At 44.4% G+C, this 51,862-nt stretch overlaps 2 protein-coding genes across 9 annotated transcripts in view; one reads left to right on the top strand and one right to left on the bottom strand.

Moving 5' to 3' along the window:
• Nucleotides 1-905: 905 nt before the first annotated feature.
• On the bottom strand, nt 906-30,461 carry CAPN8 (calpain 8). Its single transcript, XM_021552742.3, has 21 exons — nt 30,181-30,461; nt 27,918-27,987; nt 20,117-20,235; nt 18,814-18,947; nt 18,410-18,578; nt 17,355-17,438; nt 16,458-16,543; nt 15,045-15,119; nt 13,907-14,067; nt 13,012-13,187; nt 11,013-11,024; nt 9,122-9,333; nt 8,514-8,550; nt 7,811-7,876; nt 6,857-6,914; nt 6,289-6,353; nt 4,883-4,951; nt 3,504-3,582; nt 2,504-2,623; nt 1,854-1,912; nt 906-929 (listed from the first exon to the last, which is right to left on the bottom strand). Exons 1-21 carry the CDS (start codon nt 30,415-30,417, stop codon nt 906-908), a joined length of 2,112 nt encoding a protein of 703 aa, XP_021408417.2. The 5' UTR covers nt 30,418-30,461.
• A 9,127-nt stretch (nt 30,462-39,588) lies between these two features.
• Nucleotides 39,589-51,862, top strand: part of LOC110482962 (calpain-2 catalytic subunit-like) — an 18,204-nt gene continuing 5,930 nt past the window's right edge. For 3 of the 8 annotated variants that reach the window (XR_013339641.1, XR_013339638.1, XR_013339637.1), the window contains exons 1-7: nt 39,589-39,721; nt 40,081-40,384; nt 40,465-40,534; nt 45,524-45,642; nt 47,936-48,018; nt 49,442-49,522; nt 51,727-51,862. The exon at nt 51,727-51,862 is cut by the window's right edge. Coding sequence is in view for 1 of the 8 variants with exons in the window: in XM_077781861.1 (XP_077637987.1) it covers nt 50,933-51,094; nt 51,727-51,805 (241 nt within the window). In the remaining 7 variants the exon portion in view is untranslated. Of the gene's footprint in view, nt 39,722-40,080; nt 40,385-40,464; nt 40,535-45,523; nt 45,643-47,935; nt 48,019-48,352; nt 48,680-49,441; nt 49,523-50,470; nt 50,588-50,929; nt 51,095-51,726 lie in introns of all 8 variants that reach the window. The other 5 variants (XR_013339643.1, XR_013339642.1, XR_013339640.1 and 2 more) reach the window with 4 other exon arrangements.

The raw sequence follows: 51,862 nt of genomic DNA, 5'->3' as shown, positions 1-51,862 counted from the left end.
GTGAGCCAGTGCAAAGTTTATGATAGTTGAAGCCAGTTAGCTTCATTTTCTTCTTCAAGTCACAATCCACATTAGCACATCCCCCGCATTCTCAGGCTCCTGGACCCCCTACTTGTGCATTTTTTGTTGCTTGCCTTCATGAGCTTCTGAGCTCCATCACTCATTAAACTAAAGCTCCAAATCCCATCTTTTGGCATGCATATGGACAAGCATTTACAGGAGAAGATTGCAGCTGAAATAACTGCAGAAAATTGCATCTGACCTTCCATCCTCTCTCCTCCTCCAGGAGGACTGAGCTGAGATTTGTGGAGGAGTGCCATCACATTTTCCTGATTCCCAGTTAATCCTTGGGGCTGTGTCTGTGCCCAAATCCTCTGTGGTCCCAGCAGCTCAGCATCTGCCTCCAAGCTCCTCACCCCCAGCTTCTGCAGACACTTGGCACAGCCAAAGCAGACAATTGTCTGCAAAGGGAGGTTGCCAGGGCAGCAACATAAATTTTGCCCACACTCTTGAGCATGGAGCAAAACATATGCTGGGTTCTGCAGCAATGGAGATCCCTTCCAGGATTTTGAACACTGCTGAACTTTGCTGCACAGTCAGAAGTCAAACCACAGCCACCTGGGTCCATCCGTGCCAAGTCAGAACTGATGAGATTTCAGCATGGCACAGAGCAATACTCTTTGGGCAGGAAAAGTAAAGGAGGTCAGTCCTGGGTTTGTTTGTTTGTTTGTTTAAGAATGTATTTATTTTATAACTGATAGGTGATCATTTTTATTGGCTTAAAGTAACTTGACAGGAATAAAAATTAGTTCCTCTTTCTGTTTTTCACAACAAGGAGATGCCAAACAAGCGGTTTCATGCTCAGAAGAGCCTCAGAGGTCTCTGCTGAATTGATTGACTGTGGTTCAAACCAGTGTGCAGCACAGCCACTGAGGGAGAAACAGAACAAGGAGTCAGGGCATCAGGAAAGTCTACAGGATGCCACTGGGGCACTGTTCCATGCCTCTGGGAGAACAAGCTGGGAAAGGCTGGAGTTGCATTTTAATCTTTTATATGTGTAGGATCCATCTGCTCTTGAACTTCAGGGAAATCTACTGCCAGGATCAGCCTCAAACATTGCAAGTGGGGTCTCTTCCAAAGGAAGATGAGTTCTGCAGGAGAAAGCTTCAACTTTCAACCTTGAAAAACTCTAGGGTGGGAGTATGCAATGTACAATTTCAGCTAGATTTAACTAACTGTGACTGAGGGTCACAGGCCCTCCTAGCCATCCTCCTCCCTCCCAGCCAGTCTTCAGCTGAGAGGACTAATTGGATGGACCTCTTGGGGCTCCTTCCAGCTGTTTCCTGAGATATATTTGTATTCTGCAAAGGGAAGGCTCAGGCTGATTGCTTTTACAACAGCTTCAGCAGGAAAAATTTGCATTAAAAACAATGTGGGAACTAAAAAGACCTGGCATCTTAAAAGGTTTCTTCTAATTCTGGCAGGTTGATCAGTACATTCTCTGCCAGAAGAGAAGAGTTCCCTGCTGTGTGTTTTCTAATGAATTGACCACTGCCCTCTAAAAAGAGATAGTGAAATACACTGTGCAAGCACTTACTCCATCAGCCTTGGGAGGTTTGAAGGCATCTTTACTTTTTTGCTCGTATAAAGGTAAAAGTTCATTCTACTAATTCAGGCAGGCCTTGTGGGCTGAAGAATATTTTCACAGAAACAAACTTGCCCTTTGAATCACTACTATGTTTCTCTTATAACAGTGATTAAATCACTTATAATAGTGATTTTAAATAAGTGTATTTTAGTGTGGTCTACTGCTGCAGTTGGATCAGGTGGTATTTCAGTCTGACCAGCCTTACCTCAGGTAGAGAGATCTGGATGACTCCATTTTTGTCTTTGTCCAGGAGGTGGAACACTTCTGAAATGTAGAAGAGTGGGGGAAAAAAAACTGGATATAAACCACAGAGTTTGGCATGTAGAGAATCACTGTCCAACAAAATATAAAGGTCTGGCCTTTTGCCATGATCCACTGGAAATGTAGACTGGTTCTGTAAGATAATATTACAGTGGTTCTTGTTCTTACAAATGATTTCTAAGCTGCTTCATGGGGTGGAATAGATGTACAGCAGCAAAGTGGGAGCTGGCAGCAGGACAACTATAAAATCTGATCTGGCATGATCCGGGGACAAACCTGTAAATCAGGTCTGGGTAAGAACTGCAAGTGACAAATGGTCCCATTTGTCAGAGCTGGGACAATGTGGGGGCCAGAGCACTGACCATAAGTTGCTGATGACTGTAAAGCACGAGAGAATGGTGTGTTATGGCAATGTGTCCCCTACTCCCCACGGGCATTCAGACAAAAAGGCTTCTGCTATTTCTCCACTGCTTCCTCTGACACAGTTTTGCTGGCACCCTGACCTTTCCATGCAATTTGCTGCATTCACAGCTAAAAGACACCAAGTTCCTAAGGCAAGCCCAAAGCGTTCCGGCGTTGCCTTTGGGCACTCACTGAACAGGGTCTCCAGGCGGATCATGCAGGCCACAAAGCCGTCGAAGTCGATGGTCAGCCTGGTGCTGCAGGCGTAGCGGGTGACGATGCTGTGCTGCACCTCGTCGCTGAGCCTGAAACCTGAGGCCAGGAGAGCACAGGAGTCACTGACACAGCAGGCTCATTTGCTGTCTTGGATGTGATTTATCTGCAGACTGCTGCAGCTGCAGGTTGGAGGGCAGGACTATTCCTCCCAGAAGGTCTGTTGGACTCCCACGCCCACCTCTGTGGGTCCTTTCCAAAGCCAATTGCGCTGGGTGAAGAGAGGCATAGAGTTCTCCCACAGCATTTTGTCAGGCTGCATATTTCACATTGTTTCGCAGCATAAACCGGTCCTATGTTCCCCAGATAAACCCCTAATTAGCGAGTCTTGGCACTCTAGCTGAATAGCAGTGATTGCAGCAGAGCCAATTGCTCACATAACACATTGGGCTCTATTCAGGCCCATATTCATGCTATTTCTGTCTCTGGATCATTCACATAAAATCCACTGAGCACAAGACAAATCAAAAAAAACAGTGCTCCTCTAGATGTCCCTTATCTGGAAAGCTCTGTTCCAAACTTAACACATCAGAGGACACCATTGGAGCATGCCTTGATCAGGCTTGCACCTTCTCCAGAGGAGAGAAAGGTGGTGGGAGGAAATGAAGGAAAAAGAGGGTTTGGGCAGAGCTCTGAAAGAGGACTATTAGATTAGGAAATAATGAGGCCAAAAATAGAGCAAGTAATAATCAAATGGAAAAGCAATGGCCACAGCATGGACAAAAGTACCAGTGGTTCTTAACACAGACGATGGGGTTTGATGTGTGAAACAGCAGAAAGATTGCAGTGTGTGACTGTCAGGAAGGGAGAATGTCACTGCCAATGCTGTGATCTAGGTGACAGGAGAGAAGAAAAGCCATTAAAACACTTTGCTGCTCTCCCAGTGTTTGGTGATCCAATCCCTGAGCAGCACACTCACCTGCCTCTCTGAGGGCATTTCGCATCTCGTGGGAGTCGATGGTACCAGAGTAGTCACTGTCCACTTTCTTATAGATTGCCTGTGGCAAAGGGGAAGGAGGAAATGGGAGAGGGCACTGGAGTGTGTGCCCCTGCAGCAGTGCCATGGTGTGGGCACCAGAGGCAGGCTGGGCTCACAGTGCTGGCTCACAGCAGCTGTGAAGATGTGGTACCACAGGTCTCATCAGGGGCTACCAGCCACAATGAACTACTCAGAGGACTCCTCTAGGCATTAACCTTGGTTTGCTAGCCCACCATGCAGCCCATGGCCTGCCATCCTCCCTGCTCGTGTAGCTAACCAGTGCCAGGACAATCATTCCTACCTCTGCCGTGTTCTCATTGTCACTGCTGTGCCCACTGATGGCCAGGACAGGGACTGTCCCTACCACCACAAGCTCCTACTATTTGAAACATTAATGAGCAAGGGAAATATTTCAAGCAGCTAGTGGCAAGCCAGGCAGAGTAGGAAACACGTTCCCATGGGCTGGAAGCTTGCCTGCCTTCACATTACATGGTGGCAGACAGGCCATTGAGGAAAATATCCTATCATTTGGCAAACACTGCAACAGAACAAGTCCATCTTGCTTAATGATTCAGCAAGATGACAGATGCCTCCTACTGCCAGCAGGTTTATTATGCAGAATTAGAAACCACCCAGACCTAGAGTTAGCAGTGGATTTGGCTCTCAGGGCTTGTTTTTCTGACAAGCCTTAGGACAGAACTGTGTCTTCATGAACCCAACATTTCCTCATAGAACTCCAGGGGACATGCTCTGTGATGAACAACATCAAATATAGTGGCAGTAGGATTGCCTGAAAGGGAAATGGTCACACCAAGAAAGTCCAAATCTGACCTTCCTTTAGACTGCTTTGTTCTGGGTGAACTTCTTGGGATATTAAATCCTCTACCAGAAAAACAATTCGGCAGTTCCACAAGATTTAAAAAATACAACAGCAGTTTTTTGTAGGTTCTAAAAATATGTTTCTTGTGTTTGCTTATGCTCAGCCAGCAATGCCACATATTGCAACAGCCAAAATGCTCATATGAGCTTTAATAGAGCAGGCAGCAGAGAGAGCTGTCTTTGCCAATAATCAAAAAGAGTTAATCTATCTTTCTGTAAGGTTTTGCAAATTATGGAGAACGATGGGGCCAAGGTGAAAGAGGATTTGCTTGTGCCCTGTTGAGTGAGAGGTGTTTCAGAGCCGTGGAACAAACTTGAGCCCTGAGAAGGAAGGCTTCCAATTATATCTGCCTGTGAGGATTTAACTCTTATCTCAGTTCTGGATCTGTACTTCAAAGCTGAGAGGGGAGGGAAAGGGATAGAGTCAGAAATGTTGTTACCAGATACTTTTGAATCTTCATCCAAAGTATCTTGAATTCTACAAGTCCCAAGGTGCCGGTCCCATCGGTCTGGGTCATGTTAAGGCATGTTTCAAAAATCAGGATTGCTTTATCCTTAACAAAACTGGAGTGCAAAAATGAGAGTTGGATGGTGAAACACTGGAGAGCAATCTGCAGAGCAGTTCTGGTAAAAACAAATCACCCATCACAGTGATGATGATCACATCTTAATGCCAGTTTAGTTCTCACTTGTAATGCATCTCCATCTCCCACAGACATGTCCACAGCTCCACATTTGCTTGGCTAAAGGCATGCCAAGAATTTCTAGGCTATCTTCACTCTAAAGGAATGATATATGGGCTTGCTAAATATATAAGCATGATTAAAAGCACTCACATTTTGTACACTTAGCAGTAGATTAGATTTCCCCTGAGGGAGAAAAGGGCCTGGCCCTGCAGGGATAATTGTTAGAAACCAGAGGCAGGAGCTGCAAGTGAAGAGAGTCAGCAGCAGTCAACAGAGTCTTCTCCCATGTCCTTCAGGGCCTTGAACATCCCTTCCAATGGAAAATTTTATAGAAACAGGGATTTGGACACTATGACATTGTACTTACTTAGTTATCCTATTAAGCTTGGGAGCCTATGGAGTGTAGGGAATGCCATCACTTCTCTTAACAGCCAGTTATCCACAAAATCCATGGTGAATCCCTGCTGGCCTCAATATGGCCATGGCATGACACCAACACCAGCAAGATCCTGGTAGCACGAGTCTTCACCCTCCCAGTGCAAAGGAGCATTAGGCAGAGGTGTTGACATTCCTTTTTCATTTGGCTACAAAAACGTGGGCAAAGGTGTTGACATTCCTTTTCCCTTTGGCTACACAAACCTGGGCAGAAGTGTTGACCTCTCCTTTTCCCTTGGCTACACAAACCTTATAAGCTCCCAAGTGTCCTCCCAGTTATGCAGAAGGGAGGCAGGCACTGCCTGTACCTGCAGCCTTCCCCCTGGGAGCAGGCTCAGCCTGTCCCTGCTGCTGTGAGCTGGTGGCTCTGTAAGCAGGACCCGACTCAGAAACAGCAGCTGAGGATGTGCTCAAAACCTGCATCCTGCCAAGCACGCTGTGTATGCACCTGGAACTGCACAGGTGCAGCCAGGCAGAAAGGCCCTACTTCTCCTCACTATATTTAGGAAACAGTTTAAGCAATGAGAGACGGTGGTGAGAGAAGCAGCTGATGATTAAATGGTTCAGGTTTCTGCCACCATGAGCTGATAGAGATGCTTGGCTGAATTTTTTGCCCTCGGCTACGTGCCGGGACAACTGAAGTGTAAACTTAGCCCGGCTTGTCAGGAAGTTTTGCAAAAGAGATCCAGAAACTTTAAAGGTGATGAAATTTATTCAAAGGATACATCTAAAAGGCTGATCATCTCCCTGCAAGTGTTAATATTGAATCCATCACTTTTCACATCCTTTCCTGTACAAATAGGAAATATAAAAGTCTAAGTCAGAAATAATTTAAGACAAATATTTTCCTGCAGTCAGTGATAGTCACCTTAAAATCTTTGTAGCAAAGTAAATGCTCTGACATTTCTTCCACTATGTCCTTTCAGTTGATTGATTTTTTTTTTTCCACAGTGGGTGGGGATTTTATTGGTTTTGGTGGTGATAAGCCTCTATCTGTCCACAGAAGTCATGTAGCAGCATAATAACACTGCCCATGGTGGTCCTCCCAGAAAAGTTCCCAAAAAACAGGGAATTTGTGTCTCTGCAGAACATCTGCTGGCAGTATTTGGAAGGGAAGCACCAGGCACTATTTCCACCCTACCCCATATTTAGAGGCTCAACAAGCCAGGAGGAATTCAGCTGGGACCAGACAAAAACTCAGTTTTTCATCACCCCTAGCTGACAGAACTGGGTTTTGTTAGCACAGACCCCATTCTCAGCTCCATCCAATGGGAAGCACATAATGTCACTTACTCTTTGCCAAAACCTGGTTTAGGATCCTTTGAAGTTCAGCTGCAGTCACTTCACAGTCCTGGAAAGAAAACAAAACATACCATAGGTGTTAACACAAAAATTATTTGAAGCAAGATCTATTGACTTGCTATCAGACATCCAGAGACTATTTTCTTTCCAAATCTAAGGCATGTAAACCCTTAATTTTTTTCTAACCCTTCACATTTACCCTCAAATATCAGAGGGAGAAACCAATCATATTTCCTAGACATTCAACCAAGAACTAAGTGGTTTGTTAGGTGCTATGGTGACATGACCAAGTAAATGGCAACTTTTTAAAAGGTTTGACTGAATAACAAGGTTCAGAAAAACATTTGAGATTTTCATGGCTTACAGAAACTACAACCAAACAATTCTAAAATTGCCATCTCAAAACTCGTAATGGTTTTCCTAACTAAAAAGATGTTTTCCCTCTCCAGTAACAGTGGCCACCTGTTCATTAAGAGGAAACCTGACATGACAGCCACAGGCTAACACAGCAGGGCTTTGCAGATGCTGTTTTTCAAATACATTAAGTAGAGAAAAAGCCCAGCCAACAGTTTTTCAACTCCTGGGGCTAAACAAAAAGGAAGGAATTGGCCAGCCAAGCAATTGTTAGAATTATATGATAACTCCACAGGTAATTTATTTCACCCTGGGATAATATTTTCACAGTCCTCACTCCTATCGCCCCTATTTTCAAAGTTGTTCCCTGCCTTGCATTACCACAGGGGAAAAGAAAAAATCACATTTTGCACCAATGAGAGGAACAATGTAGAAAATATTCTCTATTGTAAAATAAACTGTAATGAAGCTGTGAGTTAATAAAAGGGGAGAAATACTTGGTTTTTTGAACAGACAGTAAAAGGAATTGGCAAGTCAAATATTTGTAAAATCATAACGGAGAGATCTCATTGTTCACTTTAATCCACTTACCTCTCCAGAGAGCTTTTGGAATAGAGTCTTGAACTCATCATCTATTTCTTTGTTATCGACATTAGGCTAGAGGAAAGGGATGGCCAAGAGAATGGTTAACAAGGTGGTTCTAGAAAGTGAGCTGTGGATATTGTAAAGATGCTGTAAAGGACTTATTTACAGCAACAGAAAATGAGTATGTGCCCTGCTGCAATGGCAAAACAGAGGCACTGCTTAAGTCATGATCACCCAGGGGCTGGCTTAGTTTGAGAGCAAATACTTCCTAAGGCTGATGAGAAAGTTTTCTTCCGTTACCAAGCCAGCTTTAGAAAATAGCCACAGTGAAAATGTTTCTCCACTGGGCCAGAGCAATCCAGCAACTCCTTGGAAGCCTTTTGCAGCTTCTCCCAGGCTTCAGGAAGACTATTTGTTTCTATGGAAATGAGCCCTCTCCACCTTCTCCTGCCCATGCAGGCAGTAAGGACAATCAAACATGTTCCAGTTCAGTCTACAAGGGTGAAGTCTCTGTGCCACATGGCCCAGGTACATAATAATGAACATGAAACTAAGACATGGACATATGTAAAAAATCCCCATGAGCAAAAAATATTTCTCCTCAGCACAAAAATATTCTGTAATCCCAGCTTGAATGAGAAGTAAAAAACATGCCCCTGTTTTACTTCCACATTAGGAAAGAAAACTCTGCCCAGTTAGGCCATCTAACCTCATATGGCTTTGCAGACACCTCATCCCCCATCATCCTAAGGAAAAAAAAAACCAAAACAAAACAGTTAAACAATGAGAAATTTTAAAACTTTAAAAACTTTAAAGTCTTGCCTTTAAAATAATTAGCAAAACAAACAAACAAACAAAAGTTTAACTATAAAGTTTTCTGCTTCCCATGCTTCGCATCCCACCTCTGCCTGCCCCAACTCTTTGAAGATATTTCCTGTGTGAAATGCAGCCTTGCTGCTCTTGTCTTCCATCCAGACTCCTGCTTTTTCATCCAATGCATGCTATTGATATAATCCTTTTTAAAACCATCTCATCATCATCATAGTCTCAAATCCTGCTTTGTGGGCACTCCTCCTTCACAGAGGTGAGGGAACTTGGTCTCTGCCGAGTCCTTAGGAGATCCTCTGCAGAACCATGACTCTGAAGAACCATCTGCCATGGATGTGTGGTCACTATGGTAGACCATTTTTCAGTGGAAGAATAGGTTGTGGAAATGGGCCTGTTTTGCTGGGTAAGCCCAGAGTGTGGATGCAACACGTGATCTCCTCTGCGTGCCACCCCAGCAGAAGGGGGGTGGTTTTCAGGGAAGGTACTCACTGTGATTTAGCCTGTTTCTCAGCAAAAACTCTCAGGCAGAACTCCCCATTCTTGTAGGGCTCAAAGGTGGAGGGCACAATGAGGTACCGTCCCCGCGGCAGCGTCATGCGGCCGGAGACCTCGCGCAGGTTCACGTAGGACTCGGTGCGGGCTGCTGGCTGCTGCCTCGCAAAGAAAGCACGGCCAGCGTGCACATCTGTGCTGCTTTCCAGCTGTGGAGAACGTGGCTTTGTCAGAAACCCTTTGGCAGGCCCCTGGTAAGCCAGCCACCCAATTTCAATTTTGGCGCTTCAAAGGCATCTCGAGCTTTTCATCGCACAAAATAATAAATCCATCAGGGATGGTACAAAAGAAAACCACCCGGGTTCTGTCATGGGAAACAGGCAGATTGATTAGAAGGGGCAAGAATCTTCCTCCATAAGGATTATCTTTTCACTTGCCTCTTTACCCTTGCTACCATAAAATAAATAAGAGTATCATAATGTGTGCTCACATCTAATCAAATTACTATACTCTAAATTTTCTGTGCATTGGGCATTTTTTTGCTAGCTTGTGGACAAATTCTATTTTCAGAATATTTTTGAGCAATTTATGGGATAGAATAAATCTCCTAATTGCATAGGAATTTAGTCTCTTATTTCTTTAAATAGACAGAAAAAATAGTAAACAGAACAAAGTAGTAGTCACAGGGGTGAGAATTTTGGGGCCACATTATGTGATTTAGCCCACCTCTATTAGTAAAAATAAGGATATTCATTTGGATTTTCTAGAAAGCAGTACTTAAATTTTCCTTAATACAAAAATATACTCTTTAGGAAGTTAAACATTGCGTAGTTCATAAAATAAAACACTGACATAAGAAGGAACAGTAGTGTAAGAACAGCATCCCTGCTATAAAACTCTTATTCATGACTTTTTCTCCACAAAGTTGTCTTTCAAAAAGTATGATTCAGTGACACACAAGAAATGCTGTGTGGCTGATACAGGATGGGAAGCATCATTTAGGGATAAATCTTCTGCCTGTCTAGGACCAGAGCACACAAAAAAATCTTACCAAACATTGTATAATCATTCAGGTTTTATGTTGCAAACTGTAGAAAAATGTGCATGTTTTTCCTCTTTTGTTCTGAGATAAGATTGAATTTGGCATTTATTGAACAGCCCCATCCTTTCCCCTCACTCAATATTAAGCTAAGTGGGACTGCAAAGGTTAGTAAGACAGATCCATATCTTCCCCAATATATAAAGTTCATTTTCCCTTTCTATTTGCAAGGCTGCTAAAAGAGCAAGTTAATTGCTACGTGGCCACATGTTCATTTACTGAGAGAGGGAAAGGGCTCAAAAGCCAAGGAAAAATTAGCAGCATAGGCTGCTGGACCTCAGTAATGAGTATAAGATATTCCTACTGCCAGACACCCCTGGGGTCTCTTTCTTCAGCAAGGAAAAGTCTCTTTGCCTCAGTATTGGCATCTGGGGGGATTAAGGAAGGTTGAGCTCAGAACTGTAAAAGGAACAGATCCACAGAGCTTGGCACTTATTCTAAACAATATTAGCTACATTTTCTCAGTTTTAGAGTGCAGACATCCTGTTCTGCCTTCACCTGAACTAAACAGACAAATTCTGACCTCGGTTGTACAAACTTCCTGGAAGCTAAATTTCAACAAGTATAAATGAGATCAAGACTGGGAGTCAGACATCTGTAATAAATCCTTGTTCCCCAGTCCCTTGAAAAGGATTATTCAGAACTTGAGATATTGGTCTAGTGATTCAAGGGCAAAGCTCTCCAGAAGAGATATCATTAATAAGGAAGAAGTCATCATGGCAGCTAAATTCTCCAGTGCAAGAGGAGATGCCCATGTGGAGGCTGGAAGTCTTCAGCAGAGATACATACCTCCTGAGGAATCTGGAAGGAATCGAAAGAGACAATGTTAAAGTGCTGCTATATACCTGCATCTACCAGTAGGGAAAAAATTCAGATAAAGCCTCCTTCAGACACTTTTTGAAAAAAAATTAATTTACAGCCACATATAATAGTATCAGATACACATGAAATTCTGTCTTGTCCTATAGCTGTTCCAAAGGAAAAAGTGAATCTTCATCCAGAGAAATCTATAGCATATTGAATTGCTTTTCCCCTGATGTGGTGTTGTGAATGATACTGTTGGTTGGAAATATTTGAGTAAGTCTCAGTAAATGCTCAGCCAGGAAAATCAACAAGTTAGTCCTACTTTGCTAACCAAAACCAGAGAGTTTATTACAGCAGACCCAAACTCCATTAGTCTACTGCTACTGAATATGATAAAAATATAAGGCTACTGTCACTAGCAGACAGCCTGGGGATGATGAGATTGTTGGGAAGCAACTATAACAAGTAGCAAGTTTCAATATTTGGCCCTTCCTAAATTAACAGAATTTCTATGCTAACTTGTACCTCCAAATATAAGGCAAATCTTGTGAAAGCAATGAGTTGTTTTGAGAGCACAGATTCCAGTGAGAGCCAAAGAGAATGTCCTCCCAGTTCCCAAAAGAGCTTTTAAAAACATCACCCATACAAGGGGATTGAGTGGCCCCCTGAGACTTCAGGGTCTGTTGTTGCCTATATCCAGCACACAGAAGGGCAGGAGCTGAGTGATGGACACACAGCTGCTGTCAGCAGGCAGCTACATGATTTATAAAAGCTCTGCAGAGCAGGTAGACAGACTTGAACACACATATTTTCACCTTCTCCTGCAGAGAGATCTGCTTTAGGTCATCATCTCTGCAGTCCTCACTGGAGCTCCCCAGCTGCAGCAATAGCCACGATGCAGTAAAACCTACTATAGTGTGTGATCCAAGGGAGCTGGGATCATAGCTGGTGCCTTCCTGAGATGACTTACCAGCTAGATTTTTCCAAAAAATTAATTAAAAGTCACTGAAGTGACTTGAGAGTCACCAGGCCTACCCCTCTGTGGGTAAGGCTGCAGAGGGCACGGATGGGATGGAATAGATGTAAAGCGCAAGGAGTTTCAAGTTCATCAATGGGAGCAGACAGACATCCATAATGCACAAATTTGGGATGCTGATAGGTGAGGCTGCCTGGTGCCACAGAGAAGGCAGCTCAGAAATGTGCTCAGTGAGAGCCATGTGTGCAAGCAGGCACTTGGGCACTGGGGAAAACCTTCTGTAATTTTGAGCCATCCCACACCACAAGATCCATTAGTAAAAGTCAGCCATTCCCACCTGCTCCACCTGTGCTGGCTAATGATCTTCATCCAGTGGAGTCTGTACAGCATTTAATTGCTTTTCTTCAAATGTGATATTGGTCATGATGATACCGGTTGGAAATTTTTACATTTGTTTCTCTCCCCTCACACCACAGAAATTAGAGATTACACTGCATGTTTTTTCTTTACATTCTGTTTTTAGATGCACAGGGAAAATCAGGGAAAACAAAGCCCCAGATTTACTGAATCAGAACAGTAGCATATGGCAGACAATAGATAAAAAAAGTTTGAAATACAAGGGAGAAATACTAACAAAAAAGAAAGTGACAACTGAAGGCTAATGATAGGCTGTAATCAGAAACACTTATCTGGAATTGCCAGGCACCCCAAGCCTGCCCCCATTCAGATTTTGTAAAAGAAGATTCTCAATGAGACTGTTACTGAATTACTGGCTCAATAATTTACACTGCCATCCTGTTGAAGTGGGAAAAAACTGAGCCTCAATTTATCTGAGTCTTCCCATATTATGGGGTTCAGGAAGAAATGAGAGAAGTAATTGAGTAATTTTGCAAAAATCCAGATCTTACTGAAGTGTAGTGCTGAATGTCAAGATGTAGCACACTGCTAATTTTTTTCCAGCTTAACAGGACAAGGAATAAAGCCTTTAAAACCAGGAACAAATTTTACCTGATAGAGTGAATAACCAATACTAAGCAGACCTTCTCCCATTCTTTTCTGTCTCCTGCGGTTCTTCTGCATCAAGCCCACCAGAATGGTACAGCATGGCTCGTTCAAACTCCCTTCATGGTCATCATCTGGTTCATCCAACTGGATTTGAAACTGGGGATTGGTCCAGTATGTTGCTAAGAATTCCCAACAGGAGACAAAAAGGAGGAGGCCTTGCTGTCATTGCAATTGTCATTGCAATCAAGATGCCTGTCACTAGATCTACAGAGAATATCTCCGTGGAAGGACTTTTGCCTGGAGTTTTTCCAATTCTTTCCATTGAGTTGTATGGGTTTGTATTTTCACAGCTATGCTGAGTATCAACTGGAGCCATGAGAAATCAAAGCACCAGGGTATTTCCCAGGACTAATGAGCAACAGGGAGGAGCTGGTACTGTTAATTCCAGCCAGTCATTTATCTCCAGGAAATGTCCTTGGCTGAGGCTGTTATTGTTGCAAGAGGACCAAATGCCAGACAGCCTCTCCAGAGGTCTAACCTGAAAACGAATTGGAAATAACAGTGCCAGTGAACTGTGACACTTTCCTGGCCTGCCCAACTCTTCAAAGGATTACTCCAGCCAGTAGGAAAAGCCATGTAAGCAGGAAAAGCAGACAGAGGAAAAAAAAATATCGCCATGAATTAACTGCTTGGTGGGCTGGTAATCCCCCACAAGGAAATAAGTGTGAATTAGATCTTCACTTTAACTCCCAGGCTTTTGCTTACTGTCTAAACCCCACAGATATTGTTGCACCTCCAAGCCCTTTTTTTCCCCATCAAAGCCTCCTCCAGTTCACAAGCGGTTTTTTGCATGTTTTGTTTGGGATTTCACCAAAGGCCCATTTGGTTGGGTTCTTACCTTGGTAGTTTTGGCAGCCCCCAGCAGATGAACCCCGTCTCCACTGTCCATTAAACAGGGTCAGGTCCCATTTGTGGACCTTGTTGCTTGTCAGTGTGTCAGGAGTCAAATTGCAGATCTCAAGGCGGCTAAACTGCCTTTGGAAATCTGAAAATGCCATCCTGGCACACAAAGAGACAGGTTAGTCCATCAGCCTGCATGAGGATGCTGAGGTGGCTGAGGCTGTACACCTCTCCCAACGGTGCTGCAGAGCTGTCCAAAGCTGCATTTAATTGAATTCTGAAATTTGGAACTGGCTTTTGGGAAACAAAATTACCCACTGCCTGAATGAGCTGAACCTTCTGGAGACAGCCTCTGTCAATTGCTGTTACACATTTTGGTCTCAGTCAAACCATTTTCTGTCATCCCCAGCTGTGGGCAATCCCTCATGGGATCATGCTTCATAAAAAAATTCACTGGAGCTGATGAAACAATATGTGCGAGGAGAGCCCATCTAAAGGGAGTAAGAGCTGGCCCTAGTGAAAGCATCACTGGAGGAAAACAGTCTCAGCTTGGTGTTCTGCTTCATTCCTATCACTGATGTTTGTTTTTACCATTCCTGGTAGGTTTGCATGAGTGACAGAGCTTGATTGCTCCATGCTGCTAGCAGAGGTCTGCTCTCATTTCCCAGTGCCTGATGGCCCATGCAGCTGATTGCACTGCCCGTTTATCTTTCCAGCCTAGGACAGAGTGACATCAGTTCAGCACTGATCCATATATAATCAGATCAGGGTTAGGACAGGCTTTCTATTAGGTCTGAGTAAACAGACTCTTCCCAAGCTGGTAATCTGAACTTTTTCATTAGTGTGTAGCATTTAGGCAAAAAAACAAACCTCAAAATGTAGAGCAGCTGAGGTTCATTCTTGCCACCTCATTAATTTTATTACCATCTGGTCTCTATATTTTGGATTAGTGCCGAGTTATGCAAGCTCTAATAAAAGGTAATATTTGAATAGCAAGGGAGATAAATAAGAGGCTAACAATGCATACATGTCATTATTAACCCCCTCGGTGCTGGCAGTTTCTCTCCATCCAATCGAAAGGAGTGCTTACAGCATATAAAATGTCCAAAAGAGTAATCTAAATCAACAATTCTCACCAAAACTCTCCATCATCTACTTGCTTATCCAGAGCCTGTTTTTGTTTAGGATCAACATAATTCCACTCAGGGGCACTGCAGACAAAGCACAAAAGCACATTGTTCAGCTGTTGCATTTTATTCTACAGTGAGATTTGAGTTAGATTCTATCTAGATAAAGGAGTATATATTTCTTCAACAAATAGATCTTGCACCCCTCTAAATGACAGCACACACCGCAACCTGACTGTGCTGGGCTGGAATTGGACTGCAGCAGTATTTGCAACAAATAAACCTTGAATTGAATCTCCCCTGCTAGGTGCCAGAAGGTGCAAACAGACTGCCTGGATTAGGAAATTCACATTCTGAAAGTCAGTCAGAGCTCCTGCATTTCAAGATTTATTGGGGTGCCTGATATCCTCCCTAGGGAAATGATACCACCTCCATTGTTGGGGATCATAAAGGAACAGGAAAGTAAAAAGGTGAAATCAGAAAATTTACTGTAGAAACAGAGTTGCTTCCTTGCCATTCTGGTATTAATGTGCTCAGGATGGATTCTGCCCTGATCTGCTCCCATGTGACAATGCAGTGCTGAACCTGCCTCAGCAAGGCTGCCCCATGGTAAAACAGGTGTGACAAAACCAGGATATGGCATATGTGTGTGCCTGAGGCACCTTACCTTGGGGCTGAGCGAAGCAGCTCTGATAAAAGTAAAATTAATTGTAATGTTATCTCTATCCTTAATTATGATACCTCAGCACCCAGGCTGCAATCAGTCAGGTCAGGAAACTGAAATCTCAAAGTGCTGCATGAAAACATATATTGTGGCCCAAATGACAGTAAAATTTATGCCATTCTAAATATAAAAGTAGAAGAGGTGTTGTCACTACCACGCTCCCAAGATAGTTGAAGCCCAGACAGTTTCTGAGAGATTTTGAAAATTTTGTGTCCTTATCTTAGTCACCATCCCAGATTTTTCAAGATTCTCAGATAGGTACCAAATTTTGGTGTGATTTAGAGCTGAGCAACCTCAGAGTCAAAGCAGAGGTATAATGGTTTACCCCTGCTTTAACTCCCAGGAACAGGACTGGTTTGTATATTTTACTTAGGTCCTGGAATCACTGGTAGGATCAATTTGAGAAAAAAATGTCTTGCAAAATGATGTGGATGTGGCTTGCATTGGGCTGCTCAGAGCCAAACCAAGGGCTGTTGTCTCTGATGAGAAAATTCCGCCTGAGGCAGGTATTAATGCCCGCTGGAAAGATTGGATCAATATCCAACCTTGGTAATAAATTAATAGTGTTTTATTCCAACTGATTTAGTAGCTCTCCCAAATACACTTTGTGATTGGATTAACTGCATTGTCCCAATTTAATTTTTAATAGAGTCCAAAATACACCAAAGAGAGAGAAGCAGGGGCATATAAAAACCTACTTATCACTCCAAGATCCAGTCCATTCTACTTCACCCCAGGGATTCCTAAGCCTCACTAGTTTCTCTGGCCGTCCTCGGTAATATACCTAAAAGATCCACAACAAACAGAGCCTGAGCACTTCCATTATTCCAGTCATCAAAGGGCAATTGCTTTTCAGATAGGATAAAACATGATTTGTACTTGTGTGATGCAGTCCATTACAATTTGCAATAGTTAAAAAACACCTAGATGTCTTCCACCCTTATTTTACATTATCCTGTGCCTCCAAGTGAGCCATTAACTGCAGCACTCACCATTTCATATAATGACAGCAACCTGCAAGGAAAAATATCAGCTACAAACCAGTAAAATATCTACATCCTCAAAAGCAGGGAACATAGCACAGCACTGCACAGCAAGGTTGGAAGGAGGTTATCTGGCATGGACATCTTTGTAATGACTTCAACTTCAGAGGAACAGGAATACCTGGGGCTCACTCTGAAGATGAGACTCAAAAAGTTCATCAAAGAGGCTTTTACTCTTTTCCCATCAGCTCTGACTGGGAAAATGCTCTCTCCCACCTCACACAACATAAACACATGGGGAATGGCTGCCTCCTCTCCTGCTCCTCCTTTCTGTACCCTGAATTTTGGCAACAGCTTGGCGCACTTTTACACTTTGTACCCCAGCCTGTTGGTACCATACAAATGGCAGACTGTACAATGTGCTCCATACCACTACTTGTACAGAGCTTCTGACCTGACTGAGTGCTACAGGTACTTCCTTTTTCTGTATGAATGTATAAAAGTTAGGAATATTTTTATGGTCGGTCACTGAAAGACATCAGAAAGTTGAAGGCACTGCAGTGTTGCAACCCCAAGCTGGTTTGCCTGATGGCCCCAGAGAGGCTGGCTTACCTCCTCTGCTCCAGTGATAGAGTAAGCATGTCCTTTTACCAGCTTCAGACTTGTGATTGCTTCTATTTCAGCTGTAGCAGTTATCTGGAGCAATAAAAGCATGCACATTTATGATTATATATTGCGTATGAACTGAGCTTTCATAAACAAATTAATATGGGGGAAGATATCCAAAGTGGTGTTCACAATGAATACCAATATTCTTGATGCAAAGTATATTAAATTAAGGTGAGAGCCACAGCAAAAGCTGTAGTTTCATGTCCCTTAATATGCAGTCCAAGCACAGAAGAAATTCAAGAATGTACAATGAAATCTATCTCTAAATCCAGTTCCCAGCTCAGGTGACAGATCCAGTCACATGCAAAGATGTGTTCACATGAACTTAGTTCTAACCTGTCTCAGATGAGATCCAGTATAGAAAAACTGAATTCTGATAATTCTGTAAGCCACAATGCAAACAAGAAAATTAAACAGGATGTGAAAGGTGTGACGTTTTCAAAACATGTTCAAACATCATCTGTAACTTGAGAGTTACAGTTTGTATTATAGGTGTCAGTAATCCTTAGGACTGAAAAACAAAGCCGGAATCAGACTACCGGCTACAACAAAGTGTCTCAGTGAGTTTGTCTCTGGCAGTCAAATGTCTGGAACTGAAATTACATAAAATTTGAATGAGAAATGATATTCAGAGAATGGAGTTCATGAAGACCAGCAGGCTGTTCACAGTTCTAAGTATTACCACATGCTGTCATGGAAATAGGGAGACATGATGAGCATTGGTTATTTAGAACCTTGTCCAAATTTTTTGATACTGAATTCAATAAAGATCTCACATTAATTCAGTTTGCTCTTGTAGCAGACTTTCCTACCTATATTTTACATTGGTCTGGGCTTTTGTCACAGTATGGGCCAGAGCCCTGGGAAGCAGAGCAAGGAGAGTAAAGACTTGTCAATCCCAAATCCCAAATCCCACATTCCAATCCCAAATCCCAAACCCCAAATCCCAAATCCCAAATCCCAAATTCCAAATCCCAAACCCCAAAAATCCCTCTTACATCGATGGAGCAGCCAAGCAGTGACCCAGCTCTCAGGGCCTTCTGGATGATTTGGTAGAGGTTTGAAGGAGCCCTCCGTAGCTCATAGGACTCAGAGATGCCTCCAGTAAAATCCTCAAAGCCCTCCACAGTGGAGCCTCCTGCTAGAGCTTCATAAGAGCCATTCAACCTGTGGGGGGAAAGGATAAGAGCTATACAAGGGTCCATCTCCACCTGCAAGCACAATGTGACCTGGGGCAAAAAAATTCAAGCCCCTTGAAATACAGTTGGCACCACCCTTTATGGACCCAGAGGGAACTGTAGATGCGGGGTGGGAGGGAGGCTGCCTTAGAATGAAGAGTGTTGTGACTGACATCCCTGGTCTGGGCCACCACCAGAGGCACAGCCCCCACCCAGCCCCGTACTTGGCGTAGGCCTTCTCCAGCAGCGCGCTCCAGAACTCGTTGCCTTCCTCCGAGTGCACGAAGAGCAGCTTCCCGTTCTTGGTGGGCAGCCTGTCGTCCACCACCACGTCCACCCACTCCCCATACTGCCAGAACTGAGGGAAGGAAGAAAGGAAAAGATGATGGAGGCTGGTGTGCCCGAAACAGCTCCACGCTGCCATCCTCCTACTCCTTCACCTGTCATCCCCCTGCAGAAGCCACTGTAGGGTTACTCCCGTGCTGGGTCCTTCTCCTTTGTAATAGACAAACTCCTCCCAGCTACATGGATCGTTCAGCAGCTTTCTTAATGCTATATAAAATTTTGTTGATAGGAAATATTAACAGCATCTTGTTGTACATAGCATCAAAAACATTGTCTGAACATGTAAACTGCATTTACACGGTGGACAGCCCAGAAAGCCAGCATAGAGATAGGATGCTCTGAACTATCTCAAGGCTCAAACCTTAAGGGAAAAAAAAAAACAATATGCCTGTAAAAATGCCTGTAAAAAGAGATCATTTAAAGTGGAAGTGCTCAATAGTGTTAATCACTTCTGCAAATACTAGGAAACATGAAAAAACATTGCTAGTGCTAAATTTTGGCCTCAAAGCTAGAAATGTTTATTCCAGGATTTGCTGCATTCCTGAAAGGAGAAATGATAATTCACACCATAACACTCAAAGGTGAGCTGGTGGAAGGGCTAGGTATGTGTTCTAAAACTTCTGTCCTCACCAGAACAGCTCCTTTAGCAGGGGAATCTACACTGCTCCCACCTGAGCTTAACCTCCAGTCAAAGCAGGTTGTCTAAATCCCAACACTCTGGCTTCACAGGCAAGGAAATAAAGGCAAAGCAGGGAGGGAAAGGGAGGAAGCAAAAGGCAACACACCAGCCTGCATTCACTCTCAACAGCTGGCAGCAAAAGAGCTTGGTTTGGGCTCATGCAGCCTGATGGTTCAGATCAGTTTACAAAATCTGCAGAACTCCCCAGAGCCCCATCTGTAAGACAGCAGAACCTCACCAGTTAGCAGGTGTCATTCAACATTATTTAACTCTGTTCTTATTTTCTTTCTCTCTCCCCCATCAATTTCATGTACACACTGTAACTGTTGATTATTTCACATGTTCCAAACAAAACAAAACAAACAAACAAAAAAAACCCAAAAAACAAACAAACAAAAAACCAACAAAACAAAAACCCACAGAAAAAAAATCTGAAAAAATCTGCTTCTAATTAAATACTAGTATTTTCCTTTTTTATTCTCAATCCCCTGATCGCAGGGTACCTGGAAATGAAAGATTCCAGCATAGTCCTCCTGGAAACTCTGAGCCTTGGGAACAACACGGAACAGAATATCTGGATTCAAAGTGAGAGATGCAATGGCAGCTAGGAGCCAGCAATCGCCTAAAAAAACACATTACAAGGCAGAAAAGTTCATTAATAACTCCATAAGTTACACTCTCACCTGGACTAAAATGCCAGCAGTAAAAGCTATGCCAGACTCAGTCTTGGTTCAGCGGTCCATTCTTGTTCTGTTATCTCTCTCTTTTGCTCATTTTCCACTCACCCAAACCACACAGGTATCCTGGGGCCTCTGAGGCTGACCATGGTAGTAATTTGAATGGTCCAGTTTGTACTTTGATTTTGTAATGAAGCTGTGAAAACAGGCTGCTTCACCTAAGCTTATTAGTGCCCTTGGGAGATCAAAAGCACAGCCAGAAGGAGAAGGTATTTGAGGTGTGTGGGTTGCAAAATGGCTGGGCAGGACAGAGTTAATGACCTGTGGTACTTTAAGTAGACTCAAGCCACTACATGTGGGGCAGACAAGGGCTCAGGAGATGTCCAGTGGAGGGCAAAAGCTCTGGGTTGATAGAAGGATGGTGGGACTTCCATTCCTATCTTTTGGAGAAGGTTCAGTGGATAGCTGGAACAGCTGTGGGCCTATTCCGCCTCAGCCCTTTCTTTGAAGGTCTGAACTTGAACTTGGAGCTACTGCCAGAGATTTGCCCAGCAGTCTAATGGAAGATGAAGCCTCCTGGGTCCTCTGAAAGGAGGTCAATCCTTTCTTTAGCCCATTCCTTACTCCCTGGAGGCAGTGTGCCTTGCAGCTGGAGCTGTTTGCAGGGTTGGTTTCCTGTTTATTGAGGATTGGAGGCTGAGTGAGCAGAAGCCTCTGTCACACCCCGGTGACTCGTCGTGTTTGTACACTGCCAGCAGCAGGAGGAACTTCTGTGGTTCTGCTTTATTTCTGAGGTGTGCAGAAAGCCTCGCAAAAAAAAAAACTGCTCTGAAGGTACTAGCATTTTCCTGGTTTCCTGAGGATCATCTGTGCCAAGACATAGCTCCTTTGGCAGGTGCATATTCTGCAGAAGGAGCCGGCATCACAGCTCTTGCTTCAGAGGTAATAAGTGAATTGAGAAAACAAGGAAAGGGTTTAATCTGCAGCAAGACTGAACATCCTAGAGCAGCAGTTAACTCTTTATATTGACTTGGGATTTATGATTTAATGCCATGGTGAATACAAGTGTAAAAGTAGGATGAAGGGACTTGCCAGGTGCTCTCTGCTGCCTGTACCCCACAGGGAGGTACCCAGATGGCTCCTATGAGCTGCTTTGAGAAACCTCTGGAAAGGAGTGTCCCCTGGTGTAACCACCTGAGCTGGCTGATCACACTGTGGGTCCTAAGTCATGATATGCAATATGATATATTTCTACCTGTACTGGCAGTTCAGGCCTTTCTAAAGAGGAGGGGAAATCCATACTTTATATGTGACGTGCTGCTTGAGCCTTCCCCCAGGATTTTCTGCCTTATCTTGGCTGCCACATTCAGAGAAGAGCATTCAAGCTGGAAGGGGGCAGACAAATGGTTGCATTGCCTGCTTCTCCTTCATGCAAGTGCATTTTTTAAGAGAAGAGGTTAAAAAAATTTGTGCTCATCCTATACAAGTGAGGTTTGAAGAGAAAGTGTGAGGCAGGTTAAATGCTGCTTTGCAGAAAAGCTGTTTGAGGCAAGGGCTCTTAGTTGAAAGATAATATTTCCTTTGCAGAGGAGGAGATAAAATAAAAGGATTGTGACATGTTTAAAGTGGAAATAGGGAAAAGTCGATGCTCTGCATATAGAAAAGAAAGTCCAGAAGCCTCAGAACATCTATGAGCAAAAACCTTCTCAAGAAGGGATCAACTTGGTGGCCTGTAAATTTCCTCCCAGCCTTACGTACTTAGGTATAAAATAAGCAAAATTATAAGAGCACAAGGTCTGAGGAAAAAAAGGCTTTAAGAACATTCTCTTCCAAGGAAATGTAGATGCAGGAAAAAATGAGACTGAGAACACTCAGATCTGCTTTGTAGCTATTTCTTCGAGGCTTTCCTTAGTACAGTGTATGCCTTAAGCTGTTAAAATCTCTGTTTTCCTTGAAGAAGTAGAAATAATGGTGATAAGTCTGGGGAATGGATTTTCAGAGGAGGAAGAAGAAAAGCCATATCAAGTCAGAACTGAAATCCTCATTTTTCCGATGCTGTGGCTGTCGCTGGCATGCTGTGAAGTGCAGAATATTATTTCTGAGAAGGAACCAAGGTGGGTGTCTCTAGTGATCCTGTTGTGTCCCTCCACCCTGTAAGACCAGAGAAGGCCAGCAGCAGTAACAAACTGGTGCTCTCCCAGTGTTGCAACATCTGGAACAGTTTCCTCTAAAATCTTGGCCAGGATTTTAAAGCCAATGAGTGAGAAACTACTCCAGGTTTTGCTGAGGATGGTGTATGTTGGATGAACAGCTGGGCAGAAGATTGGTGAAATGAGGGGGTTTTCTTAAATATGTTGTTTACTTCCCTCCTCAGAACTAAACAGTTTCAGAATCTCAGCCCAGAGGATGGCAAATGCAGTGTGAAATCCTTCAAGGCACCTTTCTTACAGCATGAATTAATTTCTTAGCAGCTGGGAGAGTGAGCAACCTGGATGCTGCAGGCTGTCTCCAACACACCAATACAGTCTGACCTCCCAGGGAAGCATTTCAGGGCATTGCTGCTCAAAGCACACCTGGGAAGAACTGTGTTGGAAGAATTGCAGTGCTGGACTTGGTCTTAAAAGCAGCCATGCCTCCCTAGAGCACTGCAGAGTCCCATCTCCAAATCTTGCTTTCCAGGGTCTAATAGCTTTGACTAAGCTTGTGCCAACCAAAAGGAACCAGCTGGGAATTGGTTAGTAACTTGATAAAAAATGGAAGTGTGTCTGAATGTAGGTGGTTTGGGGACATCTTTGGATAGCAGAGATGCACAACATTCAGGCTCCTGTGATATTTACTTTCAGAGGATGTAGGAATCTGTCCATATCAAGGAGCTTCCATGACAGGGCCTAAATTGTGCAGTTGGCTTCTTACCTTCTTGTACACCATAATGGGATCCTGGCCTATTAAGAAGCCTTCTCAGCCCTACTGGATTAATATATGACTAGTTCTAAAAGAGGACAAATTGGCACTTCCTTTTCCCTTTTTCAAAGTTCAACACCATTTTGCCAGTAGCAAGTTTCACAGTTCAGTTTGTGATTGTGCCTACAGCACAAGCTCCCCAGAAAGGCACCTTATGTAGGACCCTCAGACATGTTCTGGTTCAGCTGCAGGTTAAAAGTAATCTTTCACTCTGTGAGGAAACTATTTCATTCCATTCCTAAAAAGGGAATTTTTTTGAGGGAGAGAAAAAGAGGCCAACTGATCAATTAATTAGAATGTATTTCAAATAGTCTCACAGTCAGAAAAATGACAATATCAAAAATAATTTCTGCTCGCCGTATGGGTTTAAAGTTGCAGCATTATAGTTTATAAAAATAACTATTTTTTTTAAAAAAAAAGCTTTCTCAATATTAGCCCTCCAATCACTTATGGACACATATCACTGCTTCTGTTCAGTGTCATATTTCATGAACAAAAGTTTCAAACAAATGCCAATTACAGTGTTTACTGCTGCTACGGAATGTCCTATAAAGAAGCCAGCTTGATTTCTGGATCTGAAGTCATTTGAAATGTTAGTAAATGGGATTTTTTTGCTGTTGTGTTTTTGGGGTTTTTTGGTTTTTTTTTTTTTTTGTTTGGTTGGTTGTTTTTTTGTTTGTTTGTTTGTTTTTTAATTTAAGCAATCCTGACCTTGAATTTGTGGTGGAAAATGAAGCCTAGCCATGCCTATCTCCTCTGTGTGTGTGTGTATTTATATATAGATATATATACAGACATGTGTGATCTTGGAGAGCTACTTTGACTGTTAGTGCACTTGAAATAGAATCCCTTGCTGCTCACAGGTGTCCTGAGTTGGCTCCAGCTCTCAGTGCTGCCCAGGCAGCCCTGGCTTACAGAGATAATCAAATTGCTGCGGCGAATAACGCATCCTTGGTGACCTGGCAGCTCAGCCACTCCTCTGTATTGATGATGTTTACCCAAGCATGCTCCACTTGCAGAGGCCATAAAATAAATGAGAAATTTGATTCGTTTCAGTTGCTCCAGAGCTGTGCTCACTTTCTGTTTAGCTACCATCAAAGTGTCTAGACACAAAGCATCTAAACTCTCCTTTGACCTAGAGATGGCGAATTTCAGCCGAAAATCCAAGTGTCTGGTTCCAGGATGCAAGTGGACAGCACAGAGTCATTTCTGTCCGGAGTCTGTTCTGGCTTGTTGCTGTTTCAGCAATGCCTGGTGTTCAGAAGGGATCCAAAACCAATGCTGTAGCTTCCTGGATTGCCAAGCAGCTCTGACTCTCAGCTTTAGTCTCTGCTGGAAGCCCTTGTTCAGAGCTTGTAGTACCTGCGGCATCACACCAGACAACAAGGAAGCACTGACCCCACTAGCTTATAATTTATGGCAGTGCAGGTTGCCTCTGCTTTGAGAGTTTAAAGACTTTCTTAGGTTTTCTATGGAAATTAATTCTGTACTGCAGCTGTGTACAAAAAGCCAAAGAAGAATCCAGCAAAGGAACGGGCTTTCTTCTCCTTGGAGTATCCGAGTTGTTAGTGAATGTATTTTTAATATCAATGGGATTTATTTGCTAGAAGCAGGATCCCAAATATCCTTGAGCCCATGGGATTGAATGTCAGAAGGGCCATGTATTAATGTCTATAGCAAAATAAGTGAACGAGCCCAGTACTATTAAGTTCTCTCCTGCCCACAACCTCAACAGGCATCAGATCAATCTCAGAGCTGTCAGGCTTTGGTTTGTTCTCCAGGATACCTCTAATCTCCCCAAATCTGCCTGTAGGACGAGGCAAGCACAAAGCCCATGTGGGGCTGGATCCTGGGCTGGTGTGAACTGGTGCATTTGCCTTGGCTTCAGGGAGCTCCTGCAGCTGCCAGCCCAGGGAGCTGCTGTGCCCAGAGTGGCCTCTGGGCATCCAGAGCAAAGGCAACTCATGAATAGAAATAGTGTGGATCTGGAAAGCTAATATTAAACCAAGGGGCTTTAAGTACATTTTATATTATTTAAATTAAATTTATGCCACTTACTTCTTAAGAACTTCTGCAAACAGTCCTCAATTTACCTTACTCAGATAGCAGCAAGAAAACTTCGTAAGTCACCTTTAATAACTAAGACTATGTGACTACATTTCAAGTTGTTACTAGGCTATCAAAAAGGTATGGTTCAAAGAACTTTTAAAACATTTCAAGGCTTTCAAGTCCCCATCAAACTTCCCAAGCTGATATTCATCTAGCTTACGCTGTTGTCAAAGAAATAAGTTTAATGGAGTGAGACCAGCTCTGGGTTTTCTTGTTCCTTTTGTTCACATAAACCCAGACCTGCAGTGTTATTTTTAAAAGAAAAGAAACATGTCAGAGAATATTATTAAAAATAGGCTCTATTTCTCTAAAGGATGTGTTATCCAGTCACATACGGGGTTTATGTAAATATGTAATCAGGGTCTGTTTCAATAGAAGTGTTTTACATGAGGGTTTTAGTAACAAGGACTTTGATATTCAAGGTATTGGATCAAATATCAAAAAAAGCTGAGTATGCCTCAGAGATGTAAAGCAAATACCTGAAGGCGAGAAGGCAAATCCCATGCCTGCAGTTTATTTTTGTGAAGGGTCAGTGTGTGTAGAAGCAACTGTAAGCAGCCTTGCAGAAACAAATTGGATTATCTTTCATTATTTTCTCTTTTTCTTCTTTTTTTTTCTTCTTTTATTTTTTTTTTCTTTTTGTGTGTGTGTGTGAGAGAGAAAAATCAAGCTTCTAATAAGAGCAGAATCAGATTTTGGGGCTTTTCTTCTAGTTTTGGGATAGTTTTCAGGACCAGCCTTTGGGTTCCTGCCCACAAAAAGATGTCTTGGGAAAACCCAGAGCAAGGCACCCTCCCCAGGAGGTTTTGGTGTCCAGTTCTGTTGTTACCACTATGTGACAGATTTTGGTACTGATCTCTAAGGAAAGCCCATTTAGCACAAGGGACTGGGACTCCACAGAAACATTCAGCAGGTGACAGAAACAGAAAAGGGCTCAGGGTATTTGTATTCAGTTTCTAGGCTAAACACGAATAATGAACAGACCTCTTCTAGTTTAAAAACAGATAATATTTTTCAGTCTTATAGCTTGGAAACTGGGAAAATGAGGTTTTACTTCAGGGGTATGTTCTTAATTTTTTTTTTTTTTTATGCCATTATAGAAACTTTCCAAATAGGAGGTGACAAGAAATGTCACTTTTATTACTTATTTGAGCCATTCTCCTGAAATACAGTAAGTGATTTCCCCATACTCTGTTTTAGCATCCACCAAATAAATATCCTGGAGCAAGTATATGATTTGGAATCTTTTTTTTTTTAGCATTTGGAGCACAAGCCCACACACCAGGGAATTTTTTAGCAAGTGCTTTAATAGTGCCATGTTTACAAGAGCAGCACTGGTGTTATTTATCGCCAACGACTTGCAGAAATTGTTTCAATCTCATTTGCACAATGGATGTGCTGGAAGACCAGCGAGGTCAGGAGTACTGCAGTTAGCAGCACAGGAGGGAGAAAGGCTGATTTCTCTGTGTCTAATCTATCAAATTCTCATTACAAGAGTTTCAGCCTTCTCGCCTCTCTATGCAGTCAAGGGTTTGCTGCTGCTGTCCTCTGCAGCTGGATCTCATCAGTGAGGCAGGCAGGGAAGGAGCTGCTGCTGCAGCTACTCTGAGAGGGAATAAAGTCCCCTTACAGCTCCCTTCTGGCCACTTGCACAGCAGCTCTGTTTAGCCAAAGGCAAACACTGCAGAAAAAATGGGTAAAGGGAAGTTTTTTTATGATGGATGTCTGGGAGAGGATGAGTGCTGCCTGAGAGATACTTCCTCTGTATTCCTGATTCAGGGGGCTGAGCTGCACTGCCTTTTTTTTGCCTGAGTGGCTGGTTCCTGGTTGCTCCTGTTCCTGCTCACAGCTCTACATGAATGCAGTTCAAACAGAAAGGAGGGTTCAGCATGAGGGATTTGGAAAAATCTGTTTGCTGTGGATGGTATTACAAATTTTACATTCTCTGTTCATTTCTTTCTGACGTGGTCCTTGTTTCTAACTCATACTTGGACCATCCTGCTTGACACAAAATGGCACATCACAGACCCACTCCCCCTACTAAACCAGTTCCTGTTCTGTTCCTTGGTTGTTGTGTATTTGTTTTGTGTGAAACTGAGCCAGGAATTTGCTCTGCCTCCCAGATAAAAGCACCTAAGGACTAGTCTACAGCAGAAAATTTCCCTGGTGTCCCTTGTCCCCTGAGTCTTTGGAGCTGCTCTTGCTGGCATGGGCACAAATCTCACTCTCCTGCCTCAGGGCATGTGCTCCCATGGTTAGACTGGCATCCACCTCTGTCTTAAGAGGTCAAAAGCAAACCAGTTTTCTGTTCCACATAATTACTGCCTTCCTCCAGGAGCCATTTTGGTGTCTTCCAGTTTTGACATAGCTCTAACAAACCCACATATACTCTATCTCAGGCAGCAGTGCTGGTATGTGAGTCCTCTTCTTGGGTGTCTGTCCCTCCATACTATGTCTGGGAAGTAGCCAATAAAATGGTTCATGTATCATGAGTTTTTAAATGAAGTTTCATTTCTTTTTCTTCTTCCAAAGCAAAATTCAGAAGCACTATACATACCCAGCTCTCCTTGGCAGACATCTGTTCGGGTAGCTCCTCCAATTATAAACTGAGGGTTGGCACATAACTCCTGAAAAGACACCATTTCAAAGTTTGCATCACCCTTTCTGGTCTGAAAAGTTTCCTTTTCTTGTTCCTTGTTTCAATATTCAAAAACTATTAAACACTTTGAACACGTCTTTAAAAATATACCCTTTCTCCTCTGTCTGATTAACATGGTCCCAGGAAAAAAATTATTTTTTAAATTGAGGGCTGCATGTATTTTTTTGAGGCAAATCCTGATGTCCTTTGTTACTAGGCACTGACACTGATACTACTGAGAATTTTTGATACAGTGGGGCCAGAGGTGAAAATTCACCTCAGCATTTACATTTTGTTTCACCTTGCTGAGACTTTGGTTCAAGCAGCACAAAGGAGCTGGTGACCCTAGCTGCTGCCTGTGCTACTGGAACTGTGCTAAGTTTCCAGTGCCAACAGTGTGGAGGATGTTCCTCCACCCTGACCCTGCTTCCTGGGAGGCCAACCACACAAATGGTTTTATTAGCAACAACACCCCTTTCTTCCTGGCCCTTTGGGGCCAGCCAAGTGGGTTATGGCAATGACTGTCCCTCCTATCCCTACTCCGAGCTCTCCAACAACTCATGGCCTATATTAGGAAGTCGTTATTGGCTCTCTAGAGACAAAAGCCTTTTCTGTTTTTCTGAGAATGTTCCATGAGCTTCTGGATGGCAGCAAGGAGCAGTTTATAGGAAGCCTAACTTGGCAAGCAGAGTTGAAGACAGCTTAGGCAGTCACTGGCTCTCCTCGAGAGCAGCACTTGGCAGCTCTGAGCATCCCATGGAGAGCCAGAGACAACCCAGGACTTCTTGTGTATGATGGAGAGCCACTTTATGAACCTTCCCTCCAATAGGAATCATCTCAGCTACATCCTTTTGCTCCTGTCCAGTGGAGAGGAGGCCAGCAGTAGTTTACCCACCGCACAGAAGGTTTTGTGTCATTTTTTCTCTTCTCCTTTCAAAGTGCTGCACCTGGTGTCAGTCAGCTGCATATGACTTATTACTCACCCAGACACCTGTGATTCCTGAGCCACTCCCAGGTGCCACATGCACCTTTCACACAGCCCAGCTTCCCTTCAGGAGTCCCACAGGCTGGTCTCTGGCAGGCAGGGCTGGGACATTTAACCCTGTTGGATCTCAGCCCTCACTTATTTCTTACCCTGCTGTGCTTGTGGCTGCACCTCTTCCTGCAGCAGGATCAACACTGTTCTTGTATGAGAAACACAAGACTAATTTAATGAGTTTTCTAAGGCTGATCTTCCCCAAGGACAGGCAAAGCCAAGAAACACATCCATGGTTTTTGTTGAGGTAACATCCAGTGCCAGAGTGAGGTGCTGATGGATAAGCAGGGTTGTCAGGGTTATTAAACCTGGAGTTACTAAACCTGCAAGTTTCTGTTTCTCACTTTTCAGGTGAAAAAATAATAAAGTCCAAGGCCTTGAAATTTTCTTCTCGTTCTCCTTTCCTCCACCAGATGGAGGTAATTAATTTGGGGGGGGGGGGGGGGCAGGCGGGGAGGAATCCCCATTTTTAAAAAATATTTCTTGATGCTGCAAAATGGCAAAGGTGAAGTAAGTGGGGACAAAAATAAATTACTGAAAAAGGAGAGTGCAGAAAAATCTCTCCAGCCCTGATTTGGTAACTTAAAAAAAAATCATCATCTAATCTCTGCTGATGAAAATTACTTTCTTAGAATCACAGGCCATTTCTATGATATAAGTATTTAGGTAATAACATTTCCAGTCAGTTGCTATTTAGCTGTTACAGGCAGCTTGAAGTGAGGCAGAGGATTTTATTTAGGTATTAGCCTGATTTCCTGAGGGGCACAGTGGCAAGACCTCGGTGTGGGTGCTGCTACAAATGAGAGTCAGTGGGGTGGCTCATGGTCTGGTGGGGCTTTTGCATCCACCTCTGGATTGCACCCTGACCTTGTAGCTCTCTGGAGCTGGGATGGACAGGAGGACAGCAGATTGCCAAGAAGCAGATGCCCATGAAGCAGCTATAGGATTTATAATGGGCTGAGAAGATGGTGATTCCTTTTCCCACCCCCTGTCCAACTTTGCTTCTGCCGTGGAAGTAAAGCAAGAAGATTTAAGAGGAAAATACCTACAGGAACAGTGAATATTCAGCTCAGCAGTGATTTAACCTGGATGTTCAGCTGGGCTTTGGTTAGCTTTGAACCCAGTGAAATAAGAGAGCACTCTTACCGTGGGGCGCTTCCAGATGATCCCCCGAGTTTTGAAGGAATACGGTCCCAGGTCCTGGTAGCCCAGAGCAGAAGGACAGGCTGGGAACTCTTCATCCTTGAACAGCGTGCCAGTCTGCAGGCACTGCTGCTTCAGGGCTTCATAGTCCTGCTTCAAATACTTGATGGCATTCCTGTTGGAGCCCAGCCCGTCCGCTGCTGCTCGTTCTTGGCAGAGTCTCGCCGTGACCCTGGCCATGCTGCCCACCTCCAGCACCTCTGCAGCTCTGCCTCTGCCTCCAGGACGAGGAGAGGAGGTGGATATGGGCAGGCAGCAGGCTCGGGTGGAGCCAAGGACTGCCCCGAGTGCTCCAGCAGCCCTGCAGGGAGGAGGCACCAGGAGAGCAAATATGTACCAGGGGACAAAGGCTGGCATCACGGGCACTGCCTGCTGCTGCTCCCATGGTATTTGCTCTTTTTGCTGTCCCTTTTTAAAATACTCTTTTTTAGCCAGAAGCCAGGGAGAACTTTTTGCAGGCGCACCTGTTACCAGATGGAAAGAGACTGTGTGTATTCCGAGTGCTGAAAGTCTGGTTTAAGGGATCAGTCCTTTAAAAATTCAGGTGAAGATGGTTCAAAACTCCTTTCCTCCTTCTGAAATGGGACTCTATGCTTTTGGAGGGTTGTACAGCCACAAGACCTGGAGCTGGATATCTATTGCTACAGTTTACATGGCTATGGAGATGCCATGGAGTTTTAAAGCTAGGGAAAATCAAAAACCAATTCTGGCTTTAATGACATTTTCTTAAAAAGACCCTCTTTGGTACTCTCAAAGGAGTATGAATTTATAATTTAATTTATTAGCAACAAGAGATGTGAAGTTGAGAGAGCTATAGCTGGCCACTTGCAGAGGCCAAGGATACAACCGAGGAGTATGACCTAGGCCAAAAATGAGAAATTGTTTCACTGGATAGGAGTGAAGCTGCTAAGCCCTGCTACCCCTCTCCCGTATCACTTTAGGCAGAAGTCACTAAAATGTCCCCGTCTATAAAAACAGGGTGTGGTCTCAGCTAGTGAGAGATTACCCATCATATTTACAGTCTTCTGGTGGTGTTTCCTGCATATAAAATTTTCACAGGCTGAAAACAAAGAAAGCCTTGGGTGCAAAAGGCTTTATAGACCTTAGGAAATAGTGGTTCCTATTCTTGTAGAAGAAAAACTCCATTTCTACCCTAGCAACCCCATTTTGTAGTGACACAGGGGGCTGCCTTTGTAGATTTAGGAACTGAAGGAGGAAATATTTTCCATGGAGCACAGCTGCTCTCTGCTGTCATCCTGTGGAATGGCTGGGATTTCCCAGCTGGGAGCTGGGTAAACAGTAACTTTGTTTGCCAAGGAGCACGTTGGATGACTACCTCTAGGTAAATTTAGACAGAAGGTGTGGGGAAGGGAAGAGAGAATTTTTAAGGAATGAAACTGGTGAGATAAGGAATCCAAACAGAGGCTAGCCGGGTTGCTTGTCCACAAATATTTGAAGAGAGTGAATGCAGAGGAGGAAACAAAATTACTTGTCAGTTCTAGGCAGTGAAGGCTGGGCTGAGGGAATTAATATATCAGTTACCCCAAAATTAAACTAATTCTGTTGAAATTGAGTAAAGAAAAAGAGTGGCCAGCATTTTATCCCTGTTGCATTTCAGTACTTCCAGGCATGTCTGTGTACTGAAACCGAGTGAGGAGTGGAATAACAAAAGGTTGAGGGGAGGTTTTTTTTATTTCCAGGGTGGATTTGTTTTCCTGCCAAAAAAACCCACTTAGGGGTACCCACTTTCTTTGCTCATGAGGCAGAATATTGCTTTCTTCTCCTACCCTGCATCAGTGCCTTGTGCTGAAATTCCCTCTGTTCCTGTGGTCTGGAAGACTGCTCCTAAATTGATGCAATGAAGCTGCAAGTTTGGCAACATTGTTCATGGAAAAGTGGAGTGTCCCAGAAATTGGAAAAGTTCATTTTGAACAAATGAAATATACTTGCATGTACTTTTTGAGACCTAAAATTGTTACACTGTGTGCTCTGCAACACCAGTTGCCACTTTCAGGAAAGAACATGAAATCTTGCAATATCAAAGGAGATCAATTTGGCAAGCTTTGGTCCATATCCCTGCACTTCATTGCATCCCATGCCTTTTCACAACTTTCACTTCAGCAAAGAGTTTAAAAATTTATTTTCAGTATCCATGCATTTTTACTAATATCATTCCCTCAATGTTCTGTCTTCCTCCTTGATTTTTACCCCTGATTTTGCAATGTCTGTGAGGTTAATTTTGACATTTAGTCCTTTCCACTGCAACTGATTTAATCTTGGTCCATTTATTTGTGGTCACTTAATTTCAAAATGTTTTTCTTTTTTTTCTTTTTTTTTTTTTCCAATTGCATTTTATTTAATCATATCTCCTTTCCAGAGTGGTTGTAAGGTTTACTTTTCTGTTTCCAAGATTTCACTGAGGATCAATATGGCAAGCTTTAGTGCATATCCCTGGACAGCCCATGCCTTTTGATTATTTTCATTTCAGCAAAACTTTAAATTTATTTTTTTTCAGTAAGCATGCCAATCCATTAATATCTTCCTCTCGATGTTCTCTCTTCCTCCTTGGTTTTTTCCCTGCTTTTGCAGCATCTGTGAGATTAGTTTTGGCATGTTTTGGTCCTTTTCTCTGCAACTTATTTCCTCCCAGACCATCTTCTTGAAGTCATTAAATTGCCAAAGGTTTGTTTTTTTTTTTTCAATTGCACTTTATTTCATCATATCTCCTTTCCAGAGTGTTTATAAGGTTTCTTTTCTCTTTTCAATATTTCATTCCTTTTCTGAAATTGCCATTTCAATGGGGATCAATTTCACATACTTTGGTCCATACCACTGCACTTCAAGGCATCCCATGCCATTTGATGGTTTTCACATTCAGGAAAGGAAACAAAATTTTGAAAACAGAAAAGAAAGACTTACAAACACTCTGGAAAGGAGATATGATCAAATGAAACACGATTTAAAAAAAAAAAAAAAAAAAAAAAAAAAAAAAAAAAAAGGAAAATTTAGTGACTACAAGAAAATGGACCAGGATTACATGACTTGCAGTGGAAAGGACCAAAACATGCCAAAGTAACCTCATAGATGCTGCCAAAATAGGAGAAAAAATCGAGGAGGAAGAGAGAACATTGAGGGGAAGATATGAGTGACACAGCATGGATACTAAAAAAAAATATAAAAATCTTTGCTGAAATGAAAGCTATCAAAAGGCGTGGGATGCCATGATGTGCAGAAACATGACCAAAGCTTGCCAAAATTAACCCTCATTGGAATTTTGAAAACAGAAAAGAAAGATTTACAAACACTCTGGAAAGGAGATATGATGAAATGAAATGCAATTTAAAAAGAAAATTGGGAAATTTAGTGACTACAAGAAAATGGACCAGGATTACATGAGTTGCAGTGAAATGGACCAAAACATGCCAAAACTCACCTCATAGATGTTGCAAAATCAGGAGAAAAAAATCAAGGAGGAAGAGAAAACATTGAGGGGAAGATATGAGTGACATGGCATGGATGCTGAAAAAAAAAAATTTAAAATCTTCACCAAAGTGAAAGCCATCCAAAGGCATGGGATGCCATGAAGTGAAGGGATATGAAGCAAAGCTTGCCAAAATGATCCCCATTGAAATCACAAGATTTTGTTTCCTTTCCTGAAAGGTAGAGGTGAGCAGGCTCTGCAGGGTGAACCCTTGTGCATCACCAGAGTGTAACAGGGAAAGAAGATGAAAGGTAGGATCACCTCCCCTCTGGAGACAGCCTGAGAGAACAGAGGTTTATCAGTCTAGAGAAGAAAAGGCTCCAGGATGATCTTAGAGGACCTTCCAGTTCCTAGAGGCAGCTACCAGAAAGCTGGAGAGGGAATTTTTATAGGGTTCATAGTGATAAGACAAACAGGAATGTATCTTCAGACTGACAGAGGGGAGGTTCAGATAACATGAAGTAGAAATTCTTCACTGTAAAGATGGTGATGCTCTGGAACAGATTTCCCAGAGAAGCTGTGGATGTCTCGTCCCTGAAGTGTTCAAGGCCAGGTTGGATGAGCCTTTGGGTGAAAGGTGCCCCTGTTCATGATAGGAGGGTTGAAACAAGATGATATTTAGGGTCCCTTCCAACACAAACCATTCTATAATTCTATAATACAATCAGATTTTAATGATGAATTTCACTTTTTATATTTGGAAAGAGGCTGAGGACAACCCTTTTCTCTGGGGGAGGCTTGGACCAGGTGGCCACCCAATGTGCCCACCACAACTATTTGATTCTAGTGATTTGTCACAGCACTTCAAATCCGTTTTCCAAGCTTGATTAGCAACAGCATGATTTATTTTGTGTAGAATATGATACACAAGCACCATCTAGAGGATATAAAGGAGATGATGATGACTGTAGTTGACTACAGCAACAGCTGACAGCTGTATTACAGGAGGAAAAATTTTTAAGGTTCTCCATGACTCAAATACTGCTGCTGAAGTGGCAATAACCCCTAGGGTTAATAGTTATAACAATTATTCTGACTTTAGTTGCCCCTGGGATTTGCATGTTTTTGCCTGTCTCTTCTTGCTTTCCCTCTCCTCCTTTCTTGATGATAGCAAAAGGATGAGGGGGAATAAAGAACCAATTAAACCAGAAAAATACATCACCTGAATTTCAAAGAAGAGACTGAAAATTCCATACAGTCAGGACTGTTCTGTATATGGGGAAATCTTTAGAAGAAAATAACTGCCAATTACCCAGCCGTTTCAGATAAATTTCTAATATAGAGCATTAGAGAGAAATAAGAGGACTCTCCTGTACTGCATCACTTGGCTGATGAGGATTAAATTTGCTTTACTGTGTGGCAACCACATTTCTCTCTCTCTCAGGATTTTTCTTAGAGGTGCACAGAGAGAAAGAAAGAGAAAACCATTTCTATTTCTGCTCCTTGTTTTTCCTATGTGGAATGTGTTTGGAGAATTGTTTACCTGGGGTGATTTCTTGATTGGATTCTGGAGAGGTTTGTTTGACCCTGATGGCCAATCCAACCCACCTGCAGGTGGACTCGAGAGATAGAGAGTCACGAGTTGTGAGTTAGATATGGTGGTTAGAGAAAGTAGGTTTGTAGTTTTAGTATCTTCCTTGATATAGTATATTAATGTATTATAACATAGTTATAATAAGGAAATCATTCAGCCTTCTGAACTGAGTCAGATGTCATAATTTCTTCCTGTCGGGTTTGCCTGCATTTACAATATTACTGTACTGTACAGCACAAAAACAGATCAGTTTCATTCTGAGAGCTTGTCTTCTCATATTCTAGATGTATTGGTTCCTACCCACCCTATTGCTGTGAAAATGGAATGACTATCAATAGGAAAATGTAACACCACAGAAGATGATTGGGAGCTAAGAATGTTCCTAAATGTTTGTCTCTAAGATTATCATTTTAGAGGTTGCAATATTTTATCTGAGTGTTTGGGGTGGGAAGGGTTGCTACAAGAAGCCTGGCAGTTTCCCTGTTGGGAGACACATCTAAAATTAGCTCTGATGCTGCTTGGTTGTTTTATAAAAGCCACAAAATTGTTGGTGCCTGAGGAGGAGGAAGATGATATCCTGCAGAAGTAGTGCCTGCACCTAGGTGTGAAGCTCCACAGCATGAGTTGGGCTGATCCAGAATGATGGCTCAGCACTGGGAAGGACAGCTGGATTTTGCAGGATGACCCAGATCTTTCTGACACCTCACACTGAACTGGCCAGGGCTGGAGCCAGCTTGTGATGTTGGGAAAAGCTCAGTACCTCTCCAGATCCCAGCCTCAGGCAGGAAAGCAATTCCCTTCCTCATGAAACATCACTTCTGCTACTGCAAGCCTCTTGCCCTGGGAAAGCACCCTCATCCTCATCAGGAGGGGGCAGCTCCTGGGAAGGAGAACAGGAGCCCAGAAGGTGCATGGGCCCATTCCTCCCTTCCTGAGCTGCTGGCCATTTGTTCCCCAGTATCCATGTACAGAGAAAGGACAGGGGAGCAAGAGAGAGGAGGGATGATGCAAAGCAGAGCAGCTCTGGGTTACCCACAATTGCTGAGTGTGGACACAGGGAAGGAGAAACCATCCTGCCTGAAACTCCATACTGTGAATGGCAGCTGGATGCTCCGTATCAGGAGCCAGCATGAGCTGCTGCAGCAACAGCTGAAACCACCCACAAAATGTGAGCTGGGGACTTCTTTGAAGAGCTGCACGTGTGCAAGGAGATTAAGAAGAAATCCGATTTCTTTTTCCTTCTGAAATTACCTGGAGTTAGGGAGACAGAAGTGGGTAACTATTGGTGGAACTGCTACTTTCACTTAAGAGCATTACACTGGTCTCATAGTCAAATGGAAATCACCTCTTTCTTTAAAGAAAACGGGCATGTTGTGTGAATATGTAGAAAATTAAGGCATAGTGCTCAAAAGAACTTCCTTCCCTCCAACTGTGGATTCCCATCTACATCTGCTGCTGGGCTGGAAGTGGAAGCAGTTGACTCACCTGGCTGCAGAGGACTTGGTGGGCAGGGGCTGTTCAGATGGCTGTTGGGACAGCCAACTTCCCAGATAACAAGAGAAATTCTGTATTACACCAATATATCCTTGTTCTGCCAATAAACTACATGGGACAGCATGGTCCCTATATGTTTGGGACCAGTCTAACAAGCCTGGCTGGCAAATATGCATTTTCCCTGCATTGCCCAGGTACCTCTCCCCCTGCTTAATTGAATCGTTGCTGGTTCAGTTTCTTTCTGGCTTTGCTCCCTTCTGTTCATCTCATTTTCTGTTTGGCTCAGTCTCAACCCTCATTGCACCACAGAGACTCTAAGAAAACTCTGGTAGCTCTGACTGAGCAGAGCAGCCACATAAGAGTTCTTGCACACACTTGGTCTTGATTGTTGTCCAGCAGAGGCTCTCAGCTGCCAGCAGATTCCAATGTGGTCTGTATCATCTATGGGGCACATAAGAGATGGCTGAGAAAAACAAAGTAATTATATGACAAATTTTCAACCCACCTCAAACTTCTGCATCTGCTGGAAAACAGCTAGAGCAGAAGAGTTCACAAAGCAAAACTGTGAGCGAAAACAGTTGCTTTGAACTGGCTCTGGTTTCCTTTAACCCTGACTCTTGTAAAACCAGAGTTTGACCTGTGGCAGCTGTACAGATTCGAGCCACTGCGTGGAGCCAAAGAAACACTTTTTGAGCAGCCCTACAGCTCCCAGATCCCTCAAGTCAGGATGACCCACCGCCAGTTAAACTCCCAGGTGGTGAGGGGACATGCTGTTGTCTCCTGGTCCAGGAGATGGCCTTGCCTGTGAGATAACTCAGCAGTGCTTGAGAAATCTAAACAGCTGAGCAAAACTATCCTCCAGTGCCACTCTGTGTCCTGCCTGAGCTTCAGCACAGCCGTGCTGGAGACCTTGACTAAAAGCACACCTCAATTGAATGCATGTAACATTACTGGATCTGCTTCCAGCTTTCCACGTGTGTTTGATTTCCCATGTGCTGCTAAAAATACCAACATTCCCTTTATAAAGAGAAACTTTCTGACCCATAGGGGACAGGAGACATCTTCAAAGCATAGCAAAGTTGGATGGTGCCTTCCAGATTTGGACAACCAGGTGGTATCAGGGCTGTTTTCTTGCATGGCCATGATCTACACAGACAGGTGCTGCTCAGACCATTCATGTCCAAATTCAAAAAGACTTTGTGGGCCTCCTCTGCTGCACTGGGAACTGAATGGGCAATGCTTAGCTCTTTTTCTTGTTTAATGGCAATGGCTTCCCATGAATTGTGCAAGTAGGACCTGTGCTGAGCTTAGGAAGAGGAATAATAAATGATGAAAGTGCAAAACTAGCAAGCAAACAGACAGTGGTACACAATGGTTTGGAGCACAATATATCAGCAGTGAAGGAAAACTGCCCACCACATCTGAGCAAATGATACTGCCAATGATTTTAGGTTCTTTAAGCATTTTTCAAGCAATAATGCTAATTTTAATCAGATAGAATGGCTCTAAACCACTGTTTTATGCCTCCAGGACTTGGAAAACTGCAGAAAGAGGTGCCTACCCTTCCAGGGAAGCTGGGCAGCCACTGTGGGCAGCGGGTGCAGCATGAAGGGCTCCCAGCCTCTGTGTGCTGCCCAGGGAACACTGCCTGGCACCAGCACATCCTGAGTCAGACTTAAAATATGAAACAAATGGTTTGAATCCTCCCTTGGAGAGCTGCTGTTGTATGTGGGTGCCAGCAGCAGCATTTCAGCCATTCTTGGCAGCAACTCACTGCCAGATTAGAGACACTCTCCCCCGACACCATATGTGTGTGTGTTTTGGGGAAGCTTGGGGGGAACCTCACTGTTTGTGGTTTGGGCTGTGTGGGGAATGCAGGTGGATTTGCTGTGGTGACTGCCAGCAAATCAAGCTGTAAGTGATCTCTGTTATTTTCGACGTTTAATGCTGTAACAAGGTGATAACATGGATACAGACATACCATAGTGAGATTTAAGCCATATTAGGTTTTCCCTTCCTTTATTTTGTTTGTTTGTTGGTTGGGGGGGGGGGGTTGTTGTTTGGTTTTTTTTCTCCTAAACTTAGAGAATTGATATGGATAGTTCTGGCCTTTACACAAAAAATACCAACTTTTTTGAATTGACGGTACCCGTGGCAACAGGGGAGCCAGGAATGGCGCAGGTATGAAGCCGATGAGGCACCCGAGCCAAGCGGGGATGAGGCGAGGCTGAGCAGCGGCTGGCACCGGGCGGAGCGGAGGGATGGCAGGCGGGGCTGGAGGTGCGGGGCCGGGATGCTCCGAGCCGGGCCGGGATGCTCCGTGCCGGGCCGGGATGCTCTCTACCGGGCTGGGATGCTCCGTGCAGGCCGGGATGCTCCGAGCCGGGCCGGGATGTTCCGAGCCGGGCCGGGATGCTCCGTGCCGGGCCGGGATGTTCTCTGCCGGGCCGGGATGTTCTCTGCCGAGCCGGGATGCTCCGTGCCGGGCCGGGATGTTCTCTGCCGGGCCGGGATGTTCTCTGCCGGGCCGGGATGGTCTCTGCCCGGCCGAGATGCTCTGTGCCGGGCCGGGATGTTCTCTGCCGGGCCGGGATGTTCTCTGCCGGGCCGGGATGTTCTCTGCCGAGCCGGGATGTTCTCTGCCGGGCCGGGATGCTCCGTGCCGAGCCGGGATGCTCCGTGCCGGGCCGGGATGCTCCGTGCCGAGCCGGGATGTTCTCTGCCGGGCCGGGATGCTCCGTGCCGAGCCGGGATGTTCTCTGTCGGGCCGGGGCGATGTCGGGGATGGCGGAGGCGCTGGCCAAGGAGCGGGTGGTGGCGGCACCTGCCTGGGGCAGCGCTTCGGGGCGCTGCTCCAGGAGATCCTGCAGGAGGGGCGGCTCTTCCAGGACTCCTCCTTCCCCACCGCTCTTGGCTGCCGGGAGCTGAGGCTCCGTTCGCACAAGACACAGGGCATCGTCTGGCGCACACCCACGGTAGGGCGGCGGGGGAGGGAGGGAGGGATCCCCGGTAGCATCATTCCATAGTATCACCCGGCTTCCTCCTTCCCTCACCCCCTAAATTTGGGTGGATTGGATCGTGCGGGGCGGCGGGTCGGGGCGCGGCTGCCGAGCCCTCCCCGCGCTGCAGAATCGCGGATTCCCGTTTCGTGCAGCTGCGGATGCTCGGGGCACCGGAGGCTCCCCTTTGCTCCGGGGACAGGCTGGCAGCGTGACTTGCTCTGCCTGGAAAACAAACAAGTGAGAAAAGTAATTTTCCTCTCCATCCAGAACTCTCCATGTGGACCAATCGCTTTGGGTAGCGCTTCTCTTCTGATAACTCTTTCCTTCAGCAGAGCCATGAGTCGACCACCGTGCGGTTTATTCCCGAAGCAGCTGTGGGAGCCATGGGGTCAGGTGGACTCCGGGATGCCTCCAGGCCCTTCTGAAACACCTTGGTGTAGTCAGTGGTGGGGAGGTGATGGCAGAGCAGCGTGTGCACACGTGTGGAAATGTAGTGCACCTCCTGGCACGTCCCGTGAAGTGAGCTGGCTGCACACGAGCTTTGCTCACCAGCTCCTGGTCTCACTGTGCTTGGTGTGTCTGGTGCCCGCAGCCGCTCCTGCCCTGCTCTGTCTCTGTGGTGTTCATCGTCAATGGGTTGGTTAATTTGCTGCAAGTGTGCCTTGTTCCCTGTCTCACCTGCAGCTCATGTAATGCAAGGCTTGTTTTGTTCCCAGGAGCTGTGTCCCAACTCCCAGTTCACAGCTGGCAGAGCCACTGGCATGGACATCTGCCAAGGGGCCCTAGGTAAGCTGAGTTTTCCATTCAGGTGCTGCCCCAGGGCACCATGGTTTATACACTGCTGTAACTCACTCTAATACTTCCTTTTGCATCCTCCCACCTCTGTTTACTTCAAATCAGACCTTTCTCACCTTTCCTTGGCATTTGCAGGTGGGGATGGTGTGGGTGGTTACTGAGCACAGACTTTCTGAATACACCAAGCAGGGGTGGCACACACTGCTTTCCTGATGGTTTTTCTGATCATGGCCTGTTCCTTTCACTTTCAAATCCATGTGCCTGACTCATTTCTGCCTTTAACAGTCTGCTTGGAAGAGCAGTTGACTGCATAGCAGGACTTCTGTTTCCCTAGTGGGAGAGAGTTCTGCTGGGCAGAAGGAATCTCCTGAAACCTGGGGAGATGTAGAGGGCAAAGAAGTTGTATAGGGGACTCCCTGCTGGTCATCAGCTCTCAAGGAACACAAAACTGGGGTGTTTCAGGAGGGATGGGCCAGCCTGTGAGCTTTTGCCAAGGCTTCTGCTCTGTTTGTTCAATGGCAACCCCTTGGTGGGGCTCTCCAGGAAAGCAGGGAAGAGAGAGAGCTGCAGGGAAGTGCCAGGGGACAGTGGAGAGCAAATGGCTTAGCCTGGCTGTGAGTGCACAGCTATCCCAGTCTGGAAGCCTCTCTCCTGCCTCCTGACAGAGGGGTTTAGGTGGAGGATGTCTGCAGAGATATGAGGAGAAAAAGTGAAATGAAGTGCAGTGAAAGCAGTAGGCTCCTACTCCACAGCTGCAGTGAGAGGGGTTTGGATTAGACAGATAGTGTGGTTGGGGGAAAGATCTCGTGTAGGAAACGTGACTAATATGAGCTGTGCTGTGCTGCTGCACTCGGGAAAGGAACCAAATTCTGTTTGTTTGCTTTCAGATATTCACCACATTGCATCTCTTTAGTTTCTAGTGCCACTGCTGCTATTTGTGGGTTCATGTTCAAAAATGTAACAGAGAAGCTTATATTTTGTGCCTATGTTTTCATTCAGACATTTTTTTAGGTTAATGCTTTGACAACCAGATGCAATTTTATAAAAAGTCCATGACAGTAAAAATACTTGGGTTATGAACTCAGTTCTCCTTCTGCCCAATATCATCGGTGGTGTGGGTTAGATGCTTGTTGTGCCTTGGGTTGTTCCTTCCTGTGCTCTCTCCATCCAATACCACGTCTCCCACCATGACTGTTTGGCATGGAGCACGTCCCAGTGCTTAAACACTTGTGCCAGACATCTATTATCTTTTTTTATTGTGAAACTTTCTGGTAAGAAGTTCTTCAAATTGAAATTAAAGTTTACTGTAATTCCTTTTCAACAGCTGGCATTTCTGTAGAGATGCTGGTTTCTGGAGTCAGTTGCTTTCTGGTTTTCCAGCTTTTCTCTGCAGATGCTGTGGCAGCAAGAGCATAGGAATGAAAGATTTGAAGCTTTATTTTCAAGTTGTGAAATTGTTGTTTCTAATACCAAACTCTGTTTTTAAATTGATGAAAGCATTGGCTGCCCTAGTGGTCTTTGGACCAGTCAGATGTTCTCATGGGGTTGTATGGTATCACCAGAGGATATGAAGTGACTCACAGCTGGTATTTTTGTACCTCCTGACTATATCTGAATCAGAGATTGTCAGTGTTCTTGTTTGTATCTCCTCTTTCACTGTCACTAAGTACTGCAATGACTCTCCAGGCTGTCTTCTCATGAATCTGGGCAGAATTTGGGTCTTGTGTGATAACTGTTGATTAAAAATTAGATGCTTTTGATCTTATCTCTGTATAGCCACTGAGTTCCTAAGAGCCTAGATGGAATTTCTTCTTTTTCACACAATGGGGCTGGCAGATGCACTGCACAAATGCTTTCTTTTTGTTTTTTTTTTCTTTTTTCCACTGCTCTATCTGACACCAGCATTTTTATTGATAAATTTGCTTAAGCTTACATTTACTCAAACTTTGTATTTACTTTGAATGTTCATGTCAAGAATATTTCATTGGAAGATGTCAGATGCTTTTGGAAACCTGTACTTTTTATTATGCTGTTTCTTTTCTATAAGAAGCTTTTGTACTCTCATTTATCCCCCAAAAAGGCTTGGTCAAAAAGCAACAGACCTGTGCCCATGGGGAGTTTCACTGCTGTTGCTGAGCCCCTCAGAACATCTGGGAGTACTGCAGGGAGAGATGGGGCATCCAGAGCACATGGACCCATCACATCTGCAGGGCAGCTTCTTGGCAGGGAATGTGTAACCAAACAGCTCAGCTAATGAGCAGGGTTTCTTTTAGCTCAGTAGTCTTTGGCTATATGGAAATAACAAGTAAAACATTGAAAGCAGTAAAAAGTAAGCATGACAGGACAAAAAATAGCACTTCTTGTTAATATGTGTTATAGACAAACTCACAGCCTGAGAATATTCCCTTTTCTGATAACCTTGTCCTGCCTACTGTTCATTTACAAAAATTATGATGAATGTAGCCCTATGTGCTAACACTCTTCAGACCCTAAGCAACCTGTCTGTCAGCCTGTTTTTGGACTTTCCTTCCCTATTAAAGGAAAACCACTGTCAAGAACCTTGCAGAAACACCAGTTCTAGATGTTCAGGCTATTTGGTAAAGACCCTGCTCAAGCTTGCTTAGTGTTAAAATTCCAGGTATAATCATGAGATCTGTTCTCATCCAGAGTCTGAATTATCAGGTGTGTTTTTAGTGATGGCTGTTCACAAAGGTAGAGATTATATCCTGGCTGTTGGGCACTTCTAAGTGTGGAAACCAAAGGATGTCTTCCATACATGCTGCAGCTGCCTTCAAACCTCAAGACCTTGCCCAGAATTGTAAGAGTTAAGATTTGTGTTTGACTCCAAATTCTTGGTTGGAGAACAATATAAAGTTCAACAGGGATTTTACAATTTTTTTTTCATTTTTTTTTTTAGTCTCCCTTGATGAGACAGCTAGAAAGTAAAGGAAATTATTTATAAATTCTGTCTGTGGGCTTTGAGGTAGAAAGTAAAGGAAATTCTTTATAAATTCTGTCTGTGGGCTTTGAGGTCCTCTGGAGGGTGTTTCTCCTTGAATTTCCATGCTTCTCACTTCGGAAGCATGACTCAGAGATGTGTTACAGCACTGAAGTCTATGTTCATCATCTGGAGGCCTGATCAGCTTCTTGACCAAGCCTCCCTGAGCTGCTGTGGCCATTTGAGTGGTTCATTTGTTCTTTTTGTGCTGTCCCTTCCTGCCCAGCCTCTGCCCTGGGCATGGAATAGAAACACTAATATTTCTTAGGAAGAATGGTGTGACAGCTGCCCTCTGAGCCAGACTCTCTCCTCCTGGCCCTGTCTTTCCCAGCAAACAGTTTTGCAGTACGTAGTGCTGCCTCTGGATGCAGCTCCCAGGGAAAAGGGTCTCAGCTCCTTGGAGGAGGCTGTGAGAGGAGTCACCACATTGCAGGGCAAAGTGGATGTGCTGTGCCAGAGCAGGGAGGGGAATTTCATCTTTGCTTTATAGTCTGTCACAGGAGAACAGCAAGGTGACTTTCTTGTTTAAAAACCTCTCTGACATGCTGATTTTTCCACTGCAGTACAAGCAGCCAGAGGCAGGGCTGAAGGGGAAATTTTACGTTCAGTTCTTCAGGTTGTGAAGCAGTGTAAGCACCTTAGGTTTTGAAATGATTCTGCACCTCTCTTCCACCTTTCCTGAGGTGTGAGAAGATGTGTGGGACAGATGTATTTCTCAGAGCTGCTCCTGGGGGTCGGCTGCAGCCTGGAGGAGCTGCAGGCCATCGTGCTCCTGCTGGTGCTGTCTGAGCACTGATGGGTTTGGGTCTGAGGGTGGACCTCGAGGGCTGCTTTAGAGTCCATTCACCCTGAGATTTTGTCCCATTTGGATCCCAGCTTCTCACCCATCAGCTTTGGTGCCTTTTCCCATGGGAGAGAGGTGGCTGTGTAGGGGCTGCTGCTTTGCTGGCAGCTTTGGTCATACACTGAAGCTGCAATCCTGCAGGACTCCTTGGTGGCCTCTCATGCACAATACTGACTGCCTTCTGTTCACAAAGCACGGGAACAGCGGATCTGGGGTGGGAACAAGGAGGTTTGTGCTGGGCTGTGGCAGTCAGGGGACATCTGGCTCTGGAAATCTCTGACCCCCTCGCTAAGGGGCTGCAGCAGGCCCATGGCTGAGCAGAAAGGCGACTGCTCTGGTAAATAAAACAGGGCTCTGAAAAGAATTGCAGAAAGTAGAGGGGTCATGTTTATAGAGCTGAGGCCTCTTCCTCTCTCTGAGTGGCAAGAGGTGGTGTGGAAAAACACTGTCCAGGGCTAGTGTGTGTTGGCTCCATCCCAGGCAGGATGAGGAGGTTTTTGGGACTGGGAAACAGTGGCTGCCTTCAGGCCTTTCCTGGCTCTCTGGTGGCTGTGCTGGAGACCAGACATGGCACTAAAGACAGGCCTCGAGCAAGAGCCTCCAGAGATGTGTAAGGTGAAAGGAGCTCCTGTTGGCAGGGAGGCTGGCAAGAGACCTTAAAGGGAGCTTGCCCACAGGACAGGCCTCTGGAGAGCAAGGAACATGTTTATTAAACATGGAGAAGGGAAAAGAATGCAGCCTACACCTAAGAAAACACCTCTGAGGAAAAATTGCACCCTTAAGTACCTGTGTGTGCCCACAGGCTCTTTGCCCTTTCCTCTGTGCTTCTTCCTATCATAAAGACACTCAATTGAATATTAAGTTTTCCTTCAAACAGTGCCAGAATGGGTGATCACTGTGGTGGTAGGTCAGAAAAGGCTCGCTTTGACTTTTTGTTTTATAACTTTGGTCTTGAGGAAACACTTGTCTGGATTTGGAGGTTATTTGATCTGTCCCAGAGATAAAGTTATGGGAGGGATTGTCCTATCCCAGCTGAGGGAATTATTGGTTATAATTCACAATCCTGATGCAGTACAAAAAAACTAAGTTTGAGTAATGAATGCTGTCTTGGTTTTTTGTTTCCCTTTTCTTTTTACAGGGCACTGCTGGCTCTTGGCAGCCATTGCTTTTCTCACCCTGAATGAAGAAATTCTGGCCTGTGTTGTTCCCAAAGACCAGAGCTTCCAGGAGAAATATGCAGGAATTTTCCACTTCCAGGTATGTGGAAAACAGCCTTTTCCCCTTAGTGCTATTGGGCAGGAGCCAGTGTGGCTGTCTATGTATCCATGTGTGATGTTTCCTGGCATGGCTTTGTGGGATGTCAAAGAGCCAGACAATAAAAAGGAGACATCTAAAAAAGGTGGCCTTCTATCACCAGGGCCTGGGAAGCTCCATTTCGTGTGCTCTGTGCACCTCTGAGGGCTTGGCAAGTGCCAGTTCTTCAGTGTGCAAAGCACATCAGTCCATGTACCCAGGTTTCAGAACAGAGGAGGTCCACAATTGTCTTATGTTCCTAAAAGCTATTTGTCAGCTTCTATATTCTTCATTATAAACCCAGCTAGCTAAACATTGTGCTGATAAACAATCAATTATTAGTTAACTACTAACTCTTAACTTCATCAAGGCCTACTCATTTATTATTATTATTTTAATTAACTCTAGTAAGGCTTATTTCTAACTAAAATCTTAGCTCCTCTAAAATCTCTAAATTCCTTAAAGTTTACATTTCAGATTTCACCCAGGCATGTGCTCTCCATGGGGGTTAGGCTGAAACTAAACTTCATTAGCTCAAGTAAAAAGCTCATTCCATCCCTTGTGCTTCTTCCATGAGACTTTCTTCTGTTTAGAAGGTTGATGGTAATGAATTACACAGGGAGCTTGTTAGGGGTCGTGATGGACATCTGTGTCCCTAAGAAAGCCTTGTCTTGGCAGCAGGATGGCACAGGCTGAGAGGGTTTGGCACTGGCTCCTCCAGGCTGGTGCTCAGAGGTGACAATGTCCATCCTCACTGCAGCCTTTTTGTTGCACCTTTGTTGCACAAGGTGTACCTAAAAATGTTCCCAAAAAATCTGGGCTCTGTTCTTGAAGCAGAGAGTTTCAGACTGTTGCCATGCCTTTAAAAGGCTTTATGGAAAGACACATTGTCAGAAGCTGGACCCATATGGGAAAGAAAAAGGAGAATGGTCTTGCCTTCAAGCACTCAGCATTGCTTTTAGCCTTACTGAAATGAGTCTAAGTATTGTTATTGTGGTAATCATCCTCCTCCCAAATGAGATTGCATCTTAGTTATGTCTAAAGGGAACAAAAACTCCATTCATAATATAAATGTAAATGTTTCCTCCCATTTTTCAAGTTAAATCAAGTCCCAGGAGCAGGAACCTTCACAGCAGGAAAAGTGCTTGGTTAATATAAATTTGACTTCATGATATTTCCAAGGTCTGTTTTACTTATTGACATTTAGATAAGAATCTGACATTTGGATTTTTGCCCCAGACTTATACAAATCCCTTGGCTGGGTCAGGGGGAGAATAAATATATTATGTTGTTGATAAGTGCTGGCACTTTCTGTAGTGTAAATTAACTATTGTTGAGTTTATCCTTTGGATAAAAAACAACTTGTAAAATATTTTCTTCTGTTCTGTAAGAGAAATAGGGACACAGAGATTAAGCATTAAATGGAGAGTGTGCTGTGGGGCAGTAATAGGCCATGAATTGACAGCAGGAATCCTACCTGCTTCTTCCAGTCCTCTCTGTTTGTTTAAGCTTCAAATATGCTTGTTTAGAAGTCACACACTTCTGAAATGGTGGAAAGGCAATGACAGCCACATGTTTCATAGGTGGTTAAACATTCACTGTCTGGCAAGAGGTGACTTTTCTCTGCAGTGTTTAAAGGCCAGACTGCCCAAGCAGTGGCTGTGAAAAATTGAGGGGGATGTGCCTTCAGGTATGAAAATTGAGGGGGATGTGCCTTCAGGTATGAATGGCCTTTAAAGTTCAGCCTCTTCCCTTGCTGCTCTGCAGGGCAGATCCTGGGGGGCAGGGCTGGGGAAAGGGAGGGAAACCTCCCACCCTGCTTTGGAGCTGCAGGGGGTGTTTTGACACTGAAATTTGGTGGAACTGGATGTGATCCCAGTGGAGCCTCAGGCCAGCCACTCCCTGTTTTTCTCCTGGTCCTTTGAGAGTATGGAGTTTCTCATGTGCATCCCCTTTGGAGATGCATGAGAGTGGCTGCACCACTCCGAGTGTTTTGGAGCCAGGAGGGAACTGCAATGCCAGGTTTCCAGCATGCACCTCATGCCACAAACATGGCAAATTCCCTGGGGTCCCAGCACCACCACATGTGCTGCTGTCCCCTCTCCTGCTCTTGCCACACTTGCTACTTTTGTGCAGCAGCCAAGCCACTCCTGCAGCCTCCCAGTGAGATGGAAGCTCTGTTGGAGCAGGAAGCTTGGTTCTGTTGGATCCCCTGCCCATGGCAAGCTGCAGTCACTGATGTCTTCTGCCTCTCCAGGTCACCAGTTCTGAGAAAGAGAAGCAGTGACTCCCCAGAAGCTGGTGGAGGGACACACAGCCTCGGCCACCAGGGCAGAGGAGGTAGGTGTGCCACCCCAAGGTGCAGCAGGTTTTGTGTGTGCCCATCTTCAACACTGCAAATTCTTAAGTGTCACCCATTTTGCTGAATTGGGTTTTGAGTCTCTTCTTTCTGAAGGAGTGCTTAATTAGTTGTTATGTTTTAGATAAATACAGATTTGCCTTCTTGGGTGTTTGACCAAAAAAACCCCTCTTATTCGATAAGCATGGCTGTTTCCCATGGAGCAGGGTGGTGGGCAGCTCTGTGCAGAAGGGTTTGGATTATCCTTTATTCCCACCTTGTGAGTTTTTGTTGTTGTTGTTTTGGTCTGTTGTTTTTGGTTTTTTTTTTCCTTAGGAGAAACTTTTGAAGGAGAGTATTTGGTTTTGCAGTATCAGATCTGCAAAACCAGTGCTACCTTCTGCTGGTGATCAGGCCCTTCAAGTGCACTTCTGTACAGCAGGCCACACTTTCTACCTTACAAGAACTGCAAGAAGTGTTCTGAGCAAAAAAAAAGCCCAAAAAACCCCCATGTATTATTGTCCCTGAAGTGCCTGGTGAACATCACCTTTCAGCTGGGCTTGATGTTCAAACACAAGGGGCCTGCCCAAGAGTGGGTGACTGGTAAAGGCAAGACAAAACAAAGGAAGCAGATCATCCTTCCATGTGTGCAGTGGATTTTTGGTTAGTTCGCTGGTAATGGTTTCTGGAATAATTTTTGAAAGTTCGGGGTGAGGTGTAGAGAGCTGCTGGCATGCTGTGCTGGTTTGTGGGTGTGCATTTGGTCTTCTCACAGCAAAAACAGGGAAGAGGGAGTTTGTTCACCTTAATTCACAAGTAGGCATGATTTAGCCAAGCTGTTCCTTTGGAGATCTGTGCAGACTCAATAAGGATGGTTCAGCTGGGGTGTCATCTCTGGACTGCAGAGACCAGCAGATGACAAGAGGAGGGGCTGAGGCTGCTCTCTGTGGGGCATTGGTGAGGTCAGAGGGGTTGTGGCCAATCTGAGTGTGCTGGCTGTTGTAACAGGCTCCTCTTATATATAAGCGGGGGGTAAAAAGGCATTTGAATGTGAAAAGATAATTTATACCTAAGTGATGACTTTGAGAAATATCTCTGTACCTGCTTTTGGGCTTTTGTATAGCAGTTTTACATTCCCTTTCCTTGTAATCCTATCAAAGGTGATTTTTTAGCAGCACAAATCAGACATTTTGGTTTTCACTGGCTTTGGTTTGTGCATGCTATAAAACTTCTTTGGACAAACCTGGCTGCATGAAGCTCACTCAGAATCAGTTGGACTTTTGTCTTTTGGACCAGATGTGTGCATGTTGTCATGCCCAGCACTGAGATACTTGCTCTGTCAGGCTTTTAATTGCTGTAGAGGATGAGGGAGGGAGTGTGGTGCTGAATCCTTGGTAACTCTCCATACACTTCTGATCCCATCAGGTGAACTTCCAAGGAACAGTGCAGAAGATGATCAGAATCCAAAATCCCTGGAGACAAGTGGAGTGGGAAATAGAATGACAAGTGAGTCAATGGCTTCCCTGTTGCCAGTAGCCCTTTACTGCAGGGGTGCACTCGTGTTTCTGGCTTTTCTGTCTTTCTCTGTTCCCTACCTGAAATTCCTCTGTAAGCCTTGTCTGGATGTGGTGTTCACATGGAACTGTTTCAGAGAGAAGCATTCCCTCACTGTCATCTCCCTGGTAGCCATCACAGTATGTAATGCCTTTCATGCAAATTCCAGCTTTTGTGTAAGATGCAGTGATTTGGTTGGTGAATCCTAGAAAGCTCCCTGCAGTTTCTGCTTATTTAATGGCCTGGATTCAGTGGTGAGCTTCTGAAAACTCACTTTCTAAAAGGATTTTAAAAATCCATTTCTGCTGTTAGCCATGAAAGCTGGAGTTTACTCACTTCTGTGGCTGGGCAGTTTTTATTCTCACTCTTCCCTTTTCTGCCTCAGTCCAGACATTGCATTTTCTAAAAATAACACTCTCTTTCTCATCCTTACCTTGGATATTTGAGAAGTGAGGTATTTTATTTGCCAAGTTTGTCTATTTTTCTTATTTTGCAGTAGTTTGAGAATTCTGGAACTGCTAACAGTTAGATCTTATGCCAGAACAGCTACATTAGGGTTTCACCTTTCCCATGAGCTGTAGTTGATGTGGGGTTCTCTCCCAGCTGCCCAAACTGGAGTGGTTTTGACCCTGAGGTACAGGAGCAACTGGCCAGGAGACATGAAGATGGGGAATTTTGGGGAGTGTCACTGGGTTCCCATTCCAGCAGAAGGGAATGTCAGCTGCTCTGCTTTTACTCATGCAAAATAATATGAAATTCCCAGTTTGCTCTCCAAGATGAGTGTGCAAATTCACCCCAAATCCTAGTGCTAAATCATAATGACAGGGAGGGAGGATAGACAAGGTGGTGGTATGGAAAACCTTTCTGAGGAGACTTTGCCAGTGGCCCTGCCTCCCACAGGATGATGTTCAATGACTTCCTGAGGCATTATTCCCCCTGGAGATCTGCAACCTGATCCAGACACCCTGGAAGTGACAGGTACAAAAAGTGGAGCCTGCAGAAGCTGGATGGGAACTGGAGATGAGGAGCCACTGCAGGGGGCTGCAGGAACTACCCAAGCTAGAAAAACTGGGGAAACCTTTTGCCTGTCCACTTGCACTTTCTCTGGAGTTTCCAGGAGATGTTTTGGGATGGCTTATGGGATATGTAGGACTAATCTCCAAAAAGTGTGGGTGTCTGGAAAATTTGACTCCCTGATGAGGGTCCTTTGTGGTTGTAAAGGCTGGGGAGGGCAGGGCAGGGCATTGGTTTTCTCTTCTAACAGCTGATTTTGGCAGTCAGAGCCACATCTGTCGTATCTGACAGGTTTAAATATCATCATGAAAGAAGCCTCTGAGTAGTTTGCTTAAATCCACTTTCCAGATGCATTCTGGACAGTATTTAATCAAGTTGGAGGAGGAAGATGAGGACCCTGATGATCCTGAGGAAGGCTGCACTTTCCTCATTGGGCTGATCCAGAAGCATTGTCAGAAGCAGAAGAAGATGGGGGAGGACATGCACACCATCGGCTTTGTGATCTGTGAGGCAAGGAAGGCTGACAGGAATGTGGGGGGAAAAGGGAAAATCATTCCCCCTATAAATGGGATAGTGCAGTTCCCATGCTGGGCTTTCCTTCAAAGCTCAGATGGGTTGAGCTGGACAGCAGCTGCAGCAAGGAAGCTGCAAAGAAGCAAAAAGCTGTATCATACTTGCTTAGCCCCTGTTTCCTCTCCTGATGATGGAGAGGTCAGAGGGGCAGGAGTGAGAAAGAGCAAATGGGGAGAAATAGTAGAGAAATTGAGCCTACAATAAAAATCATGGTGGGCTGCAGGGAGGAGATTCAGCAGGAAGCCACAACCAGCCTGGCTGTGGCTGTGGCCATGCTGCCCCAGGTGAGCCTCACCTGCCTCAGGGATGGAGCTCAGCCAGCACTTGGCCTTGGGTGATATGGGCTCAACACCCACCTTCCCCTCAAGCCAAGTCTTCTTTCCTTTTCTTTTGTTTTGTTTTGTGTTTTTTTTTTTTTTTTCCAATAATGTGGATGTCCTTCAGATCAATGTTGCAAAGTTCTTTAAGTAACATGCAAGGCTACATTTCAAAACGTTTCTCTTCTGCCAGGAGCCAAATCCCGCTCTGCGTTATTGTCAAGGTTTCACTTTGGGTTTTGTGTTTTGCAGAAAATTTACAGAGAAATTGATGTGGATCAATTTGGTACCATGAACTCATATGAGATGAGGAGGTCACTGAAAACAGCAGGTATTTATATTGATCTGTCTCTTCATAAGATTCCATCAGTTTCAAGCAGCATTGAAA

The sequence above is a fragment of the Lonchura striata genome, chromosome 3, assembly GCF_046129695.1.
Source record: "Lonchura striata isolate bLonStr1 chromosome 3, bLonStr1.mat, whole genome shotgun sequence".
NCBI lineage: Eukaryota > Metazoa > Chordata > Aves > Passeriformes > Estrildidae > Lonchura > Lonchura striata.
Note: the sequence above shows the minus strand (reverse complement) of the source record. Positions and strands in the feature narration are given on the sequence as shown.

Bases quoted from the DNA above. Each gene is read 5' to 3' on its own strand.
- CAPN8 (XM_021552742.3), bottom strand. From the start codon at position 30,417: ATGGCCAGGGTCACGGCGAGACTCTGCCAAGAACGAGCAGCAGCGGAC. The intron at 14,068-15,044 runs GTGAGAATTGTT...TTTGTGTGCCAG, and splicing joins GTAGATGATGGAGAGTTTTG to GATGGCATTTTCAGATTTCC. The intron at 2,624-3,503 runs GTGAGTGTGCTG...TCCTGGCCTCAG, and splicing joins AAATGCCCTCAGAGAGGCAG to GTTTCAGGCTCAGCGACGAG.